Consider the following 72,089-nt stretch of genomic DNA (forward strand, 5'->3'; position numbering starts at 1 on the left):
GCACGAGGGATCATAGTTTTAAGCTGGTTGGTGGAAAGTATCGAGGGGATGTCAGAGGCAGGTTCTTTACGCAGAGAGTTGTGAGAGCATGGAATGCGTTGCCAGCAGCAGTTGTGGAAGCAAGGTCATTGGGGTCATTTAAGAGACTGCTGGACATGTATATGGTCACAGAAATTTGAGGGTGCATACATGAGGATCAATGGTCGGCACAACATTGTGGGCTGAAGGGCCTGTTCTGTGCTGTACTGTTCTATGTTCTATGTTCTATGTTCTATCCCTTTAAACCCTTCCTATTATACAACAATCCAGATGTCTTTTAAATGTTGTAATTACACCAACCACCACTACTGCACTGTCAGGTCCTTCCATAACACACACCACCGTCTGCGTGAAAAAGTTGCCCCTTAGGTTGTTTTTAAATCTTTCCCCTCACACCCTAAACCTATGCCCTTCAGTTTTGGACTCCCCTACCCTGGGGAAAAGGCCTTGTCTATTCACCCTATCCATACCCCTCATGATTTTATAAACTTCTGTACGGTCACCCCTCAGCCTCCAATGTTCTGAGAAAAATAGCCCCAGCCTATTCAGCCTGTTCCTCTGTCAATCCCTCCAATCCTGGCAATGTGCCTGCTCCTGAACCTATCTGGGGAAAAGACACCTGCCATTAGCCAAGTTTATATCCCTCATGATTTTATAAGCATCTATCAAGTCACTTCCCAACTCCGTTTATTCCAGTGAAAAAGTCCCATCCTGTCCAGCCTGACTGTATTACTCAAACCTTCCATACCTTGCAACATCCTGGTAAATCTCTTCTGAATCCTGCTTATAATGGGTGCTACAATAGGATGAGGCATTTTCAGAAGGCAAGATTTGTAGTTTAAAAGCTCATTAAGAAACTATAATCTTCATGGCCTGGCGAGAACCACACCTCAACACCTGGAACCAGGATACAGAATGCAATGAGTTCTTCCTGTGTGCGTTAGGCCTCAGCGAACTTATGCTCTGAGTTTTTCCCATATTTCCCACAACGGTCCACAATAATCAGATCTTAATAAAATTCCACCCAATATTGGAACTAGGCAGGGAACAATTAGTAAAGCAAAATGTTATTGGATTATAAAATTATTTTATTAGTGGCTATTAGACCTATCTAATCTTGACGTTTGAAAGGATATAGTTGAGAAAAGAAATAAAGAGGTCGATGAACGGTGCGATTAAAATGTATCATTCTGATGTATCGTTCCAAGCTGAGCTGTTGTAATTCATAGAAACATAGAAGAATGGAGCAGGAGGAGACCATTTGGCCCTTCGAGGCTGGTTTGCCATTCATCGCGATCATGGCTAATTGTCTGACTCAATAGTCTAATCCTGCTTGCTGCCCATAATCTTTGATCCCATTCACCCCAAGTGCTATATCTAGTTGCCTCTTGATTATATTCAATATTTTGATATTGACTACTTCCTATGCTAATGAATTCCACAGACTCACCACTCTTTGCGTGAAGAAATGTCTCATTGTCTCTACCCTAAATGGTCCACCCCGAATCCTCAGACTATGATCCCTGGTTATGGATGCATCTACCATCGGGAAAATCCTCCCTGAATCTACCTTGTCTCGCCCTGTTTGAATTTTATAAGTTTCTATGAGATCTCCCTCATTTGTCTGAACTCCAGCAGAAACAATCCTAACCTAGTCAATGTCTTGTCATATATCATTCCTGACATCCCCAGAATCAGCTTGGTAAACCTTCGCTGCACTCCCTCGACAGTAGCTGGACCCTTCCTCTGTGGTTGGTTCGCTCGTCAAGCTGGTTTGTTAGGTCACAGACATATTATTACCCTGCTGGGTAACAGCGTATAGTACAAACTCCAATGAAGCGATGTTGTGTTTTCCTGCCTGGTATTTAAACTCTGGGGTCTGTTGGAATTGGTTACCTCATTTCCAGTTTTTTTTCGCAGTGGTGAATATATCGGGTCTAACTCTGTGTTTTATAGATAGCCTTTTTGGTAGACAACCAAGCCTGTTGAAACAGGATCTTGATGTTGCCCCAGTTGAACTGGTGTTTCATCTTATCTGTGCGAATGGAGACGTGAGTACTGGTCATGTCTTTTTGTTGCTGGTTGGTGTTTGTGTGTTCTTGTGGCCCATTTCCTTCCTGTCTGTCCAATGTAATGTTTGTCATGTTCGCATGAGATCTTGTATATCACACTGGTTCTGTCCATGGTGGGTAAAGGGTTTTAGGTTCGAGTTAGCAGTTGGCATAGGGTTGACATAGGTTTGTGTGCCACTCTGATGCCCAAAGGTCGTAGGAGTCTTGTTCCAATTCAGATATGTTCTTGCTGTATTTTAACATGACAAGTATGTCAGGGAGTGCTGTATCTTCCAGTTGTTGTTTGTGTGACAGGTATCATCGGACTCAACTGTTTGGGTATCTGTTGTCCTTAAATACTTGGTGGGGGTATTCTTCTTAATTTTGATGTAGTTCCAGGTTGCTGCAGTGTGTTGTCGCTGGTTTGAAAAAACGCAACTCTGTTTGCTAGTTTTGGGGTGGTTGCTTTTGTAATTCAGGACTTGATTTGTGTGTGGCCTTTCTGGGTACCTTTGTCAGAAATTCCCTGGTGGCCCTGTGTTCTACCATGACGTCCAGGAATGAGAGCTGTTGGTTTTCTTCCTCTTCCCTGGTGAATTTGATGCCAGTGAGAGTGTTGTTTATCAGTTGGTATGTCTCATCTAGTTTAGTCCATTTAATGTTGGCGAAAGAGTAGTCTACACATTAGATCCTTAGTTTTGGTTGGATTAGCAGAAGTGCAATGCTTTCAAGTCTCTGCATTACTGTTTCTGCTATTAGTCCAGAGATAGGTGACCCCATGGGTGTCCCGTTGATGTCTTCGTAGATTTGACCATTAAATGTAAAGTGGGTCGTGAGGCATAGACCCGGTAACTTCAGCATGTTGTCTGTGGAGATGGTGTCACTCGGATCTCATTCTTTTAGTAGTGGTGCTAGTGTTTCTCTTGCCAATGGTGTGCCAATTGATGCGAATCAGGTGGTAACGTCAAAGGGCACCATGGTCTTGTCCTCGTCTATTCTCGTATCTTTGAGGGATTTCAGGAACTCCTGGGCTGAGTGGACTCAGTGGGATGACTTGCTGACAAGATGCTTTAGTCTTCTTTGTAATTCCTGGGATAATCTGTGTGATGGCGTGCCTGGTAGGGAGACTATGGGCCTGAGGAGTGTTTCGAATTTGTGTACTTTTGGAGAGGCTGTAGAATCAGGGGCTGTTTGTCCCTTCAGGTTTCATTTTTAGCTTTGTTGATTTGTCAGGTCTGTTTGAGTCTCTTTAGTGTGTTATTATATTACCCAGTAGTGGTGTTGGGTCTATTTGCACTCGCTGGTATGTATTCGTGTCTGATCGTAGAGCCCGTGCTTTAATGAGGTAGCCCATTTGTTTAATGTTGTGCACTCTTTGTCCACTACTTAAAACACACAACCTGAGCTGTAAACCTACTCAAGACCCTTCCTCAGAAAACAAGATCACAACTGCACACAATATTTTTGGTCTGGCCTCACCAAGGCCATGTACAAACACAACACATCCCTGCGTTTGTTCTTGAAACCTCTCGCAATGAAGGTCAACATACCATTTGCCTTCTTTACCACCTGCTGCACCTGCATGCTTACTTTCAGCAAATGGTGCACAAGGACACCCAGGTCCCACTGCACACTCCCCTCTCCCAATTTACAGCCATTCAGGTAGCAGCCTGCTTTCTTGTTTTTGCTTCCAAAGTGAATAGCCTCTCATTTCTCTGAATTATATTGCATCTGCCATTGATTTGCCCACTCACCCAACCTGAGCAGATCATGCTGAAGGATTTCTGCATCCTCGTCACACTTCACCCTCCCACCCAACTTAGTATCATCTGCAAACTTTGAGATGTTACATTTTGCTCCCTCATCCAAATTATCAAAATATATGGTGAATAGCTGGAGTCTCAGCACCAATCCCCGTGGCACCCAATTAGTTACAGACTGCTAATTTGAAAAGGACCCATTAATTTCTACTGTTTGTTTTCTCTCTGCCAACTAATTTTCTAACCATTTCAATACATTCCCTCGAATCTCATGTGCTTTAATCTTGCACAATAATCTCTTATGCAGGACTTTGTCAAAAGCTTTCTAAAGTACAAATATACCAAATCAACTGGCTCCCCTTTGTTTAGTTACAAATTCCAACAGATTTGTTAAGCGTGGTTTCCCCTTCATAAATCCATGCTGACTCTATCTGATCCTGCTACTGATTTCTAAATGCTCGGCTAAAAAGTCCTTAATAATGGACTTGAGAATTTTTTCCATGACCAATATTAGGCTTAAGGCTCTATAATTCCCTGTTTTCTCTCTAACTCCCTTTCTGAATATTGGAGTTACATTAACTACCCTCTAATCTGCAGGGACTGTTCCAGAGTCAATAGACTCCTGGAAGATGACCACCAATGCTTCCACTATCTCTAAAGACATTTCCTTAAGTACTCTGGGATGTGGATTATCAGGACCTGGGGACTTATTCGCTTTCAATCACATCAATTTCCGCAGTAAATCATGTCAACATCTGATGAGAGAACGGATTTGGATTGCCTTTTAGATGGCCTAATTTCCTCAGTAGAATTTGATAATTAAAAAACTGTCTTTGTATTTGCAGAATTTTCACCTTTGATAACAATTTTCTAGAATTTTATTTGGCTTTAAAAAATCATCCAACACATTTTAGTTTCATTGTTCTTTAATACAATGGCCATACTCAGCTTCATAAGGCTTCTATTGTAGGCAGACATTAAAATTTAGAGGAGAGCCTCCAACATAGTTAAATTAAGGTGGCTAAGAACATTTGATATGTATCTTGAGTTATATCTTTTTAGTGTGTGTATTAGGACTATTGACTGGCACTGGTAGATCTTAAAGCCTAGAAGTCTATATGAAGATAGTTATGATGTTGGATATAGTATCAGAGATAATGGGAACTGCAGATGCTGGAGAATTCCAAGATAATAAAATGTGAGGCTGGATGAACACAGCAGGCCAAGCAGCATCTCAGGAGCACAAAGGCTGACGTTTCGGGCCTAGACCCTTCATCAGAGAGGGGGATGGGGAGAGGGAACTGGAATAAATAGGGAGAGAGGGGGAGGCGGACCGAAGATGGAGAGTAAAGAAGATAGGTGGAGAGAGTGTAGGTGGGGAGGTAGGGAGGGGATAGGTCAGTCCAGGGAAGACGGACAGGTCAAGGAGGTGGGATAAGGTTAGTAGGTAGCTGGGGGTGCGGCTTGGGGTGGCAGGAAGGGATGGGTGAGAGGAAGAACCGGCTAGGGAGGCAGAGACAGGTTGGACTGGTTTTGGGATGCAGTGGGTGGGGGGGAAGAGCTGGGCTGGTTGTGTGGTGCAGTGGGGGGAGTGGACAAACTGGGCTGGTTTAGGGATGCAGTAGGGGAAGGGGAGATTTTGAAACTGGTGAAGTCCACATTGATACCATATGGCTGCAGGGTTCCCAGGCGGAATATGAGTTGCTGTTCCTGCAACCTTCGGGTGGCATCATTGTGGCACTGCAGGAGGCCCATGATGGACATGTCATCTAGAGAATGGGAGGGGGAGTGGAAATGGTTTGCGACTGGGAGGTGCAGTTGTTTGTTGTGAACTGAGCGGAGGTGTTCTGCAAAGCGGTCCCCAAGCCTCCGCTTGGTTTCCCCAATGTAGAGGAAGCCGCACCGGGTACAGTGGATGCAGTATACCACATTGGCAGATGTGCAGGTGAACCTCTGCTTAATGTGGAATGTCCTTCCTACAGACTAAGGGGGTGGCCATGGGCACCTGCATGGGCCCCAGCTATGCCTGCCTCTTTGTAGGTTACGAGGAACAGTCCCTCTTCCGCACCTACACAGGCCCCAAACCCCACCTCTTCCTCCGGTACATTGATGACTGTATCGGCGCCGCCTCTTGCTCCCCAGAGGAGCTCGAACAGTTCATCCACTTCACCAACACCTTCCACTCCAACCTTCAGTTCACCTGGGCCATCTCCAGCACATCCCTCACCTTCCTGGACCTCTCAGTCTCCATCTCAGGCAACCAGCTTGTAACTGATGTCCATTTCAAGCCCACCGACTCCCACAGCTACCTAGAATACACCTCCTCCCACAGACCCTCCTGCAAAAATTCCATCCCCTATTCCCAATTCCTCCGCCTCCGCCGCATCTGCTCCCACGATAAGACATTCCACTCCGCACATCCCAGATGTCCAAGTTCTTTAAGGACCGCAACTTTCCCCCCACAGTGATCGAGAACGCCCTTGACCGCGTCTCCCGTATTTCCCGCAACACATCCCTCACACCCCGCCCCCGCCACAACCGCCCCAAGAGGATCCCCCTCGTTCTCACACACCACCCTACCAACCTCCGGATACAACGCATTATCCTCCGACACTTCCGCCATTTACAATGCTACCCCACCACCCAAGACATTTTTCCATCCCCTCCCCTGTCAGCTTTCCGGAGAGACCACTCTCTCCGTGACTCCCTTGTTCGCTCCACACTGCCCTCCAACCCCACCACACCCGGCACCTTCCCCTGCAGGAAACCGCAGGAAATGCTACACTTGTCCCCACACCTCCTCCCTCACCCCCATCCCAGGCCCCAAGATGACATTCCACATTAAGCAGAGGTTCACCTGCACATCTGCCAATGTGGCATACTGCATCCACTGTACCCGGTGCGGCTTCCTCTACATTGGGGAAACCAAGCGGAGGCTTGGGGATCGCTTTGCAGAATACCTCCGTTCAGTTCGCAACAAACAACTGCACCTCCCAGTCGCAAACCATTTCCTCTCCCCCTCCCATTCTCTAGATGACATGTCCATCATGGGCCTCCTGCACTGCCACAATGATGCCACCCGAAGTTTGCAGGAACAGCAACTCATATTCTGCCTGGGAACCCTGCAGCCATATGGTATCAATGTGGACTTCAACAGTTTCAAAATCTCCCCTTCCCCTACTGCATCCCTAAACCAGCCTAGTTCGTCCCCTCCCCCCACTGCACCACACAGCCAGCCCAGCTCTTCCCCCCACCCCCACTGCATCCCAAAACCAGTCCAACCTCTCTCTGCCTCCCTAACCGGTTCTTCCTCTCACCCATCCCTTCCTCCCACCCCAAGCCGCACCCCCAGCTCCCTGCTAACCTCATCCCACCTCCTTGACCTGTCCGTCTTCCTTGGACTGACCTATCCCCTCCCTACCTCCCCACCTACACTCTCTCCACCTATCTTCTTTACTCTCCATCTTCGGTCCGCCTCCCCCTCTCTCCCTATTTATTGCAGTTCCCTCTCCCCATCCCCCTCTCTGATGAAGGGTCTAGGCCCGAAACGTCAGCCTTTGTGCTCCTGAGATGCTGCTTGGCCTGCTGTGTTCATCCAGCCTCACATTTTATTATCTATGATGTTGGATACATTCTTTATGCATTAAAGTTTTATCATATGGAATGAGATGGCATTTACCAAATATACTGTTTATTGCTTTCTGTAGGACATCAATAATGAAACAATATTTGTCAAACCAACAGATGACCAGTTAAGAAATGTTTGAGTGATAATGGGAACTGCAGATGCTGGAGAATCCAAGATAATAAAATGTGAGGCTGGATGAACACAGCAGGCCCAGCAGCACCTCAGGAGCACTCCTGAGATGCTGCTGGGCCTGCTGTGTTAATCCAGCCTCACATTTTATTATCTAAGAAATGTTTGACTTGTTTAAATGACATAAAGTTGAGATATTTACCAGCAATTGTTTGAATGAGGCTAGACTTGTTAATATCCATCTTGGTAAAGTATGAAATGAGATAGTAGTAACTGCCAATGCTGGAGAATCTGAGATAACAAGGTGTACGGACCTGTGCTTAAGAGCTATGGTAAAACAGAAGCTGGCTTTAGACTTGGTGCTAAGAACAATGGCTGTAATTGTTGTACGACGATTATCTCAGTCCCATGACAGTGGCAGGAGTTTTCTTGGGAAAGCCTCCTTACCTTTACCATCTTCCTTCTATTTGTAGGATGGCGCTACAACAACTCACCTAAGGCTCCTTTGGCAACATGCCCAAATTTGAAACTGACATACAGAACCCATGACCTACCAAAACAATTCATTTCATATTTTAAATAACAAGGTGTGGGGCTGGATGAACACAGCAGGCCAAGCAGCATCAAAGAAGCAGGAAAGCTAATGTTTTTGTTCTGGACCCTTCTTCAGAAACTGGGAAGGGGAAGGGGATTCTGAAATGGATGGAAGAGAGAGGGAGGCAGATAGAAGATGGATAAAGGAGAAAATAGATGGAGATGAGACAGACAGGTCAAAGAGGCGGGGATGGAACCAGTAAAGACCAGTCATGGAGGGGATAGGTTAATCCAGGGAGGATGGACAAGTCAAGGCGGGATGAGGCTAGTAGGTAGGAGACGGGGTTGAGGCTTGATATGGGAGGAGTGGACAGGTGAGAGGACAGGTTAGGGAGGCAGGTATGAGATGGGTTGGTTTTGGGATGAGGTCAGGGGAGGGGAGAATTTAAAGCTTGAGAAGTCCACATTGATACTGTTGGGCTGCAGGTTTCCCAAGCGAACTACGAGATGCTGTTCCTGCAAAGCTTCGAGTAACATCATTGTGGCACTGCAGGATGCCCAGGATGGACATGCTGTTCAAGGAGTGGGAGTGGGAATGGGTCACGACTGGGAGGTGCAGTTGTTAGTTGTGAACCGATCGTAGGTGTTCCACAAAGTGGTCTCCAAGCCTCCGTTTGGTTTCCCCAATGTAGAGGAGGCCACAATGGGAACAGTGGATACAGTATGTGCAGGTGAACATCTGTTTGATGTGGAAGGTCTTCTTGGGGCCTGGGATGGCCTGTACCTGTCCCTACACCTCACCCCTCACCCCCATCCCAGGCCCCAAGAAGACTTGTCTGTCTCCTCACCACCCATCTTCTCCTTTATCCTCCTTCCCCTTTCTTCCTATCTACTCCAGAATCGCCTTCCCCCTCCCGATTTCTGAATAAGGGTCTAGATGCGAAACATCAGCTTTCCTGCTCCTCTGATGCTGCTTGGCCTGCTGTGTTCATCCAGCTCTACACCTTGTTATTTAAAATATGAAATGAATTGTTTTGGTAGGTCATGGGTTCTGTATGTCAGTTTCAAATTCTGGGCGTGTTGCCAAAGAAGCCTTGGGTGAGTTGTTGTAGCGCCATCCTACAAATGGAGGGAAGATAATCAGTGAAGGTAAAAGACATTCCCAAGAAAACTCCTGCCACTGTCATGGGACTGGGATAATCATTGTCCAACAATTACAGCCATTGCTCTTAGCACCAAGTCTAAAACCAGCTTCTGTTTTACCAAAGCTCTTAAGTAAATGTCTGATGTTCAAATCTAGCCATGATAACAAAGTGTGGGGCTGGATGAACACAGCAGGCCAAGCAGCATCTTAGGAGCACAAAAGCTGACGTTTCGGGCCTAGACCCTTCAGGGTCTAGCTTTCGTGCTCCGAAGATGCTGCTTGGCCTGCTGTGTTCATCCAGCTTCACACTTTGTTATCTTGGATTCGCCAGCATCTGCAGTTCCCATTATCTCTGATTCAAATCCAGCCATGTTGGATTTTAGATTTTCCTGGAGTTTGAACTTAGGGTCCTGAAAGTGACTGGGCATTTTGCAATTGGAACTACAGACAGAATCCCCAAGTCTTTGCCTATGTGGAACAGGCAGCTTTGTGCCTGAGCAATATGAAGAGGTGGGGCAGATAAATTGGTTTTAAAACTATATGTTCTTAGTTCCCATGCATGCATAACTCTCACTTATTCTGTCTTTATAGCATGAGAATGGCTATAAATATGAAAACAAAGGCTTTAACTGAACATAAGAATGCCTGATTTTGAATTTTTTTAAAAAATACACCTATAATGTGTTTGATCAAACATTATTTTAACATCAAGGGAAATCATTCTTAAACAATTTTTACAAGTTGTGGTTTAGAAGATAGCATTATGTAAGTTGCTTAAAATTGGGGATTCCATTTTTTGAAGTTTGAGAACCTCTTGGGATCAGGTAATAATATTTGTTATGACCGTATCCACAATGATGGAGTTTGCACTAATGAGGTAGCAGTGCGTAATTGTTAATTTAGCAACAGCTCTGAAGTTTATTATCAGAACATTCTACAAAGACAGTTGTGCATGTTTGTTGAGAAACAAGAAACTTCCTAGGGCTATAAAATCATTCCATACGACATTAATAGATTTTCCAGTTGCTTACCAGTGTCAATATTAAATTGCCTTGAAATGTTACCCTTTTGTTAGTTGCTTGATTAAGCATTGAAATGTTATGGACCTGGCTGATACAATGATACAACTTGGCAGTATTGCGTACCACCTGTTATCTAATATATACATGGGGATGGAGGGATATGAAAGGTTCAAGCAAAAAATGCACAGGCTGTCCACTGTTTTGAAACCACCATACTTCATTCATGGCCAGAAAATTGGCCAACAAAATAGCTCCTCACATGTCCGAGCATAAGCAACTATTCTTGCGACCTACTGTCATACTCTGGCTCTTTTCCACTGACAAATTCTAAAGCTAGTTTCCAGTTTCCTCTGGTGTAAAATGAGATATTTGTAAGGTCTGAGGTATATTTATTGAGATTGGCACCAATTTTGCCTATCTGGGGTAAGTGGGGGGTTTGGGAATGGGGGAAGAAGGCATTAAAATTGAGCACGTAAGCTACTTGCACCTTCTTCGCATTGTTTTCATCTTTAAACTTACTCTTGTGAACTGGAAACAATGAGATTCATATCTGGGTATTTAGAGAGTAGTCCATTTTGAATCATTGTGATCAAATCTCAATTTTAGCTCTGACCCAGGTAGCGAGATTTTCCATTCCCACCAGATGAAGCCCTGTCAGAAGTGGACTGCAAGCATAAAAGTCAGTTAAAGGTAATTATTTTGTTTAACAAAGACTGAAAGTACTGTGGATTCTATAAATCAGAAAACAATAAACAGAAGTGTCTAGAAAAGCTCAGCAGGTCTGGCAGCATCTGTGGAGAGAAATCAGAGTCAATGTTTCAGGTCGACTGACCCTTCCTCAGTTCTGAAATGTTAACTCTGGTTTCTCTCCATAGATGCTGCCAGACCTACTGAGCTTTTCCAGCAATTTCTGTTTGTTATGGAATTTACCTTTGATTGATTAAGAGGAGCAGCAAGGTTCTTGAAGTGCCAGGAAGAAAATCTCCCCTGGCACAGCCTACACTCACGACCACAGAGGGAAAAACCAGTTAATGAAACAGTAATAATTGGAAATGAACATACTGGTGGTGCAGGAGCATTGTTCTGGAGTATACAAGACAAGTTGAACCAGTATGTGTCATTTGTGAGTTTTACTGGCTTTCATTAATTTTATGGGGTCACCTCTGCTGTACCCACATCATCACCTCTTTGAGTTCTAATTTTCACATTTCCCTGCATGTCAAAATTAAACGTGCAGTCTAAGAATTGCTTTCTTTCATTCCCAGCTGATTCCATTGTCACTGAGTCCTAGAAAGTAAAGGCATGGCCCCTAGTAGCACAGGTGAGTAAGAAATTAACTATCACTATTGTTTTTCCTTCTGCGCTGTTGACGTTTAAAATGCACAACCATGCAGCTTCTTTTAAAGGAGTGTTTTCTGGCGTATACCTATCCGACCTAACCTTATCCCCTTAATCCCAGGTTCAGCTCCCCACCTCAGACCACTGTCTGTGTGGAATGTGCACATTCTTCCCGTTTCTGCGTGGGTTTCCTCCAGGTGCTGGGGAGGCCAGCCATGGGGAATGCAGGGATTGAGTAGTAGGGTGGGACTTAGTAGCATGCTGTTCAGAGGGTTGGTATGGACTCAATGGGCTGAATGGCGTGCTTCCACATTGTAGAAATTCTATGATTATAGTTTTCTCCAACTTTCTTTCCATCTTCACTTCCTTAGATCAGACAATGCACTTCTAGTGGACTGGGTCAGGCTTACGAACAAAGAATTGGAGTGTTTGCCATTGCCTTCTGCAGGGCGACTGACCAAGAGACTCTCCCTGCTCTGAGTTCCTGATATCAAGGGCACTGGAAGGATATCACAGGCTGACAATCAACATCACTCAACACATTACCAACATACCTTCCCTAGCCAACAAAAACCTTGTACATAGAATTTCCTGGGTCAGAGGTAGGGATGCTGTCACTATTCTACAAGGTTTTCTCAGGGTATCACACTCGAAAATAATCGCAATTTTGTTTTCGAGATACCAGGGTGTAAATCTGGATGAACACAGCAAGCCAACCAGCAGCAGAGGAGCACAAAAGCTGATGTTTTGGACCTAGATCCTTCTTCAGAAATTCCTACTATCTCTGAAACAATTTCATTTTCATTGTTTTTGGTGAACCATGTACTTTCTATTCTTTTAAACATAATGTTTAAACAACTAGGGAGTCCTGGTGGAGCATTCGAACAAAAGCAAATGGTCAGTGGAAGCTTAGAAACTAAACCACAGGCTAATCACAATCAAATAAAAATATCAATGTGTGGGTAATGAAGTTCACCAGCCTCTGCAGTACCCGCCAGCCTCTGAAGACCTCAAACAGGCATTTTTTATACTGTCTGCCACCTCACTGTGTAACACACAGGCAACAAGTCGAACACTTACCCCTTTCTGTGTGTTGAAATCAAGTCAGGTTTATTTTTTCACTTGAGTCATCCACTACGTGTTGTAAAACCCTCAGTTATCGTGTGCACGTCCACTTCACTGTGAACATCATCTTTGGAGAACTGCTAGTAGTACATAATGTTAACTAAATGGCTTTGTAGTGAATCAGAAGTGAAATTAAAATCATATATCTCTGCATTTATTGCTTGTATTAATAATAATCATGACATGTATTATTTACACCATGTGGGGCCTCGTCCACACTGTTTAATTACTGGCGAAGCAAAAATGCCCATTGCAATACAATGTCCAAGCCTCTAATTTATTTGTAAGAAACTCATTTGTAATCAATTTTAATAATAAATTTAACCCATTCAAAGTAGTCAGCACTCTATTAAGGCACACAAAAGAGAAATTTTGTACTAATATTTTCAAGGTTCACAAACTATCGCTGCAATTATAGCCCAGAAGAGTCTATGAATCTTGGATGCCTGTATTAGAGCGTGTCTTAACTGATTAAGTTATTGTGCTGCAATTAATCATCTTCACTTTTCCTATCACCCTGCTCCCCACTTCTTTCCAAGGTTTTGAACAACAATCGCTTGCATTTATGTAGCAGTTAACAAATGAGAAAGTGTTTCCTGACATAACACTGAAAAAGTTCAGCAGGTTTAGCAGCATCTGTGAAGAGAAGTAGTTAACATTTTGGGCCCGGTAACCTTTTCTCAGAAAAGGTTCTGAGGAAGGGTTAAACATTACCTCTAATTCCCCTTCACAGATGCTGCCAGAACTGCTGATCTTTTCTAGCGACTTCTGTTTTGTTTTGTTTCTGATTTACAGCATGTGCTGTTCTTTCAGTTTTTATAAAGTGTCACAAGAAGTTCAGGGCTCAGAAAGGTTCATCCACTCTGTTTCAGTCACTAAGTTACATAGTGCAGTAGAACTGGGCTCTGAAGCAGGACTATTACATCAAACAAAATCTGACTCAGTTACATGAGGAGATGTTAGAATCTATGGTCATAACCTTGGGGAAAGAGGTTGGTTTTAAAGACCAAAATAAACAAAAAAAGGGACTGACGGTTACACAGTGGGATTCAATAATTTGTAAGCTGAGCAGTTAAAGGTGTGGCTACCAATTGTGGACTAATTAAAATTAGGATAATAAAACAAAGAACTGAGGATCAGTAACAAAGCTGCTGGAAAATCTCAGCAGGACTGCCAACATCTGTGAAGGGAAAAACAGAGTTAATGTTTCAGGCTCGGTGACCCTTCCTTAGAACTGGAGATCTGCAACAAACAAAAGCAGAAATTGCTGGAGAAAGTCAACAGTCTGGCAGCGTATGTGGGGAAAGAAACAGAGTAAATGTTTCAAGTCCAATGGCCCTTCTTCAGAAGAGATTGGGGATGTGCAAGAAACGAGAATTGGAGAAGTACAGAGTTTTAGGAGAATTGCAGGACTGGTGGAGGTTACAGAGATTAGGAGGATAAGAATTTTGAAACACAAACTTCTGCAGAAATAGGCGCCTGACATGAAATGGCAACTTTCCTGCTCCCCAGATGCTGCCTGGCCTGATGTGTTCCTCCAGCTCCACACTGTGTTACCTCTGACTCCAGCACCTGTAATTTTTATTATCTATAACCGATCTTGAGATTTAAAAACAATTTTCTTAACATTATTATTTTGTAAACTTTCTTTCTATGACCATCGTATCTATTCAATGATCACAATTTATTTTCAAAGAAATACTGTTGGCTACTGTCAAAATGAGTTGATATTTTACTTAAAAGGTAAAATCACTGGACTCCTGCTCTTTCATTTGAGACAGATGAGTGAAGGTGAGTTTAACTTAGGGTCACCACACCTCAGATGAGGAGACAGGTGGAGAAACAGAGTTCTTCACTGATAACCTCAGCTGGTACAAGAATTAAATCCTCATTGTTATCATGACTCTGTGCTGTAGATCAGACATCCAACCAACTGAGCTCACTGACCCCCAGGATATGCTGTTCATACACTTAAGGTCTCTACAATAATATACAGAAAGATTCAGGAACAGGGGTTTCTTCCTTAAGGAAAAGCAAAATATCGTGATTGCTAGAAAGTTCTGAGAAGAGTCATAATTGACTCAAAACATCTCTGTTTTCAAACATTTCCAGAATTTTCCATTTTTATTTGCTGTTTAAACATTTTAAAATATTTTGGTGCTTTATGGAGGAGGCAGTAATGATATCCTCGCTAGATTGTTAATCCAGAGACCCAGGTGATGTTCTGTTGACCTGGGTTTGGATTCCAACATGGCAGATGATGGGATCTGAATTCAATTAAAAAATGTGGATTTGAAGTCTACTGATGACCATGAATGCATTGCCAAACTCACCTTTAGGGAAGAAAATTGTCATCGTCACCTGGTCAGGACTGTGTGTGACTCCAGACCCATAGCAATGTGATAGACTCTTAACTGCCCTCTGGGCTATTAAGGATGAACAATAAATGCTGCCAAGCCAGTGATGCCCTCATCCCATGAATGAATAAAGAGAAAAAGAATGTGACTCCAGGCCCATAGCAATGTGATTGACGCTTAACTGCCTTCTGGCCAATTAGGGATGGGCGATCAATGCTGGCTTAGCCAGTGACACCCACAGCCGGTGGATGAATAAAAAAAAATTGGATTGCTCCAGTTTTGGGCATGGGGACCATAACTCACGATCAGCCCTCAACTGGCCCCATTGAAACAGGCAGCAAAAACATACCACTCTGCCTGCTCAGTTGAAGTGATTGCTGGCTCCATTGCCTATGATCTATACTAATGGTTGGCTGACCATTCAAGATGGAACCTAGCAGCCTGCATGACCGGCATTTATTCCAGCTAACCTGAACCTCTTTCAGGCCCCTGATGGGGAGGCTGCGCACATTACAAAGTACCCATGTTTCTGATGTAGTGCTGAAAACTGTGGTTCAGGAATACAGGATGGGCAAATAGACCATGGTCCCACAGCGTTCTCTCAAAGAATGCCGTCAGATGGGAATGGCTGCATGCAGACTGAGGAGGTGAATTCCAAGAGCAGAGCCGAAGAGGTCTAATGATATATTATGAAACCTCACACCCCTTTGACCATGTCTTTCAAGATGGAGTCCATCAGAACTCAGGGACTGGTCATTTCACAGCTCCAGCATTTTGCTCAGTACCCTATTCCCTGGTGATTGTAATTTCACTAAACCCTTCTCTCCCGTCTGCCTCCAGATTTTCAGCTATTACTGGATTTTGTTTATCTTGGCTACAGTGAAAGCAGAAGTCAAATGTTTGTGCATCTCATCAGTCATTTCCTTAATTATATCACTGTTTTCCCGTTGTTACTCTGCAGTGGACCAAGACTCACTTTACTCATTTTTTTTCCTTCTTGAATAACTGTAGGAACTCTTGCTATCTGTTTTTAATAGGAATATGCTTATTCTGAGCATTCCAAAATGTTCTCTTAAATATCTACCACTGCTTCTCCATTGATCTATGCTCTTACCTAGCTTCCCAATTCACTTTCATTCCCACACAGTTGCCCTTATCAAAGGTACTAGTCTTGGACTCACTATTCTCTGTTTCCAAACTGGATGTAAAATTCAAAGGAATCGTGTAATGTAGGAGTACCTTTGCTCTGTCTTTCATTAGTGATGTCACATCACATAATAATAAGTTTAATCTGGCTTGCTCTCTCGCTGGTTCCAGAATATGCTGCTGGCAGAAACTATCTCGAGACTTTTCCACAAACTCCCCTTCCAGACTACCACAGCCAATTTGATTTTTTCCAGTTTACATTTGGATTAAAATCACCTATGATTACTGCTGTCCTTTTATCACAGACACTCAGTATTGTTCTTGTACACTTCATTCTACATTGTAGTTACTCTAAGGGCCTGGAAACCACCGGTGAATTTTTACACCTGCCATTCCTCATCTTGATCTCATCAGATAGTGATCGTCAGCTATTGCATTGAGGTATCATTGATTAGCAGTGCTCCCCGTCCACCTTTATCTATTTTTCTTGAATAGCATATAGGGGAGGCAATGGCCTAGTGGTATTATCACTGGACTGTTAGTCTAGAGACACTGATAACATTTCAGGGACCTGCGTTTGAATCCTGCCATAGCAGATGGTAGAATTTGAATTCAATAAGATGTCTGGAATTAAGAACAAAGAACAAAGAGAACAAAGAAAATTACAGCACAGGAACAGGCCCTTCGGCCCTCCAAGCTTGCGTCGATCGAGAATCTAATAATGATCATGAACCAATCATCAGGAAAAGTCTTTCCTACTCTCTAATGTCCTTCAGGGAAGAAACTGCCATCCTTATGGTATCAGAGATAATGGGAACTGCAGATGCTGGAGAATTCCAAGATAATAAAATGTGAGGCTGGATGAACACAGCAGGCCAAGCAGCATCTCAGGAGCACAAAAGCTGACGTTTCGGGCCTAGACCCTTCATCAGAGAGGGGGATGGGGAGAGGGAACTGGAATAAATAGGGAGAGAGGGGGAGGCGGACCGAAGATGGAGAGTAAAGAAAATAGGTGGAGAGAGTGAAGGTGGGGAGTTAGGGAGGGGATAGGTCAGTCCAGGGAAGACAGACAGGTCAAGGAGGTGGGATGAGGTTAGTAGGTAGCTGGGGGTGCGGCTTGGGGTGGGAGGAAGGGATGGGTGAGAGGAAGAACCGGTTAGGGAGGCAGAGACAGGTTGGACTGGTTTTGGGATGCAGTAGGTGGGGGGGAAGAGCTGGGCTGGTTGTGTGGTGCAGTGGGGGGAGGGGATGAACTGGGCTGGTTTAGGGATGCAGTAGGGGAAGGGGAGATTTTGAAACTGGTGAAGTCCACATTGATATCATATGGCTGCAGGGTTCCCAGGCGGAATATGAGTTGCTGTTCCTGCAACCTTCGGGTGGCATCATTGTGGCAGTGCAGGAGGCCCATGATGGACATGTCATCTAGAGAATGGGAGGGGGAGTGGAAATGGTTTGCGACTGGGAGGTGCAGTTGTTTGTTGCGAACTGAGCGGAGGTGTTCTGCAAAGCGGTCCCCAAGCCTCCGCTTGGTTTCCCCAATGTAGAGGAAGCCGCACCGGGTACAGTGGATGCAGTATACCACATTGGCAGATGTGCAGGTGAACCTCTGCTTAATGTGGAATGTCATCTTGGGGCCTGGGATGGGGGTGAGGGAGGAGGTGTGGCCGGTACCCAAACCCCACCTCTTCCTCCGGTACCCAAACCCCACCTCTTCCTCCGGTACATTGATGACTGTATCGGCGCCGCCTCTTGCTCCCCAGAGGAGCTCGAACAGTTCAGCCACTTCACCAACACCTTCCACCCCAACCTTCAGTTCACCTGGGCCATCTCCAGCACATCCCTCACCTTCCTGGACCTCTCAGTCTCCATCTCAGGCAACCAGCTTGTAACTGATGTCGATTTCAAGCCCACCGACTCCCACAGCTACCTAGAATACACCTCCTCCCACCCACCCTCCTGCAAAAATTCCATCCCCTATTCCCAATTCCTCCGCCTCCGCCGCATCTGCTCCCACGATAAGACATTCCACTCCCACATATCCCAGATGTCCAAGTTCTTTAAGGACCGCAACTTTCCCCCCACAGTGATCGAGAACGCCCTTGACCGCGTCTCCCGCATTTCCCGCAACACATCCCTCACACCCCGCCCCCGCCACAACCGCCCCAAGAGGATCTCCCTCGTTCTCACACACCACCCTACCAACCTCCGGATACAACGCATTATCCTCTGACACTTCCGCCATTTACAATCCGACCCCACCACCCAAGACATTTTTCCATCCACTCCCCTGTCTGCTTTCCGGAGAGACCACTCTCTCCGTGACTCCCTTGTTCGCTCCACACTGCCCTCCAACCCCACCACACCCGGCACCTTCCCCTGCAACCGCAGGAAGTGCTACACCTGTCCCCACACCTCCTCCCTCACCCCCATCCCAGGCCCCAAGATGACATTCCACATTAAGCAGAGGTTCACCTGCACATCTGCCAATGTGGTATACTGCATCCACTGTACTCGGTGCGGCTTCCTCTACATTGGGGAAACCAAGCGGAGGCTTGGGGACCGCTTTGCAGAACACCTCCGCTCAGTTCGCAACAAACAACTGCACCTCCCAGTCGCAAACCATTTCCACTCCCCCTCCCATTCTCTAGATGACATGTCCATCATGGGCCTCCTGCAGTGCCACAATGATGCCACCCGAAGGTTGCAGGAACAGCAACTCATATTCCGCCTGGGAACCCTGCAGCCCAATGGTATCAATGTGGACTTCACCAGTTTCAAAATCTCCCCTTCCCCTACTGCATCCCTAAACCAGCCCAGTTCGTCCCCTCCCCCCACTGCACCACACAACCAGCCCAATTCTTCCCCCCCACCCACTGCATCCCAAAACCAGTCCAACCTGTCTCTGCCTCCCTAACCTGTTCTTCCTCTCGCCCATCCATTCCTCCCACCCCAAGCCGCACCCCCAGCTACCTACTAACCTCATCCCACCTCCTTGACCTGTCCGTCTTCCCTGGACTGACCTATCCCCTCCCTACCTCCCCACCTATACATTCCTCTCCACCTATCTTCTTTACTCTCCATCTTCGGTCCGCCTCCCCCTCTCTCCCTATTTATTCCAGTTCCCTCTCCCCATCCCCCTCTCCGATGAAGGGTCTAGGCCCGAAACGTCAGCTTTTGTGCTCCTGAGATGCTGCTTGGCCTGCTGTGTTCATCCAGCTTCACACTTTATTATCCTGCCATCCTTATGGTCTGGACTACATGTGACTCCAGACCCATAGCAATGTGGTTGACTCTTAATTGCTCTCTGGACAATTAGGGATGGGTAATAAATACTGCCTGGTCAGTGGAGGAATGAAGGAAACAAAATCCTCAGTATTAAAGGCTTAATCTTTGCCATCAATTCCAGAATTGATATCAGATCATGTTTATTTCCATTTTGTACACCACCAGTTAAAAGGAGGCAATGGCCTAATGGTATGATCAATGGAATGTTAATCCAGAGACCCAGGTAATGTCTCAGGGAGCTAGGTTTAAATCCTGCCATGGCAGATGGTGGAATTTGAATTCAATAAAGTACCTAGAATTAAGAATCTAATGACAACCATGAACCTACTGCCATTTGGCAGGAAGAGCCCATCTGGTTCACTAGCATCCTTTAGGGAAGGAAACTGCCATCTTCACTCGGTCTGGTCTACATGTGACTCCAGACCCACAGCAATGTGCTTGATTCTTACCTGCTCTTGGGGCAATTAGGGATGGGCAATGAATGCTGGGCTGGCTAGAGACGCTCTCATTCCATGAATGAATAAAAATGTTTCAGAGCTTTGTCATCCATCAATATCCGCAGAACGATATTTGTCAAACTGACCTTCTAACAAAATTAATTTGCACAGCCCTCCTGTTAACAATGGAAATGCCGACTGTTAGTTACTTTTCGAATATCTGCACAATATCAATGTTGGCAGCAGCCTGCCTGTCCAGTATGGTTCCACTGTGATGCTTCCATGAATGTAGCCATCAACTCTAACAGACCTCTTCAGGGGGTCTCCGACCTCCTTCCAATCTTCAATGCTGCTGCCTAAAAATTGCCTCTGACTGGCTGGGCATAACCTTTCTATGAATTTCACATTCGTCCCTCATCACTTATGAGATTTTAAAGTTAACCATAAAGGAAAACATGAGGCCATTGATCTTCATTTAGCACTGTAACAATGTGCATGGAATCATGGGTGGGAGTCTCTGAGGGTCGGTGTGGACTTGCTGGGCCTAAGAGCCTGTTTCCACACTGTAAGGATTCTATGATTCTATACCCTACCAACAAGAAGCAAAATAAATCAGTGCAAGCTAGAAAACAAAAAACAAGCAAAAACAGAAATTGCTAGCAAAACTCAGTGAGTCTGGCAACTCCTATGGTGAGAAAGCAGAGTTACTTTTCAAGTCCACTCACTCTTCAGCAAAAGAGTTCTGGTGAGGAGTCACCAGATTTGAAAGGTTAACTCTGCTTTCTTCCTAGAGATGCTGCTAGACCTGCTGAGTTTTGCCAGCAATTTCTGTTTTTTTTTAATTTAGTATCTTAGCTGTTGGTCTCCTCCGTGATCTCCATCCCAGGTTTGCTCAGTCTGACAGGCCAGTGTCTTGTTCTGAGGGGTGCAGGATACCCCTCTTTGCTGAGCATCCTGGAAGAGAATGGGCAGGGAGACATCAGTAAAGTATGGTTTGACCTTCTGGCTTTGACAGTACATGCCTCATCTTCCAGGACTTTGTGTCTTCACCATTGAACTTCCTGCTGCCTTTCCTTAACATGGGGTCCAGCCAAGCTTGTGGTGTGAATTAACCTACCCATGCTATCTTAATGGATATTTGCCTACCTGGCGACAATCAATCAGTTAGCTCAGACAAAATGCTAAACATTGGCCCATCCTCAGCAACCCACCTCATACCACCCAGGACATAGTGCACCACTTGATTTGCACAAAATTCAAAAACATTCACTCTCTCCATCGCCAACACACAGTAGTAACACTGTGTGCCATCTCGAAAATACTCTGAAGAATTTCACCAAGATTCCTTTGGACAGCACTTTCCAAATGCAATGCTGCTGCCATCAGAATGACAGGGACAGCAGATACATGGGAACACCAACATCTGAAAGTTCCCTTCCAAGCCACTCAACATCCTGACTTGGAAATATATTGCCAGTCCCTCAGTGTTGCTGGGACAAAATCCTGGATTTCTCTCTGTAGTAGCATGATGAGTCAGCCTATACCAAACAGATCACAGTGGTTCAAGAGGATAGCTTACTATCATATTTTCAAGGGCAATTAGGGATGGACAATAAATGCTGCCCCAGCCAGCGATGCCCACATCCTGAAAATGTAGTAAGAAAAAGCATCCGCTTCTAGACCCAACCATATGGCCATGAGACTTCCTAGAAAATTTCACTCTGCCACCCTTTTTCTCATCACAGATTCCATTTGACTCATTGAGTGTTTTCAACGTTTTCCGCTTTTAATGCTTGTTATCACTGTCAGTCATGACTCAGCGGTCCAACCTGAGCTGACTGTGAAGAGCTGCAGCTTTTTACAAAGTACTTAACATGTTGGACAGCTTGCTGAAGTGTAATAAGCATCCCCTTCCCTGAATATCTGACGCTTAGTATACATTGTGTTCCAGTAAAAGGGGCCTGAGCACCATGTGTCAGATGCACACTCAAGGTTCATGTCATTCTTGTGTTTGCTAGTAATATTGCCTAGCAACTCAAATTCCGAATTTGTGGGCCACATTTCACTTTATGATAATGGACAGGAGGACCAACAGTGTGTAAAGATAAAGCAGAAGATCTGGTCATCAAGATTGCTGATAGAATACTTGGAAGAGAAAAGAAGAAATGACTTTGCAATCACTGGTTATGTCTAACAGACATTGATACAAGCCATTCTGTCCATTGTGTCTGTACCAGTCAGCAAAGATCTTGCTACACAAATTCTATTTTCCAGCTTTTGGCCAATAACCCTGGAGCTTATCGCAATGCAAGTAAATACAACTTCAACATTACATTTCTGACTCGATACACTTTCAGACAAGCGAAACATCCCCCAATTACATTGCTTTTTTGATTGAACTCTATTTGTCATTGCTGTGTCCACCTGAACAGTCCATCAATACCCTTCTGCATTTATGCTGACCTCTACCAAATTTTTAATGCCATCTGTGAACTTCATGATCATATGCACAATTAAAACTGAATCATAAATATATAACTCACTAAGTGAAAGCCCCAACACCAAGTTGTGTGAACCCCATTAGAAACTGAATCCCAGTCACAGAAACACCCCTTTGCTACTATCATTTTCTTCCTGCCTCACTTTGCCTTGGACCCAATAGGTTCTGACCGCCTTGACCAATCTGCCATGGGGCACTTTATCAAATGCCTTGCTGAAGACCATCAAGGCCACAATCAATTACATTACCTTCCTCAATACTCCTGGTTTCCTCCTCAAAAAATTCATTCGAAAGTATCAAACATGACTTTCCCTTAACAAATCCATCCATGGCTATCCCTGATTAATCCAGGTCTTACTAAGTGTCCAGATATTCCGTCTCTCAAAATTCTTTCTAACAATTTCCATACCACTGACAGCGTTGTAATTCCCAGGTCAATCCCGTCCTTATTTTTTAAAATAATGGGACAATGTTAGCAGGCCTGCAGTCCTGTTAGACCTCCCTACTGGAAAGAGGGGATTGAAAATTACTGCAAAAATGGACCTGTCAACTGAACCCTCATCATCTGACCTTAGATTTATTTTTCTTTTCTTAATTCTATTGATTATGTCCTTTGACATCCATGGTTCTTTGGCCTTGACCTCCTCCTTTTATCTTTATGGGAAAACAGTTGTCCTGTATGCTCACTATTTCTTGCCTGAATGCTTCCCACTATTTCATCTGCAAGTAATCGCTTCCAGTCCATTTGAGTCAAATCCTACCTCATCTGAATAAAAATTATATTTCCTCCACTTTGGAACTTTATTCTCAGTCCATCCTTATCCTTTTCCATAACTGTACTAAACCCAACTGAGTTATGATCGCTGTTTCCAAAATGCTGTCCCACTGACATGCCTTCTATCTACTTATATTCATTTCCAAATATCAGGCCTCGACGTCTTTCCTCCATTGTTGAGTTTCCTATGTACTGGCTAAAAGAGTTCTCATGGATATCATTTAAGAAGTTTGTTCCCTCCCTACTTTGAACACTAAAACTCTCCCATCTAATACTTGGTTCGTTAAAATCCCTGAATCCTACTGCTTTTATTTTTACTTATTCATGGGATAAGGTCACCATGGCTGGACCAGCATTTATTGTCCATCCCAGGAAACTGTTAAGAGTGAACACACTGCCGTCAGCACTTTCTTTCCTTGAAGGATGTTAGTGAATCAAATAGGTTTTTCTGATAATTAGCAATGGATTTGTGGGTTTTTTTTAAAGATTCCCTACAGTGTGGAAACAGGCCCTTTGGCCCAACAAGTCCACACCGCACCTTGAAGCAGCCCACTCAGACCCAGCCCCCGTAACAAAATCTCCCCTCCCCCCACTCCACCCCAAAACCAGCCCAGCCTGTCCCCACCTCCCCAACCTGCCACCCCCCCATGCCCCCCCACCTCAAGCTGCACCCCCACCTCCCACCCACCAACCTCATCCCGCTCCCCTGACCCGCCCGTCCTCCCCAGCCCGACCCACCCCCTCCCCACCTCCCCAACCACACTCTCCCCTCCACCCATCCTCCCCTCCATCCACCCCCAGTCTGCCTCCCCCTCTCCCTCCACCCACCCCAGAATCCTCTCCCCATCCCCCCACCCCCTATGAAGGGTCCAGGCCCAAAATGCCAGCCCCCGCGCTCCCATGATGCTGCCCGGCCTGCGGTGCCCATCCAGCTCCACACTTGGCTAAGCTGATTTGATTCGACTGTTTGTCTTCATGTCGTAACACTTAGTCTATCAAAATACCTTTCTGGCCCCTCATGGCTACTTGTTTTGCTATCTTTGTGTCATCAGTAAATTTAGTCATCACAAAACCCTAAGATATAGTAGCAGAATGAAGCTACTTGGCCCATCTCGTCCACTGTGCTATACAATGCTGGCTGATACATTTCTCAACCACATTCTCCTGTCTTCTGTCCATATCTGGCCATCATTAGACTCTTAATTCCAGATTTTTATTGAACTCAAATTCTACCGAATGCCCTGACGAGATTCAAACATGGGTCTCCAAAACATTACCTATGTTTTTGGATTAACTGTCCAGCAATAATGCCACTAGCTATCATCTCCTCCAGCAGCACCTACCAAACCCACAACTACTTCCATCTCGTATATTGTTCTTACACTTCTCAAAAATTTAGTGGCATATTTGATCATCTATCACTCTCTGACCATTTAGGGGCCTTAAGTGCACATTTGTATTTTGTATTTTTTACTTTCACCCATATGGCCTCATTTAATGATCCCTCCATTATTCCTCCTCACTGCAACAATTGACTCTTTGATCAATATCATGACTCCAATCCTCCTCTTCTACTGACCTCTCTATCTCACCTGAATACTCTAGAACCAGAGACGTTGAGCTCACAATTCTACCATCTTTCAACCAAGTCTTGCTCATAGCTATGATATCACAGCCCCACCTACCTATCTCACCTACATCTCACCTACCTTATTCCTCTGGCTCCTACCATCAAAACATCTTCAGCGGCTTCAGCAATGGCCTTCCCTCCATCACAAGGCCAGAAGTGGTGACGTTTGCCAATGATTACACAATGTTCAGCACCATTCACAACTCCTCAGGCACCAGAGCAGTACATGTTTAGATGCAACAAGATCTGGGCAAATCCAGGCTTGGGATGACAAGTGGCAAGCGACATTTTTACCACACAGGTGGCAGGTAATTACCATTTTCCACAAGAACATTTAGAGCTTAGTAATCCTGCAGTGAGTGAGTCAACACCTGACTCTCCACATGTGCCACACAAATGCCAGGCTATGACCATCACCAGCAAAAGACAATCTAATCACTGCCCCTTGAAATTCAATGTTGTTACCATCACTGGATCCCCTGCTATCAACATCCTGGGGATTACCATCGATCAGAAACTCAACTGGACTCGCCACATAAACAATACAGCAGCTACAAGAGTAGGCCACTGGGCAACCCATGTCCTGACTCCCCAAAGCCTGTCCATCATCTACGAGGCACAAGCCAGGAGTGTGATGGAACACTCCCCACTTGCCTGGATAGGTGTATCTCCAACAACACTCAAGAAGATTGACACCATCCAGGACAAAGCAGCCCACTTGATTGGCATCACATCCACAAGCATCCACTCCCTCCACCATTGACGTCCAGTAGTAGCAGTGTATATTACCACCAAGATGCACTGCAGAAATTCACCAAAGGTCCTTAGACAACACTTCCCAAACTGACAACCACTTCCATCTGGAAGGACAAGGGCAGCAAGTACATGGTTCCCCTCCAAACCATTCACCATCTTGACATGGAAATAAATCACCATTCCTTCACTGTTGCTGGGTCAAAATCCTGGAATTCTCTCCCTAAGGACAAATGGATCAACCCACAGCAGATGGGCTACAGTGATTTAAGGAGGCAGCTCACAATGGTAACGTGTTCTCAAAGGTGTCTGGGGATGTGCAACCATTGCTGGTCAGCAAGTAAAGCTCACTTCCTACAAGAAAGTGAATAAGAACCTATAGTCTTGCTAAACTCACTTCTTCCTTACCTTAGCCCATGTTTTTCTTGCCTTCCACACTCACTTACTGCCCTTTAATTCAAATTTCTCATTCCATCTCAGTTTCTTTCCTCCTATCCAAAACCCAGAGCTTCAGATGCTTCAGCAGGAGACATGGTCATCCAGGCCCCCATGAGCAGCTGGGATTTTCCACATAGCGTACAATGTGCAAATTGTGGGCCTGAGCCCCCAGACATATGGCCCGTTGCATTTATTTTATCCTTACTCCTATTTAAGTATAGTTTAGGAAGTATTATCCTTGTTTATGTCTTGAGGTCCTTTTAGTTAGCTGTTAACTTGTCCCCTTCTTTACAGTGTCCTCAGTCAACCCTCTCCCCTTGGTTACACTGTCTTATCCAGTGTCCTCACCTCTCGCCCACTCCTCACAGTGACGTTGACTGTCCCAGTGTCCTCACCTCTCGCCCACTCCTCATGGTGACGTTGACTGTCCCAGTGTCCTCACCTCTCTCCCACTCCTCACAGTGACGCTGACTCTCCCAGTGTCCTCACCTCTCTCCCACTCCTCATGGTGACGTTGACTGCCCCAGTGTCCTCACCTCTCACCCACTCCTCTCAGGTAACACTGTCTGTCACCATGCTCATATCTCACTCACTCTTCTTGGTGATACTGACGGCCTGTCACAGGGTCATACCCCTCACGTGCTTTTCTACTTATGTTCGGCTATTGTAGGTTATCTTACACTGATGCTTTAGCATTTATCACAAAAAGGAAATGTCTGGCACATGTCAAGCTGAATAGTAAAGCGAGCATTAAGTTTCTATAAAGAAACAGCTTCTTCATGGAATGCAAAATAAGCCCCACTCTGAAATTCTACACCACTGGTTCATTGGCAGAATCAACTCTAACAGAATAGTGAAAACTTCAGACCTGACTGGGGCCCTTTTCTAGAAAACTCAGTAGTTCTTTATACTCTGGCTTGTGAGCTTGAGGATCTAATCCCCAAATATCAGACCCATTTGTATATCTCAACCAGATTCTCTCTCAACGTTTTCTACGTGAAGGAAAATGACCCCGGCTTCTTTCCCTAGTCTCTCTCCATAGCTGAATCACTCCAACCCAGACAACATCCAGGTATAAGATAATAAAGTGTGGAGCTGGATGAACACAGCAGGCCCAGCAGCATCTCAGGAGCACAAAAGCTGACGTTTCGGGCCTAGACCCTTCATCAGAGAGGGGGATGGGGAGAGGGAACTGGAATAAATAGGGAGAGAGGGGGAGGCGGACTGAAGATGGAGAGTAAAGAAGATAGGTGGAGAGGGTGTAGGTGGGGAGTTAGGGAGGGGATAGGTCAGTCCAGGGAAGACGGACAGGTCAAGGAGGCGGGATGAGGTTAGTAGGTAGGAAATGGAGGTGCGGCTTGAGGTGGGAGGGTGGGTGGGTGGGAGGAAGAACAGGTTAGGGAAGCAGAGACAGGCTGGGCTGGTTTTGGGATGCAGTTAGGGGAAGGGATGAGCTGGGCTGGTCTAAATCCTCTCTACTGCATGCCCTCCCTCATGCACAGTGACCAGAACTGTGGACAGCACTGAAGTCCAGCTGTGGTATTACTCCTCAAAGCTAGGGACCTGGGTTTGATTCCAGCCTTAGGTGGTGATCTGTTTGGAGTTGTATTATATTGAGTTCTCTATGAGTGGGCTATATATGGATATTAGGTCCACTCCTTGGTTGCCAGCAATTCAAAATGAACTTTACCAATTGACATTGCCCAGTAAAAATGCACAGTTCATTGTTTGGGGAAAAAAAATTACAAAATATTGTCCAGCCACAGCTGGAGTATTGTCTGCAGTTCTGATCAGCACACAAGAGGGATGGATATGCCCTGGATTGGTTGCAGACAATATACCAGAATATAGCCTGGCCGGAGTGATTCAACTATGGAGAGATGCTTTGAAAAGGCAATGGAATTGTTTACTTTCATGCTAAATTAGCTGAGAGAGGACTTGATTGAGGCATACAGAGTTCTGAGGGGCTGAGACAGAGTAGATAGGGAAAAAATCTTCCCCCTAGTATAGGGGTCAATAACCAGGGGGCACAGTTTTAGGATAAGGGCAGGAAGTGCAGAGGGGAAATGAGAAAAGATGTTTTTATGCAGAGGTGCATATCTGGAACTCACTGGTTGAAAGGGCTGTAGAGGCAAGAAACCTCAAGATATTTAAGAACTATTCAGATGTGCATTTCAAATGTCACAATGTTCAAGGCTATGTACCAAATATAGATAAATATTCGTTGACCTAAATGGTCATGATGGGCCAAAGGGCATCTTTCCATGCTCTACGTCTCTATGACTGTAATTGAAGATTAGATTGTGTGGCACAATGACTCAGTAGTTAACACTGCTGCCTTACAGAGCCATGGACCCAGGTTTGATTCCGCCTTGGGTGACTGAGTGGAATTTGCACATTCTTCCTGTTTCTGCATATGTTTCCTCCATGTGCTCCAGCTTCCTCCCACAGCCCAAAGATGTGCAAATTAGGTAGATTGGCTATGCTGAATTGCCCAAAGTGTCCAGGAAGGTGCAGGCTATGGGATTAGCCATGGGGAAGTGCAGGGTTACAGGGATAGGGTTGTGTGAGGGTCTGGGTAGGATGCTGTTTGGACCGTTGTGCAGACTCAAAAGGCCAAATAACGTTTATCTACACTTTAGCGATTCTATGATTCTAGTTCCTGTGAATAAGGGAAAGGTAGACTTGCAGGGAACCGAGTCCCTGAGGTAATGTTGGTATGTTAAACTATGTAGCCTTAACCTCATTTCAATTATTCAGCTACAGTCTGGTACTGATAAATTCATTCTGTTCCTTAAGCACTTTCTCAGGAATCAGGGTGAGATCATGGGAGAAAATGTTCAAATGTTGTAAGTTGCTTTTTAATTTCTCCTTGAACAGCAGTTCTTCTTCATGTTCAGGAAAGTTTATAATGAAAGAACTCAATATCAGCTGGGGAAATGTTAAAATTATTAATGCCAATTTGTAACTTTGTACCTTGTAAAATTTGGGCGCATTTCTGACCGGAAGAAATCTAGGACTCATTGACAAGTGACGGTCACAAAAAGAAACTGGGGATTTAAAAAAAATCTAAAGGAGAATACCGTGAACCTTAAGGTTAAGAATTATTCTTCAAAGTACATAGCCTGAAGTTAACTTCTGCCTCAATAGGGAAACCATATCAAACACTTTGTGAATCTTTCCAGCTTCAAAGTCCAATTGAAGAGCTCAGGGCTAGGTCAGAGCCAGGCAGGACAAGAAAATAATTTGCCTCCTTTCCTTGCCAGTATAAAACTATACAGAAAGAATATTGAACAGCATTAGAATTTGACGTGTGTAAGATTGTTACGTTTTGGAACAAATGAAGGTGAAATGAAAGGACACGTCATCTGTTTTTTAAGTCCTACTTCCTGATAGCTTGGAGACGAAGATGTAGGGAGTGTAGGTGGGGTAGCAATGTTAATTACCAGAGATTAAGGGAGAGCCAACATACTTTTCTTGGGAAAAAGGGGCAAGGCATTTATGCATAGAATTAATGGACACAGGCTGTGTGCTAGCTGTGGACAAACTGTGCATGTCCATAGTCCCACAACAGTGTTGTCAAGTATTGTAATAAACATTCATTCTACAGACCATCCATTCCCTTTCAAGACAAAAGAAAGGTCTCAAAACTAATAGCCAGCATCCCTACCCGGGTGGATGGCCCATGTAAATCACAGTATCATTGTCTTGAGGCTTGAGGTGCAACAGGTTGTGCAATGTCTAAGGAATTCAGATTTAAGGCATCAAGCAAGAATTGCAATGAGGGATATAGAGAAGAACTTGTGTGGTAAGTAGCAATGACATTGACTTCACTTTGTGGGAATGGCTAAAGCCATAAATAATTGCAAAACTAAATGAGATGGTAATTTGAAATAAATAAACTTGTCGGGCTACAGGGATAGAATGAGCTGTGGGGCTGATTGGATTGTTGCTAAGGGACCTGGCACTGATTTGGTGACCTAAATGGACACCCCCTGTGCCATAATGATTCTAGGATTCCGTGACAATTTCATAAGGGTGTTACAGTAAATCCAGGGCAATATCAGTATTAACACCTGAGCGATATTCAATTTTGCCATAGTGTAAAATAGCCTTTAATGCATCAGCAGTCTGTTTTACATCTCTCCTGATTTTTATTTGTATTGAAGTTGAAAGTGAGAGAGATGTAAAATAGGGTGTTGATGTGGCCCCATTATCAGATAAATCAAAATCTACTTCAGCAAGTTTATTGCAGGACCATCCATTCAGCAACAACAACTACATTGTCCTCTTAAAATAGTGAAATGTCCCAATTACACAGCCAAACAATTAAGCAAAACAATGTTCTGAAGAAGGCTCATGTGACCCGAATTATTAACTCTAATTTTTATCCACAGATGCAGCCATATCTGCCGAGCTTTTCCAGCAATTTTTTTTCTGATTTCCAGCATCCGTAGTTATTTCAATTTTTATGAAACAAAATAATTGCTATGCTTCACAGCAATGATGGAATTAATGTAATCATAATGTGCCTCTTGAAAAGGAAAATGCTCTCTCCTATTTGTTATACTGTGTAGGAACCCAAGCTTAAATGATAATACTTTAAAGTGTTGGAGACAGTTGAGACTTTTTGATCTCAGCATAAAAGATTAGGATTGTGTGAGCCAAGTAGGAAATTACTGCATGGTCAGGTATGACCTCTGTGGTTATGTAATGTGAGGTACTGCACCATCAAAATATAGTACTGTATTTATTTAATGTTACCACAGAGTTCATGCCAGATTAGACACTGCATTCTCCCCAGTAGGTGAGCCAGATGGCATTGCTTAAACTTGGTTCTTGCAATCATGAAAAAGGGCAGTACCTTGGTAATTAATGGTGCCCAACCAATATCTGCCTGTCGAGTTTGATTAGTCACGTCGGAAGGGCATTGACACTGCAGAAACATCAGACAGAAGTAAAATTAATGTTCTCAGGGTTGCCTGTGGTGATGTCATTCAGTTCCAATCTCAGTTCATCATCCGTTTTTCTTGACACCTCCTTCTCATCTTTTCCTATGCCAAGGATTTAGTATGTTTCCAAAAGAAAACGGCACTGTGGAAGCATTAACAAAACAGAAGTTGGTGAAGAGGCTCAGCAGATCAGGCACATTTGTGAAGAAAAGCCAGACTTAAAGTTTAGGTCTGGTGACCCTTTCTCAAATCCTGATTAAGTACCCACAGTTCCTTTGGCTTGCATTGTTTGTAATGTTTATTTCTTAATCACCTGATAACTAGATCATTTTTCTTAACACAACAGCCTTTTGGGGGTTTTAATTTTTGAATTAAACTGCATTTTTCACAGGATTATTGTCTTTCCTGGAAGGGAGGCAACAAGTTTAGAATTAAAAAATGTTATCATGATTAACAAAACAGGTGGGAATTTTTTTCTTAAAGAAAAGTCATTTATAAGATGTGGGTGTCACTGGCAAGGTCAGCATTTATTACCAATCTTGAATAGTCCTTGAGAAGGTGATAATGAACCATTTTCTTGAATCGCTCCAGACCATCTGGTGAAGATACTCCCACAGTGTCGGCCGGGATGCATTTCCAAGATTTTGTCCAACGATGATGATGAAATGCTGAGACACTTCCAAGTCTGGATGGTGTGCGAGTTGAAACATGAAACAAAGAACTGCGGATGCTAGAAATCCAAAATGAAAACAGAAGCAGCTGGAGAAAGTTATGAAGAACTTTCAGTTCTCAAGAAGGGTCACTGAAAGCAAAACCATTGACCGTTTTCTTTCCACAGATGCCGCCAGACCTGCTGAGTTTCTCCAGCAATTTCTGTTTTGGTGTGGGGCTTGTATGGGATGTTGGATGTATTGACGTTCCCAGACCCTTGTTGCTCCCTTTCATGTGATTTTGATATTGGAAAGACCATAAGACCATAAGACATAGGAGTGGAAGTAAGGCCATTTGGCCCATCAAGTCCACTCCACCATTTAAATCATGGCTGATGGGCATTTCAACTCCACTTCCCTGCACTCTCCCCGTAGCCCTTGATTTCTTTTGAGATCAAGAATTTGTCGATCTCTGCCTTGAAGGAGTCCAACGTCCCGGCCTCCACTGCACTCTGCGGCAATGAATTCCACAAGCCCACCACTCTCTGGCTGAAGAAATGTCGTCTCATTTCAGTTTTAAATTTACCCTCTCTAATTTTAAGGCTGTGCCCACGGGTCCTAGTCTCCCCACCTAACGGAAACAACTTCTGAGCGTCCACCCCTTCTAAACCATACATTACCTTGTAAGTTTCTATTAGATCTCCCCTCAACCTTCTAAACTCTAATGAGGACAATCCCAGGATCCTTAGCTGTTCATCATACGTTAAACCTACCATTCCAGGGATCATCCATGTGAATCTCCGCTGGACACGCTCCAGGACTAGTAATGTCCTTCCTGTGGTGTGAGGCCCAAAATTGGACACAGTATTCTAAATGGGGCCTAACTAGAGCCTTATAAAGCCTCAGAAGCACATCACTGCTTTTATATTCCAACCGTCTTGAGATAAGCGACAACATTACATTCGCTTTCTTAATTACGGATTCTACCTGCAAGTTAACCTTTAGAGAATCCTGGGCCAACACTCCCAGATCCCTTTGCACTTCTCATTTGCGAATTTTCTCACCATTTAGAAGATAGTCCATGCCTGTATTCTTTTTTCCAAAGTGCAAAACCTCACATTTACTCACATTGAATTTCATCAGTCATTTCCTGGACCACTCTCCGAAACTGTCTAAATCTTTCTGCAGCTTCCCCACCTCCTCAGTACTACCTGCGTGTCTACCTATCTTCGTATCATCGGCAAACTTCACCAGAATGCCCCCAGTCCCTTCATCCAGATCATTAATATATAAAGTGAACAGCTGTGGCCCCAACACTGAACCCTGCGGGACACCACTCGTCACCGGTTGCCATTCTGAATAAGAGCCTTTTATGTGAGTTGTTACAGTGCTCCTCGTACAACCACATTGCATAGCTGATGAGAAAGGTGAATGCTTGTGGAAATTGACAGTGTCAGTCAAACAGATTGCTTTTAATCTTTCTCACTCATTCCCAACGGCCAGTTTTATTCCATTTGCCCTGGAATTAAGGCGATCATAGAATCCCTACAGTGTGTAAACAGGCCATTCGGCCCATCAAGTCCACACCACCCATCCAAAGAGTATCCCAGCCAGACCCACCCCATCCCTGTGACACAGCATTTCCTGTGGCTAATCCACATGGCCTGCACATCTTTAGACTGTGGGAGGATTGCTGAGCACCTGGATGAAACCCACACAGGCATGGGGAGACTGTGCAAACTCCACACAGAGAACCACCACCAGGTAGAATTGAATGCAGGTCCTTGGTACTGTGAGGCAGTAGTACCACCATGCTGCCCAACAGATGCATGGTTGACAGTTTTCTTTGTTAGGGTTTCAGGGCTATAACCAATTGAGGTAACTGCTCTCACTCCACTGGAACTCAACCACTTTAATACAAACAGACTGTTTGGTGCAGTGATAATACCCCTTGTCTAAGTCAGGAGGCCTGGGTTCAAGACCCTCCTGCTTTAGAAGTGTGTCATAAATTCTCTGAACAGGTTGATTGGAAAATATCTATCACTCCACTGATTATGAAGCTCATTAAGGCAAACAAACCTTGTGTTGCTGTGATAACAAAGTGTGGAGCTGGATGAACACAGCAGGCCAAGCAGCATCTTAGGAGCACAAAAGCTGACGTTTCGGGCCTAGATGAAGGGCCTGGGCCCGAACCATCAGCTTTTGTGCTCCTGAGATGCTGCTTGGCCTGCTGTGTTCATCCAGCTCCACACTTTGTTATCTCGGATTCTCCAGCGTCTGCAGTTCCTACTCTCTCTTGTGTCGCAATGGTAGTGTCTGCATCTCTGATCGGCAAGTTTTCTGATAATCCTATTTACTCCGGAAGTACATCAGAACAGGTTGATTAAAAATAAGTATCCTAATTATGATGTGGTGTTTTAGGGTCTCTTGTGGCTCAGTGGAATTGTCCCTACCTCTGGGCCAGAAGGCCTAGGTTTAAGTCCCACATGCTCCAGAGGTGCACCTGACCAATCTGATTAAAAATACCTACCAATACGTCAGGAAAGAAAACTCACTGTGACACACATAGCTGGTCATGAATAGCAGGGGACAATTAAACAACTAACGAGGTGGAAGAAACTCCCAAAGCGTCTCCATTCTCAATTTTGATGATGGAGTCTAACATGAGGCCGCAAAATCTAAGGCAGAAGAATTTGCAATAACCTTCAGCTCAGAAATGCTGCGTGGATGATTTCCAGCCTCTTCCTGAACTCTCCAACATCATGGAAGCTAATCATCTGCCAATTTGATTTGCTTCACTTGATTTCAGGAAGAGGTTGAATACATAGGATCCATCAATGACTTATGAGTTAGCCATGCTCCTAGCCAGGCTGTTCAACTGCAACAACCACATCTCTATGTCAAAATGAAATTTGCCAACTGAGCCCTGCTGATTAAACACAGGGCAATCTAATCCAGAAATTATCACCCAACTATCAGCATATTTTGAAAGGGCTGTCAACAATGCTATCAAGTGCACAAACTCAATAATAGTTGTTTACTGATGCTGATTTTGACTTCCACCAGCACAATGTGACTCCAGACTATATTACAACCTTTATCCAAACAGAAACAAGTGATGCTTATTCCATAGATAACGTGAGAATGACCACTCTTAACATAGAAATATAGAAGATAGGAGCAGGAGGAGGCCATTCGGCCCTTCAAGCCTGTTCCACCATTCTTCACCATCATGGCTAATCATCCAATTCAATGGCCTAATTCTGCTTTCTCCCCATAACCTTTGATCCCATTCTCCCCAAGGGCTATATCTAGTCACCTGTTGAATACATTCAATGTTTTGGCATCCACTCTTTCCTGCGGTAATAAATTCCACAGGCTCATCATTCTTTGGATGAAGAAATGTCGCCTCATCTCCATCCTAAATTATCTACCCCAATCCTCAGACTCTAATATCAAAGAAGCAATTGACCCAGTTTAGCAATAAGAATCCTCAGTAAAAGCCAGGTCAGTTAGTACTGTGAGAAATCTGTCAACTGTTTGGATTCAGACTGAGCAGAAAGGAAAATGGTTATGATTATTGGAGACCAGTCATCTTAATTCCAAGCCATGGCTGTAGGAATTCTTCATGGTGTTCCTAAAGTCTGAGCATCTTCATCTACTTTATAAATGACTTTCCATCCGTCATAAGGTCCAAAATGGAAATGCTTGCAGATAATTGCAAAGTTTTAAGTTCCATTTGAATTCTTTCAGATAAGAAAACAGTCTGTGCTTGCACTCAGAAAGACTTGGGCACCATTCAGTCTTAGGTGATAATTAGCAAGTGAGAAATGTGCATGATGTTATGCACCAATCAGCTCCAAACAAAGAGAATCTAAATGTCTTCTCTTGATAGTTGTAGGCCTTGAAATTGTATTTTATTTTCATTCATTCAATGGATATGACATTACTTGCCAGGCCAGCATTAATTGCCCATCAATAATTGCCTCTTGAGAAAGTGGCAATGAGCTGTCTTCTTGAACTGCTGCAGTTCATGTGATGTAAGTGCACCCATATGCCGTTACAAAGGGAGATCCAGGAACGGTGAAGGAATAGTGATAAAGTTCAAAATCAAGATGTGAGGGTATCTCCCATCATCAATGTCCTGAGTCAGACAGTTAATGAGACATGTGAATACTTTGGCTGGGATAGTGGTCAGAAATGAGGAAATCTGGAGTGGAAATTCCTTTGGCTCTTGAACACCTTTCCATCATAAAGAAGACACAAGTCAAGAGTGCGATGGAATGCTTCTGACTTGCCTGAATGGATGTAACAATTAAGAAGCTTGAAACCACTCAGTTAAAAGCAGCTCACGTCTTTGATACCTCGTACACTGCATTAACCTTTCATTTCCTCTTCCACTGGCGCATGTGGCAGTAGTGCGATGCATTTATAAAATGCATTACATCAATTCCAAAGGACAGCATGTCCTAAACCCATTACGCCTACTAGTTAGAAGAAACTGACATGTGGGAACATCACCAACAGCAAATTGCCTCCTGATTTGGAACTACATTGTGGTTTTCTCATTGGGATGCAGATTTAAGACTGAGATTGGGAGGAATTTCTTCTCTCAGAGAGTTGTGAGTCTTTAGATAATCTTGCAATTGAACGCTTTAAAGGCAGCATCCTGGAGTATATTTAAGACTGAGTTAGATACTGTAGAATCAAGGAGAAAGAGCAGGAAAGTGAATGCGAGAAATTCAGATTGGCCATGATCCAATTGAATAGCAGAGCAGGCTTGAGGGGCTGAACAGCCTACTTTTATTCCTATTTCTTACGGTCTTTTGGTCTTGCCACTGGGTCAAATACCAAACGCTTCCTTCCTAACTGATGCTGCACAAATTTCAGATCAACATGATCACATTCAGAAAGGCAATTAGGACTAGGCAATAAATATTACCTTCTCAACATTGCCCACATCTGAAGAATGATTAAAAGAAAACTTCAAAATTAAAACTAAGAACAAGACAGGCCTTTGCTGTTTCTTTCTGATTATCCCCAATACTGAATAAGCAAAACATATTTAGGCAAAATTTGAATGTAATTACTGAATTTCTGCCTGTGGATCTTGTCCTTGATGATATCCTCCGCTAATGATTCTTTTTCTAAAATTGGAATTTTATGTGTAAGTTTGCTATCCTACTTTATTTTTAAATAGATTTGATTCCTCACAATAGGGATCTGCAGTGACTTAGACTGAAGATTAAGGGCCTTTTTCACTAATTCTCAGCAATTGTCAGCAAATCAATTTGGCATTGCACTCAATGTGCTAAAAGTCATTAAGTGGCTAAACACAGAACTTCTGTTCAGAAAGTCATCCTTTTACACATAGCTTGCAGCATGGAAACCTATCATTTCACCCAACTGGTCTATGTCTCCTCCCACCCTATTACAGCCACCCTCTTAGCACAGACTTTCATCTCTCTGTCGTCTAACGTGCCAATCTAGCTTCCCTTAAATGCATTTATATTATTCTTCGCAGTTCATCCATTCAGTTAATGAGCCACACTTTTAACACTGTCTGATTAACAAAGTTTCTTCTACATTTTTTATTGGTTTTATCCATGACTGGTCCAATATTGAGTTGCTTTATTTCACCGTGAGCTGAGAACTTAAAGAATATGTTAACTCTGTAATGGTGGCTCCGGGAGCATTTCTTAGTGCATGCTCTATTTGATCTGCTGAAATGCAGATGCAATTTGTTGAAATTTGAAATGTTGAGCGTCGAAGTTCTGCTCCTGTTATCGAAGCTAATAATCTCAGCAGACACTGCCAGGATCAACACTGAAAGATTCCTTCACTAATACATGAAGGTTTAGACCAAAATCCTATGGCATTGTTCAAGAAAAGCAGAGGAGTTCTTCCCCACATCTTGGCCAACACTTGCCTTTCAACCAGCGCCACTGAAGTTGACAAGCTTGTTAGTGTGGAACTGGAATAGTACTAAAAAGAAAGGTGTATTGAAGCTTTTTGTCATGCCCCCATCAAGGCAAATGCAAAGATGCCCCATTTTAAACAATCTCCATTCCTTAGGATTGGGAGCCTATGACCCAGTGGTCTCAATGTAGACTTTACAAGCTTCAAAATCTCCCCATTGCCAACCTTATCCCATGACCAACCCACCCTCTCAACCCCACCTCCTCTAACAGTCTGTCTTTTCTCCCACTTATCCACTCCTCCCACCTCACTGACCAACCCCCCCGCCCCGTTCCCTACTTGCACTCACTATCACCACCCCACCTGCCTTCCCCAGCCCCATCCTTCCTGCCTCTCTATTTATTTCAGAGGTCCCTATTTCTGAAGAAGGGTCCCGACCCGAAACGTCAGCTTTTCTGTTCCTCTGATGCTGTCTGGCCTGCTGTGTTATTTCCAATCCTATAAATTGTTGGGATCATTCAAAATCTGGCATTGTAGCATCTGTCCTGTTGGGAATGAGATGAAAAGCTTCAACAACATGCCAATCTTTTCAGCAAGATTGTCTTGTCGTTGTGATGTAGCTGCAAGACATCATCATCTACATAAGCTGGCATAAACACAGAACAGCGCAGCCAAAATAAATAAGCTTTAGCAATGGTTTTTACCTGGTTGAAGACATACCTGAAACACAGGTCTTGGTTTAAAGTACTCACAAGGCTGAAAAGTGGCATCTCACACCAACATATCTAACATCATCCAGGTGGTCTTACAAGCAGAGGGGTAAAGCTGGAGTTGGAGGGCTGTATTATAGATAAATGTTACAGTGATCTCCTACAGGTGTATCCTAGAGGTGCCACTCAGTTTAAAACTGCCAGCAGCTTTCTCTGTACTGAAAGAACAACACAATGGGATTTCATATATCAGAACCAGTTTGTCCACAGCAAGATCTTACAAAAACCAAAGTGATATTTACTAGATAGTCAGCTTTCAACAATGTTCAGTGTGAGATAAATATTGACCAAACACATTTGCTTGGCCTGCTGTGTTCATCCAGCCTCACACTTTGTTATCTTGAATTCTCCAGCATCTGCAGTTCCCATTAACTCTGACAGAAAATAATTCCTCTGTTCTTCTTCGTTTTGTGCGTGGGAAATCGGGTCTCACAAATTTCATTGAGTTTTATGAAGAAGTGACAAAGAAGATTGACGAGAGTGGTAGAAGCTGCCATTTTACAAGGTTCTGCATGGTAGGCTGATTACGAATGTTAGATTGAATGGAATCTGCCAGCAACTAGCCAATTGGATGCAAGATTGGATTGAAGATAGGAGAAAGAGGGAGGTGATAGAGGATTGTTTTTCAGGCGAGAGGCCTATGACCAGTGACGTGTTCTAGGATCGGTGCTGGGTCCACTGTTTTTCACAATTTACATCAATAATTTGGATGTGAATATAGGAAGTATGGTTAATAAGTTTGCAGGTGACACCAAAATTTGTAGTTTAGTGAACAATGAAGAAGGTCACACGAGAGTACGATAGGACCCTGATCAAATGAGCTGATGGGTTGAGGAATGGCAGATGGAGTTTAATTTATATAAATGTGACATGTTTCATTTTGGCAAAGCAAATCAGGGTCGAGCTTATACTGTTAATGGTAGGGCCCTGGAGAGTGTCACTGAACAAAGAGACCGAGGTGTGCAGGCACATAGCTCCTTGAAAAATGCAGTCACAAGTAGACAGGATGGTGAAGAAGATGTTTGATAGGCTTGCCTTTAATTGGTCAGTGCATGAAGTATAGGAGTTGGAAGGTCATGTTGCGGCTGTATAGGACATTGGTAGTCTATTTTTGTAACACTGCATGCAAATCTGGTCTCCCTGCTAGAGGAAAGATGCTAAACTTGAAAGGGTTCAGAAAAGATTTGCATGGATGTTGCTGGGATTGAGGAGTTTGAGTTATAGGTAGAGGCAAATAGGCTGGGATCTTTTCCCTGGAGCTTCAGAGGCTGAGAGGTGACCTTATCAAAGTTCATAAAATCATGAGGGACATGGATAGGGTGAATAGCCAAGGTCTTTTCCCCAGAACTAGAGGGCATAGGTTTAAGGTGAGAAAGGAAAAATTTAAAAAGGACCTAAGGGGCAACTTTTTCACGTAGAGTGTGATGTGTTTATGAGATTAGCTGCCAGGGGAAGTGGTGAAGGCTGGTACAATTACAACATTTAAAAGTCATCTGGATGGGTACATGAATAGGAAAAGTTGAGAGGGATATAGGCTACATGCTCGCATATGGGCCCAGATTGATTTGGGATATCTGGTCAGTCTGGATAAGTTTAACTAAAGGGTGTGTTCCTGTGCTGTATGACTCTATGACTTTGTGTACAAAGAAATCTAGCACGGCAGGGCCCATAAAGAAGATTTATCATTCCTTGCACATTCTGGAGGGACGTTGTGATATTGACTTGAAATTTAAGCCTCGTCTTCCACCAAATCCGCTGAAAGCCTGGGTCAAAATTCAAAAAGCCAGAATCTTGGTGGATCTGTAAAATGAGATAACTTCCCATGCATTGAAAATTGTAGTCAGAGGTCTGCAAATCATACATTACACGTACACTGTGATGATTGCATGCGCAATCACTAGACATGACAGAGTGAGTATGTGGGGTTATTGCAATAAAAGATCATAATATTAGTGGGTTTTGTTTTATTAAGCTCTGTGGCCGCAAGATATTTTGCTGTTTTTTTTTAACCGCACTTCCAAAAGTCTCATAGCAAAATTTATAACCATTCCCATGATGCAGTTAAGTACTTATCCAGAAAGCAGCATATTTATTATGCTGTCATTCTGAGCAAAAGGAAACAATCATTTTAAAATATCCAGAATGATGCTAAAAGCATTAATCAAGTGTTGGTATTTTGGCGACACTTTCAGGCTATCGAGAACTCTATTAATAACAAGGCCAATGGTGTAAGCCTAATGGAAGAACCACCAGTCAACGACCAAGTAGCAGAGTGTTATGGAACTGAAGAACAACTCAGCCCTGGTGCTATATCAGATCAGCAGATTAATGTTGATTATATCGGCTCAATATACTCAAAACCCAATCTGCTTTTCTTCATGGCCATTCACTGTGCAGTGTTGTACTTTGACTCCAATGTGTTCAGAAGGAGAGGATAGCTTTACAAAACTACATGGTTGGCAGTGAGCCCACTCTGAGGCACAAATATGATTCACTTGCGCTCAGTGTTTCAAGTCAAAGTCTGCAATTGGATTGTTGTGTTCATTTTTAGAGGTCTGTAAACATAAAATATAGGAGCATAAGTAGGCCATTAAGCCCTTCGAGTTTGCTCTGCTATTCCATTGTTGATCATGTGCTCTTCTGAAAAAGTCATACCAGACTTGAAACTATATTTTCTTTTCCCTCCCACTGATACTGCCAAATTAGCTGAGTATCTCCAGCATTTATAGAATCCCTACAGTGTGGAAACAGGCCATTCAGTCTATCATGTCCACATTGACCCTCAAAAGAGCATCCCACCCAGAGGCAATCCACCTACTCTATCCCGAAAACCTTACATTTCCCATGGCTAATCCACCTAACCTGCACATCTTTGTGGGAGGAAACCAGAGAATCCAGTGGGGACCCATGCGGGCTCAGAGAGAACAAGCACATTCCAGAGAGAGAGAGGGGGGCTGGAATTGAACCCAGGCCCCAGGCACTGACAAGGAAGTAGTTCTAACCACCGAGCCACCCTGCCAGCAAGAATGTTTTCTGTGTTTAATTTAGATTTCCAGCATCCACAGTATTTTGCGATTATTACATTGTTACTTAGCTCAGTGTCACAGATCTGCAGGTACATAGGGCATTATTTTATCTAAAAAACACAATTAGAGCCAGTAGGATGTATTTTGAAGTAATGGTTGTTGAAAGTATGGAATGTCTTTTGGGAGACCGTAAGGCCAGGGTTAGAAAAAAAACAGAAAATGCTGGATAAACCAACTCGTTTGGCAGCATCTGTAAAAACACGATCAGTTAATATTTCAAATCTAGTGTGACTCTTCTTCACAATTGTTCTGCCTTCATACAGTTGAGAGCTCACTAACTTTTTTCATCCTGCTACTGGGAAGTTATTTCTTGACCTCTTGTGCAATTAATTTCCCTCAACCACTAAAAGTCCCATTTCCAGGAGAAATACTGGATTCCAACCATTGTCTCCTGGGAGATTATTTCTTCTTGACTGTCATGCAGTTGGATGCAGGAGATGATGGCCTAATGGTATTACTGTTACACTATTAATCCAGAAGCTCAGCTAATATTCTGGGGACCTGGACGTGAATCCCGCTACTGCTGATGTGGTATTTGAATTCAACAATGTTTTAAAAATTTGGAATTTAAAAGCCCATCTCGCTCACAATCTGTCATCCTCCTCTGGCCTGGCCTACATATGATTCCAGACCCGCAGCAATGTAATTGACTGTCAAATGCCTTCTGAGATGGGTTAACAAGCCATTCTGTTCAAGGGCAGCTGGAGATGGACAAGAAATGCTAGCCAGGCAGTGATGCCTACATCTTACATAGAACATAGAACATTACAGCACAGTACAGGCTCTTTGGCCCTCGATGTTGTGCCGACCTGTCATACCAATCTCAAGCCCATCTAACCTACGCTATTCCATGTACGTCCATATGCTTATCCAAAGATGACTTAAATGTACCTAAAGTTGGCGAATCTACTACTGTTGCAGCCAAAGCGTTCCATTCCCTTACTACTCTCTGAGTAAAGAAACTACCTCTGACATCTGTCCTATATCTTTCACCCCTCAACTTAAAGCTATGCCCCCTCGTGCTCGCCGTCACCATCCTAGGAAAAAGGCTCTCCCTCTCCACCCTATCTAACCCTCTGATTATTTTATATGTTTCAATTAAGTCACCTCTCAACCTTCTTCTCTCCAATGAAAACAGCCTCAAGTCCCTCAGCCTTTCCTCGTAAGACCTTCCCTCCATACCAGGCAACATCCTAGTAAATCTCCTCTGCACCCTTTCCAAAGCTTCCACATCCTTTTTATAATGCGGTGACCAGAACTGTACACAATACTCCAAGTGCGGCCGCACCAGAGTTTTGTACAGCTTCACCATAACCTCTTGGTTCCAGAACTCGATCCCTCTATGAGTAAAAGCTAAAACACTGTATGCCTTCTTAACAGCCCTGTCAACCTGGGTGGCAACTTTCAAGGATCTGTGTACACAGACACCGAGATCTCTCTGTTCATCTACACTACCAAGAATCTCACCATTAGCCCAGTACTTTGCCTTCCAGTTACTCCTACCAAAGTGCATCACCTGACACTTATCTGCATTAAACTCCATTTGCCACCTCCCAGCCCAGCTCTGCAGCTTATCTATGTCTCTCTGCAACCTACAGCGTCCTTCGTCACTATCCACAACTCCACCGACCTTAGTGTCGTCTGCAAATTTACTAACCCATCCTTCTATGCCCTCATCCAGGTCATTGATAAAAATGACAAACAGCAGTGGACCCAACACCGACCCTTGCAATACACCACTAGTAACTGGTCTCCAGGATGAACATTTCCCATCAACTACCACCCTCTGTCTTCTTTCACCAAGCCAATTTCCGATCCAAACTGCTATATCTCCCACAATTCCATTCCTCCACATTTTGTACAATAGCCTACTGTGGGGAACCTTATCGAATGCCTTGCTGAAATCCACATACACCACATCAACCGGTTTACTCTCATCTACCTGTTTGGTCACCTTCTCAAAGAACTCAATAAGGTTTGTGAGGCACGACCTTCCCTTCACAAAACTGTGCTGACTAGCCCTAATCAATTTATTCTTTTCTCGATGATTATAAATCCTATCTCTTATAACTTTTTCCAACACTTTACCACCAACTGAGATAAGGCTCACTGGTCTATAATTACCAGGGTTGTCTCTACTCCCCTTCTTGAACAGGGGAACCACATTTGCTATCCTCCAGTCATCTGGCACTATTTCTGTAGACAATGATGAGTTAAAGATCAATGCTAAAGGCTCGGCAATCTCCTCCCTGGCTTCCCAGAGGATCCTAGGATAAATCCCATCCGGCCCAGGGGACTTATCTATCTTTATCCTCTGTAGGATTTCTAATACCTCGTCCTTGTGAACCTCAATCCCACCTAGTCTAGTAGCCTGTATCTCAGTATTCTCCTCGACAACATTGTCATTTTTTAGAGTGAATACTGTTGATTCAAATAAAAACTGTACATTCAAATAAAAAAGTGATAGCGCCTCCCCTTTCCCTATAGTATCCTTTAGCTTCATGGTGATATTACACAGAGCATGCTTTTCGTAATTGGCTAGATGCTTTTCATGCAACTATTACTGTTGTAATTCATTTACAAAAGTATTTCTTGTACAACTGCTATTCTCAAAGGCTCCTCAGTAGATGTGTAAGTCATGTTTTTTGCAATCTTGTTTTGTTTTCTACAGAGATTGTTTCTGTTTTATGTGAACCCTGCTGCTGGTATTCTTAGGTACTTCTTAAAATCTCTGGGCTGTGGATGTCTGTTTAACACTAGAGACAGCTGGCTGTTCCTTGGTTAGCAAACTCCTTAGTCTCTATCATCCATTGTTCACTCTTATCCTTGATTTAAACTTCTGTCACTCTCTTAAATATTGTAACACTTTATTTACATCTATACAGCCCTGTTCACTGCATCTGTTTTTTTAGTGTAATACCTAAAACCTCCCCTTTATGTGCCTCCTCATCTCTCTACTCTGATGTCTTTTTTATGATAACTTTGGCTGATCTCAGATTAACATTATCATTTGTCTCTTCATCATGTTCTTCTTCTATTAGGCAACATCTCCCCAGCTTTAAAATTAATCCAAATTATTTTTAATCATTTGCAGCATCATTATTGTCAAGATATTCTCTCCGCCAGTCAAAGCCTAAACCTCACAAGGTCGAGACAATCTGGGACTGATTGATTTCTGTATAACGGTGATTATTCTCTGCCATTCTGCTGTACAATCTCTATGGTATTCACACAAGCACTACACACACACACACACACACACACACACACACACACACACACATCCAGACAAACACATGCACGCAAATAAATGCAAACATATGGACACACAAACACAGCAGGTACGACAGGAGCAGATATGGAGAGAGATTGCAGGTACCTGTAGGAATAAGAGAGAATAATATTGGTTGGAGATTTTAATTTCTCCCGTACTGACTGGGCCATCCAGAGTGTAAAAGGCCAGGATGGAATCGAATTTGTCAAATATGGCATGGAAAGTTTCCTAAGTCAGTATGTAGAGGGCCCTACTCAGGTGGGGGGTGGGGGGGTGTTGCGGTGCAGTGTGGTGGGGTTGCAACACTGGTCCTCGTCTTAGGAGTGACTGAAGTGTCAGTTGGAGAACAGTTTGGGTCCAGTGAGCTTAACTCTCTTAGTTTTAACGTAGTTTTGGAAAAGGGTAGGACAGGTCCCCATGTTAAGGTACTGAACTGGAGCAGGACCAGTTTTGGGGTAATTAGGCAGGACCTAGCCGGTGAGTCTGTTTGAAAGAAAAGGAGTGACTGGCAAATGGGAGGCTTTAAAAAGTGTGATATCAATAAAACAGGGACAGTATGTCCCTGTTAGACTGAATGGAAAAGCTGACATGTTTAGAGATGCCTCGCTGATGAGAGATATTGAGGCTCCGGGGAGGAAAAGAAGAAGGCATACATTAGGTATAAGCTATTTAGCTCAAGTGAATGCCTAGGTGATGAAAAAATTGTAGGAGCACTCTTAAGAGGGAAATCAGAAGAGCAAAAAGAGGGTATGAGATGGACCTGGCAGATAAAGTTAAAGATAGTCCCCCAAGAGGCGCAATAGATAAATTAAGAGTAAAAGGGTGGTGAGGGAGAGAATAGGTCCTCTTAAAGATTAGCATGGTCATGTGTGTGTGGAGTCACATGAGATGGGGGAGATTTTTAATGAATATTTCTCCTCAGTGTTTACTGAGGAGAGATTCATGGATGCGAAGGAAATAAGGGGCACAAGTGGGGGTGTTTTGGACTACATAAACATTACCTGTGAGAGTAGATGCTTGCAGATTTAAAGACTAGTTGGGAGGAGTTATAGGAAGAGTTTGGCCAGGATAGGGCTTTATTCCTTAGAATGTAGGAGAATGAGAGATGACCTTATTGAAGTTCATAAATCCCCTGGGCCTGATCAATTCCGTGCTCGGATGTTGTGGGATACGAGGGAAGAAATTGCAGAGGCTCTTGCAGAGATTTTTGTTTCATCTTTATTCACTGGTGAAGTTCCAGAAAACTGGAGGGTAGCTAATGTTGTTCCATTGTTTAAGAAATGTAGACAAGCCAGGAAACTGCAGACCAATGAGCTTAACATCAGTGATAGGCAAGTTATTGGAGATGTTACTGAGGGACAGGATCGATCAACATTTGGCAAGGTCTGATTAGGGATATTCAGTATGGATTTGTGTGCAGCAAGCCATGTCTATCAAATCTTTTAGAGTTTTTTGAAGAGATAACCAAGAGGATAGGTGAGGATAGGGCAGTGGATGTTGTCTATGTGAACTTTAGTAAGGCCTTTGACAAGGTCAAGCATGACAAGTTAGTCATGAAGGTTAGGTCACAAGGGACCCAGGGAGAACAAACTAATTGGATTCAGAATTGGCTCAATGGTAGGAAGCAGAGGGTGGTGGTTGAAGGGTGTTTCTCAGTCTGGAGGCCTGTGGTGTGTCACAGTGGTCAGCACTGGAACTTTTATCATTTGACACCTACATAAATGATCTGGATGTGAATGAACAAGGTATGATTAGTCAGCTTGCAGACAAATTAAAATTAGGAGGTATTGTTGATAGCGAGGAAGGTTATCAAAAATTACAGGGGACCTTCCTCAGATGGCAAAGTAGGCTGGGGGTTGGCAAATGCAATTCAATACAGATAAGTATGAGATGTTGCATTTTGGAAAGTCAAACCAAGGTAGGACTAATACAATAAATAGGAAGGTCCTGAGGAATATTGTGGAACAGGCGGACCGAGGAGCACAAATACATACAAACACATACATTGCTGAAAACTGCATCACAGAGAGGGTGGTGAAGAAGGCATTTAGCATGCTGGCCTTTATTGGTCGAAGCATTGAATTGAGACATTATGTTTCAGTTGTATATGTCATTGGTGAGGCCATACCGGAAGTACTGGGGACAGTTTTCGTCACTATGTTAAAGGAAAGACATAATTAAAATGGAAAGTGTGCAAAGAAGATTTATGAGGATGTTGTTAAGGCTAGTTGGCCAGAGTTATAGGGAGAGGTTAGCTAGGATAGGACTTTATTGCTTGGAAAGTAGGAGAATGAGGGGTGACCTTTTTGAGGTGCATAAAATCATGAGGAGCATAGATAGGATGAATGCAGAAAGTCTTTTTCCCAGGGATGGGGAATTGAAAACTAGAGGGTGTGCGTTTAAGCTGAGAGGGGATAGATTTAAGAGGGACCTGAGGGGCAACTTCTTTGCACAGAATGTGGTGTGTATATGGAATGGGCTGCCAGAGAAAGTGGTTGAGGCAAATTAGCAACATTCAAAAAAAAATTAGGTAATTGCATGAAAAACAAGGAGTTAGAGAGATATGGACCAAACACAGGCAATTGGAACTGGCTGAGTTGGCACCATGGTCAACATGGATCAAGTTTAGCCAAAGGACCTGTTTCCATGCTGTGTTACTATATGACTCCATGACATGCACACACTCACATACAAACATGCACACACACATGCACACATACACAAACACATGCTCACAATTACACAGGCACACAAACGCAAGCACACACATAAACACACAAAGATGCACACATACAAACACATGCACAAACATAAACACAAGCATGCACAAACACATGCACACACATATACATACACACATAAACACGCATACATGCACAAACACACAAATACGGATATACATGCACATGCAAAAACAGATGCAGATGCAAACACATGCACACAAGCAGGCACTCACACGTCTCTTTCTACTTTTCCTTTTCTTTGCCTATAAAGCCCTCATGCACATTGGGTTAAAATAGATTAGTGATTAACACAGACACCATGGGCCAAAAGGCCTCTTTCATACTGTCAAAACTCCATGACTGTCTTTGACTTTCTCTCCACTAAGAGAAATGTGAAGAAATTCTTTCCCACAATTGCTCCCTTGCAATTGTAATTTCTGCAGCAGCCCAAGGTACAGAATTATTTTGAAATTCTATCCCATCAGGAGTCAAAAATAGCAACTCAGACAAGGTAAAGGATTAGTGTTAATTATTACAAAATTTTCAATTTCATAAATGTAATGGTTCTTTTGAATTTAAAAATTCAGTTTTCAGTCTTAGATTAATTTAAACTCTTTTCGTAGTTCCTCTAGTCACCTTTATGGTTGAAAACTATATTTGAAAGGTGTCTTTATATATTTGTAAAGTACTTCCATAGTTGTTTGTTTTGTCAATGAATATTATCAATTAGTTGTTTTCAGTCCCTATGTTTAAGTATTTAATGTTAAACAGTAGTAAATAAACAATTGTTAGTTTATGGCTCTGTTGCCTGCCTTCTTGATTTAACTCAGTACCTTGAGTAGATCACAAAGGGAGATGGGTCTTGTAAACTTAATATAATTTCCAAAAAATTCAGCCTGCCTAATTCAGACTCCATTAGCTCTTAAGAATAGATTAGATCAAAAAACCTGCAACATCAGGTTAGTCCAACAGGTTTATTTGAAGACACAAGCTTTCAGAGTCTCACTCCTTCTTCAAGTGCAGGTGCTATCACCTGAAGGAGTGAGACTCCGAAAGCTTCTGTGATTTTTGACCTTGTCCTCCTCAGCCCAACACCGGCACCTTCACATTAAGAATGCACTGAGTGTAAAAGATAAGTTGTTGATGAGTAATTACTGTGAGGAGTGAGAAATGTAACTGACGCCTTAATGCAGTTTTCTTATATGTCACACGGTATTACTTATACCAGTGCACGGGGAAAACACCTTTGGTTAACTCCTTTTCTAGAACTCTTCCTGCATTTACACCATTCACAGCTACACTTGAGCACAAGATAATAAAGTGTGGGCTTGGATGAACATAGCAGGCCAAGCAGCATCTTAGGAGCACAAAAGCTGACATTTTGGGCCTAGACCCTTCATCAGAAGGGTCTAGGCCCAAAACGGCCAGCTTTTGTGCTCCTAAGATGCTACTTGGCCTGCTGTGTTCATCCAGACCCACGCTTTGTTATCTTGGATTCTCCAGCATCTGCAGTTCCCATTATTTCTACAGTCGAGCACATACCTGCACAATTCTCAAACTTCATTGTTTATTTTGCCTTGAGGTTTTATGGTACTTTTTTTGCTCTATTGTAACTATTCTATTCTGCCATTTATGTAGCCTACGTTGGCTATTTTCAAGCATGTTCTTCTTCAATGTATTCCAAGCTACAGTTGTGATAAGCTTGATTATGTGGTATAGCTAAAACCCATGTCATAAAACCCCTACAGTATGGAAGTAGGCCGCTCAGCCCATCAAGTTCACACCAACCCTCTGAAGAGCATCCCATCTGGACCCTAGAGATAGTAGGAGCTGCCGATGCTGAAGAAGCTGAGATAATAAGGTATACAGCTGGAGGAACACAGCAGACCAAGCAGCAGAGAGGAGCAGAAAGATGACGTTTTAGGTCTGGACCCCTCTTCAGCCCATCCAGACCCTAGTCTGCACATCCTGGGGCAATTCAACATGACCAATCCACTTTACCTGCACATCTGAAGACTGTGGGAGGGAACTGAAGCACGTGCAAACTCCACACAGACAGCTGCCTGAGGGTGGGATTGAACCCAGGTCCCTGGTGTTATGAGCCACCGTCCCTCCCACTTTTTCTGAGAAAGGAAGATGAAGAGACAAATAAAAAGTAGAAGAGAGAAAGGTTAGAGCTGAGAAACAGGAAGGGAGCAGCGACCTGGTTAAGTATTCATTGTAGGCTCACAATAGTGGGAAGGAAGCAGATGAGTGCATTTGTGGGCAGAGTGTGGAAACCCGCAGGACAAGCATGGTTTTGCTAGTTAGTGACTTCTACTCCAGGGGTAGACTGGGAAAAGGATACAATGTGGGACACAGAAATGGAGAAATTCCTGTAATGTATGCAGGAGGGCTTCCTGGGGTGAATGGACAAAGCTGACCTGAATCTGCTCCGAGGAAAAACTGATAAGTAACTTTGCATCAGTTTTCACTGATCAGTGGAAGATGCCAGCAACATTCCAGAACTTCAAGAGAGTCAGAGGGCAGAAGTAAGTGTAGAGGCCATCACTAAGGAGAGGATGTTGGTGAAAATGAAAAGTCAGAAGATGGATAAATCGCACAGACCGAATGGGTTAGACCACAGGGCTCTGAAGGAAGCAGCTGAGGAGATTGTGGAGGCATTGATGGTTATCTTTCAGGAATCAATGGAGTCAGGGAGGGTTCCAGAGGGCTGCAAAATGTCTAATGTAACATGTCAGTTTAAGAAGGGAGGGAGGCAGAAGACAGGAGACCGTAGACTAGATCATCTGACCTTGGTTTTGTTAATATTTTAGAGCCCACGATTAAGGATGAGACTGGAAATGCATAGTAAAATAGGACTGAGCCAGCATGACTTCATCAAGGTCAGGCCTTGTCTGACAAATATGCTAGAATTCTTTGAGGAGGTAACAAGTAAGTTACATATAGGAAGCCCAGTGGATGCGATCTATTTGAATTTCTGTATAGCCTTTGACAAGGCAATGCATGGGAGGTTGCGAAATAAGATAAGAGCACTTGGTGTTCGAAGTAGGTACTGGCAAGTTAGAAGATTGGATAACTGGCAGAAGGCTTCGAGGAGGGAAAAAGGGATCTTTTTCAAGATGGCAGCTAGAGACTAATTGAGTTCAAAAGGGCCCAGTGTCAGGATCACAATTATTCACATTAGAAGGTGGATGAATTAACTGTGCGGACAGTTATTAATAAATATGATGCAATTGGTAAAAGGGAGGTGGGGTAGGATTGTTAGTTAAGGAGGAGATTAATACAATAGTAATGGAGGACATTCGCCTGGACGATGTGGAATCTGTATGGGTGGAGTTGCGAAACAGCAAAGAGAAAAAAACGACTTCAGTGGGGGTTGTGTACAGATCACCAAATAATAACTGTGATGCCAGGGACTGTATTAAGCCAGAAATTAGAGATACACGCGGAAAGGGTACAATAGTTATTATGGGTGACTTCAATCTACGTATTGATTGGACTAACAAAACTGGTAGCAATGTGATGGAGGAGGATTTCTTGGAATGTATGAGGGATGGCTTTCTCGACCAATATGTTTGGAAACCAAATAGAGAGCAAGCCATCTGAGACAGGGTACTGTGTAATGTGAGATGAATAATTAGCAACGCTGTGGTGTGAGATCATTTGGGCAAGAGTGACCATAATAAAGCAGAAGTCTCCATTAAGATGGAAAGTGACACAGTTAGATCTGAGACTAAGGCCCTGAACTTAAAGAAAGCCAACTTTGATGGAGTGAAGCATGTCTTGATGAGGATAAATTTGCCACAGATTCTTAAGGGGTTGACAGTGGATAGGTAATGGCAGACATTTAAAGAACACAAGGATGAACTTCAACAATTGTACATCTTTGGCAGCATCTGTGAAGGAAAAAAACAAGAGTTAATGTTTCGGGTCCAGTGGCCCTTCCTCAGAACTGATGGAGGCTGGGAAAACATCAGCTTATTTGCAGATAAAAGGGGAGGGGTATGGGGTAGGGAGTAAATGATAAGATAGAGCCTAAAGAGAGAGAAGAGCAGTTGGACAGACAAACAGTTGATAATGATCGGGCTGGGAGCATGAATAGTTGTTATTGGGGACTATTAGTGACTAATAACAGGTGGTATGTTATGGTAGGCCTTGTGGTAATAAGGCGTGGTGTGTGATGTATGGGTTTGGGACATGGGAGAGTTTAGGCCCTAAAATTATTGAACTGAATATTGAGTCTGGAGGGCTGCAGGTTCTTCAAGCGGAAAATGAGGTATTGTTCTTCTTGCTTGCCTTGGGCTTCGCTGGAACACTGCAGCAAGCCAGAGACAGAGATGTTGGTCAGGGAACAGTGTGGTGCCTTAAAGTGGCAGGCAATGAGTTGTTCAGGGTCTTTTTTGCGAGCAGAATGTAGATGTTCTGCGAAGCGGTTACCTAGTCTATGCTTCATTTTCCCAATGTAGAGGAGGCCACTTTGTGAGCAGTGAATGTAGTAGACTAGATTGTGGGAAATGTAGGTGAAGTGGTGCTTCACCTGGAAGGTATGTCTGGGTCCTTGGATACTGGGGTGGGAGGAGGTAAATGGGCAGGTGTTGCACCTTCGCGGGTTACCGGGGATGGTGCCGTAGGGCTGTGGGGTGGGGAGGGTGGTATTAGGAGTGAAGGAAGTGTGGACCAAAGTGTCCCAGAGGAAATGGTCCCTGCGAAAGGCAGACAAGGTAGGGGAAGAGAACATGTGTCTGGTGGAGGCATCTTGCTGGACGTGGTGGAAATGGCATCCAATGATCTTCTGGATGTGGATGCTGGTTGGATGGTAGGTAAGGACAAGAGGACCCGTATTGCTGCAGTGGGAGGGAAGCAAAAGAGTGAGGGCGGAAGTGTGGGAGATGGGTCACACCTGGTTGAGGTTCCTGTCGACCACGGAACTGCAGAGTCCTCGGTTGAGGATGAATGTGGACATTTCGGAGGCACCCCTTGTCGAAGTTTGCTTCTTCTAAACATATACAATGGAGACAGCGGAACTGAGAGAATGGGATGGAGTCTGTACAGGAAGTGGGGTGTGAGGATGTACAGGCCAAGTAGATGTGGGAGTCAATGGGTTTGTAATGGATATTACTGGTCAGTCCATCCCCAGAAATGGAAACAGAAATGTTGAGGAAGGGAAAGGAGGAGTCAGAGATAGACCAGATGAAAGTGAGGACGGGGTGCAAATTAGAGGTAAAATTGATGAAATTTTCTAATTTTGGATGAGAGGGGAAAGCAGCACCGATGATATCATTGATGTATCGGAGAAAGAGTTGTGTCTGTCCTTTCGAGCAAATACTTTGGATCTGATTTCACTTAGGAGGACACAAATGTTCTTCAGGAAATCCTAGGGAACAGATGGTCAAGCATGAAGGAGGAACAGGGCCTGATGCTCTGCATCCCAGATTATTTAAAAGAGTGACCCTCAAAATAGTAGCTGTATTGGTGATCATTTTCCAACATTCTACAGACTCTAGACAAGTTCCAACAGACTGGGGTGTAGCTAATGTAACTCAACTTTTTAAAAAAGGAGAGAGAGAAAAAAATGGAGAATTGTAGGCTGGTTGGCCTGACATCAATGGTAGGAAAAATGATGGGATCAATTAAGAAGTATGCAATAAGTGAGCATTTGGAAAGTAGTAACCGAATCAATCTAAGTCAGCACAGATGCACCAAGGGAAAATCATGCTTGACAAACCTTTTGGAAGTTCTTGAGGATGTGACCAGTAGAGTGGGCAAGGGTGAATCAGTAGATGTTGTGTATCTGTACTTTGTGCGTCTGGCTTTTGACAAGGTTCCACACAAGAGATTAGTAAGGAAAATTAAACCTTATGATATTGGAGGTAATGTATTGACGTGGATAGAGAATTGTTGGCAGACTGGAAGCAGAGAGTTGGAGTAAATGGGTCCTTTTCAGAGCAGTAGGCAGTGATGAGTGGGGTACTGCAGGGTTCAGGACTGGCACCCCAACTGTTTACAACATACATTAACAACTTGGATGAAGGAATTGAATACAGTGTCCCCAAAATTGCAGATGACAGTAAACTAGGTGTCAGTGTGTGCTGTGAGGAGGAGGCGAAGAGGCTGCAGGGTGACTTGAGTAGAGTGGCTAAGTGGGCAAATACATGGCAAATGCAATATAATGTGGATAAATTTGAGGTTATGCACTTTGCTCACAAAAACAGGAAAGCAGATTATTATCTGAATGGTGGCAGTTTAGGAAAAGGTGAAGCACAATTAGACCTGGGTATTATGGTGGAACGCTCGCTGAAGGTTGGCATGCAGGTGCAGTGGGCAGTGAGGACAGCTAATGGCATGCTGCCCTTCATAGCGAGAGGGTTTGAGTATTGGAGTGAGGATGTCTTGCTGCAGTTATACAGGGCCTTGGTGAGGTCACACTTTGAGTATTGTGTGCAGCTCTGGTCTCCTCGTCTGAGGAAGGATGTTCTCGTTACTGAGGGCATCCAGCGAAGGTTCACCAGACTGATTCCCGGGATGGGAAGACTGGAGTATGAAGAGACCCTGGATTGACTGGACTTGTGCTTGCCGGAATTTAGAAGAATTGGTGGGTGGGGGGGAAGAGAAATCTGATAGAAATATATAAAACTCTGATGAATCTAAACAGGCTAGATGTGGGAAGAATGTTCCCGATGTTGGGTTGGGGGGTGGGGGTCACAGCCTAAGCATAATGGGTAAGCCATTCAGGGCTGAGATGAGGAAAAATTTCTTCACTCAGATAATTGTGAACCCATGGAATTCATCCACAGAAAGATGTTGGGGTCAGTTCATTAGATATATTCAAGAGGGAGATGGACATTGTGCTTGTGGCTAAAGGGGTCAAGGGGTATGGAGAGGAAGTAGGAATGGGATTCTGAAATTGTAAGATCAACCATGATCATATCAAATGGCCTATCCCTGTACCTTGTTTCTCTATTTCTATGTTTCTATTAACAATCTGGACAAAGAGCTGCAGACGTTGTTGCTAAGTTTGCAGGTGACACTAAGATAAGTGGATCAGGTAGCGTTGAGGAAACAGGGAGGCTCCAGAAGGATTTAGATAGGCTAGGAGAATGGGCAAAGAAGTGGTAGATGGGAAAGTGTGAGATCATGAACATTGGTAGTAAAAATAGAGGTGTAGAATATTTTCTGATTGGGGAAAGGCTTCAGAAATCTGAGGCATAAAGGGACTTAGGATCTTAGTTCAGGATTTCCTAAGGTTAACATAGACATTCAGTTGGGCAGTTAGGAAGGCAAATACAATGTTAACATTCAGGTCAAGGTGGTTAGAATATAAGGAAAGAAATACAGAGGCCTGGGATTGAGGGAGATTTGGCAGTTTGGATTGGAAACTGGCTTTCTGTAAGAAGGCAACGAGTGGTGGTTGATGGAAAATATTCAGCCTGGAGTCAGGTCACTAGTAGTGTGCCTCAAGGATCTGTTTTGGGACCACTGCTGTTTGTCATTTTTATAAATGACGTGGACTCAGGCATAGGTGGATGGGTTAGTAAGTTTGCAGATGACACTAAAGTTGGTGGAGTGGTGGACAGTGTGGAAGAATGTTGCAGGTTGCAGGGAGACTTGGATAAACTGCAGAATTGGGCTGAAAGGTGGCAAATGGAGTTCAATGCAGATAAATGTGAGGTGATTCACTTTGGGAAGAATAATAGGAGAACAGAATACTGGGTCAATGGAAAGATTCTTGGTAGTGTGGATGTGCAGAGGGATCTTGGTGTCCATGTACATAGATCCCTGAAAGTTGCCACCCAGGTTGATAGTGCTGTTAAAAAGGCTTACGGTGTGTTAGGTTTTATTGGTAGAAGGATTGAGTTCCGGAGCCGTCATGTCATGATGCAACTGTACAAAAGGCTAGTGCGGCCGCATTTGGAATATTGCGCGCAGTTCTGGTCGCCCCATTAGAGGAGGGATGTCGAAGCATTGGAAATGGTGCAGAGGAGATTTACCAGGATGTTGCCTGGTCTGGAGCGAAGGCCCAATGAAGAAAGGCTGAGGGAATTGGGTCTGTTCTCATTGGAGTGAAGGAGGCTATGAGGGGATTTAATAGAGACATACAAGATGATCAGAGGGTTAGATAGGGTGGACAGTGAGAGTCTTTTTCCAAGGATGATGATGTCAGCTTGTACGAGGAGGCATAGCTACAAATTGAGGGGTGATAGATTTAAGACAGATGTCAGAGGCAGGTTCTTTACTCAGAGAGTGGTAAGGGCATGGAACGCCCTGCCTGGCAATGTAATTAACTCAGCCACATTAGGGGCATTTAAACAGTCCTTGTATAAGCATATGGATGATGATGGGATAGTGTAGGGGGATGGGCTTGGATTAGTTCACAGGCCGGCGCAACATCGATGGCTGAAGTGCCTGTTCTGCGCTGCATTGTTCTATGTTTTATGTTCTATATCTGACGGTCTTATGAGATAGGCCAGGTAGAGAATGTCAGAGTGGGAGAATATTTGGAAAATAATGATTGTCATATAACAAGGCCCACATTAAGAGATAATAAGAACTGCTGATGCTGGAGTCAGAAATAACACAGTGTGGAGCTGGACGAGCACAACAGAAACATCAGAGGAGCTGGAAAGCTAAAGTTTTGGATCTGGACAGGCGCCTGAGACTTTCCTGCTTCTCTGATGCTGCCTGGCCTGATGTGTTCCTCCAGCTCCACTCAAGTTTCGCATTAAGTTGGAAAAGGATGAAAATCAGCCAAGGATTAAAATTGCAGAGCAAAATAAGGCATATTTTCAGGGACTAAAAGTTGATTAGAAACACATTTTGGTTTCTAAGATAATTGATGAAAGATGGAAGACTTCAGAAGAGAGATGAACAAGGTACAAGCTCAGTTCGTACTCATGATTTGATTCGATTGATATTATTGTCACACATACCCAGATACAGTGAAAAGTGTTGTTTTGTGTGCTATCCAAGGTAATCATGCCTTACAAAAGCACATCAGGGTAATTAACAGAATTTTGTGTTACAGTTACAGAGAAGGTGCAGACAAGGATCAACTGTAATATATTATCAGAAACAAAAACAGAAGTTGCTAGAAAAGCTCAGCAGGTCTGGTAGCATCTGTGAAGGGAAGTCAGAGTTAACATTTCAGGCCTGGTGACTCTTTCTGAGAGCAGTTTTGATTTCTCTCGGCAGATGTTACCAGCCCTCAAGTGTATATCTTTCTGCTGTAGCGAAATCCACAGATTCACAATCCTCTGGTTGTAGAAATTCTTCCTCATCTCATCTATAACTTACCCCTTATTTTTAGACCACGACCCCAGTCGAAAATGTGGGTGTTGAACAATGGGGCTGCATAGTGATCGATAAGGAAGAAATGCTGAAAAAGTCGGCAACACTTCAGGTGGGGAAGATGCCAGGCTTGGATGGGATGCATCCGATTCTGCTGAGAGAGGCAAGGGAGCAAATTGTGGAGCCAGTGACAGACATTTCCCAGGTGTCTCTGAACACAGGATTCGTCCCACATGGCTGGAGGACTGCAAAAGTGAAGACATTGTTTAAAAAGTGATAAAGGATAACTCAGGAAACTGTAGACCTGCCAGACTTGACTTCAGTCGTGGGAAAACTGATGGAGACCGTGGTATGGAATGAAGTAAATGTACACTTAGGGAAAAATAAGTTAATTCTAGACAATCAATGTGGTTTTGCAAAATACAGGTCATGTCTGACAAATCTAATTGCATTCTTTGACAAAGTGGCACAGGCAGTGGGCGAGGGTAGTACTGTGAATAGATTTTCAGAAAGCATCTGTATCGATGCTACGTGGCAGGTTGGTCTGCAAGTTAGAAATGTTTTGGGTTGATGGATCCTTGGCAATGTGGGTTAGAAGTTGGCTTAAATGGAGGAAACAGGGGGAAGGTATAGATGGGCATTCCTCAGATGGGAGACAATTTGAAAGTGGTGCTCCCCAGAGATCAGTGTTGGATCTCTGGCTTTTTCTGATTTATGTAAACAATTTGGAGATGGGTGTTGAGAGCAAGATCTCTAAATTTGCAGATGACATTGAGCTAAGGAAAACAGTGAATTGTGAGAATAATGTTGAGTGACCCCCGAGGGACATTGAAATGCTGGCCAAATGGGCAGATGCCAGGCAGATGAATTTCAATGCAGAGAAATGTGAGGCAAAGTATTTTGTTTGAGAAAACTCAATGGTACAAATTTGAGGGGAATACAGGAGCAGGGGAACCTTGGTATTCATGTGCATGATTCTCTGAATGTGACCAGGAAAGTTGAAATAGTTGTCAAGAATGCTTAAAGGATCTTTGTGTTTGAAACAGAGGCAGACGTTAAAAGCCAGGAAGTGATGCTACATTTCTACAAACCATTGGTCAGACCATAATTTGGGGCTAGTAGGAACTGCAGATGCTGAAGAATTTGAGATAGCAAGGCGTTGAGTTGGATGAACACAGCAGGCCAAGCAGCATCGGAGAAATAGGAAGGCTGATGTTTCGGGCCTAGACCCTTCTTCAGAAAAAGGATGTAGGCCTGAAATGTCAGTTTTCCCGCTTCTCTGATGCTGCTCGACCTGCTGTGTTCATCCAGCTCTACACCTTGCTAAGTCATAATTTGAGGCATTGTGTTCAGTTCAGGAAGGTTGTTGAAGATTTGGGGACAGTACAAAGTGGATTTAGTGGAATAATACCTGGAATGAGGGATTTTAGATACAAAGAAGGATGAAAGAAATTGGGTTTATTCATCTTGGTGCAAAGAAGATTAAGAGGTGCCGTTTTTGAGGAATTCAAAATTATGAACAATTTTGATAGGGTAAAGAAGGATATTCTATTTCCACTAGCTGGTCTATAGGTTACTTGGGGTCACAATTTCAAGACAGTCAACAAGAGAGCTTGGAGTGAGATGAGGGGAAACTTCTTTACTCTGGGAGATGTTAGGATTTGGAATGTGATGCCTGGGAGAACAGAGAACAAAGAAAAGAACAAAGAAAATTACAGCACAGGAACAGGCCCTTCAGCCCTCCAAGCCTGCGCCGATCAAGATCCCCTGTCTAACCTGTCATCTATTTTCTAAGGGTCTATGTCCATTTGCTCCCTGCCCATCCATGTACCTGTCCAGATACATCTTAAAAGGTGCTAACGTGTCTGCGTCTACCATCTTTGCTGGCAATGGGTTCCAGGCACCCACCACCCTCTGTGTAAAGAACTTTCCACGCATATCTCCCTTAAACTTTTTCCCTCTCATTTTGAACTCATGACCCCTAGTAACTGAGTCCCCCACTCTGGGAAAAAGCTTCTTGCTATCCATTTTTGCTATGGTGGAAGTGGATTTCTTAGGTCGTTTCAGAAGACAGCTGGATATATTTTTGAAAGGAACGGATTTAGAGGGAAATAGAGATAAGGCTGGAGAACGGGACTAGCTGGGAAGGTCTGGCAGGAGCCAGTACAGACACAATGGGTCGAATGGCCTCCTTCTGTACTGTAAAATTCTATCATTCGAATAGACAGTTAAATGAGCATGTTATGCAGAAATCTTTAATTTATTGTTTCAAACTTTCTTCAGTGCTCCTTCTTAACTTACCCATCTGTCCTTTGAGTTTTGACTTTTTAAAATCAAATATTTTTGTCCTTAACGTCATTGATGTCGAGTGGAAGCTAATTTTAAACTTCATAGAGTCATCAGAACTGATGTTATGAAAGATCACCCACCAGGCACACATTTCATGAAATGCCTGTGATTTTACATTCATTAAATATTAAAACTGTGAACATAATTTCATAATGTGGTGTTGTCCCAGTGAATATTTGCCATGCATTTTCCATGGATGTGATAATATCACTGCTCTGAAGTGTTTGCAATGTGTATGCAATATTTCAAAAATAATCTAAGCAAAGTTTTGTGCAGATTTAACTCTCTTCTTTCTTTTTGTTCTTAATGGCTTCAATATTCAGTCAGAAGTCACACAGCAGCAAGTTATAGTCTAATAGGTTTATTAAAACCACAACCTTTTGGAGCGCTGCTCCCGAAGTGAAAGGAGGCATACATGCACAGAATATACAGGAAGAGAGACAATAGCAAAATATTTCCAGGTAATTAGGATAAGGACAAATAGTGTGAATTCTGAATTTGTCCACCCAAGTCCAACACCAGCATCCTTTGATTCAAAATTCAGCTCCATATTTTAAATTTATTTAATGGAAAAATAAGGTCTGCGCTACTGTTTATTTTTGGTGTAATCTGTGTCAGATGCCACCTGAATGATGGGGCTTGTTTTGGCATTATGTGTGGGCAATGGAAGAGTGGAGGGTAGGCACATTGTGATGTCAGTCAGGATCTGAAGTTGATTTTACCAAAACACCTGCTGTTTCAGATAGTGTGGCTGTGCTTAACACCTCAGCAGTTCAACATGTGTTTTGTTCAGCAGCCAACACAATGTAAAGGGGTCATTTACAGATTAAGTCCTGGTTACCATTTACTGAGTAAAAACAAAGATGCAGACACAATGGGCCGAATGACTTTCTTCTGTGCTATAGCAATTCTGTGATTCTGTGAAATGTGGCAGCTTTATGTTCGGTTATGTCCAGTTGTGGAAGAGAATGTGAAGCAGTATCAAAGTGACTAAGAACACCAAAACAATTCACACACTCAAACAAAGAGATAAGACTCAGAAAATAAAGGCTAAACAAGGCAAAATTCTGATCAGAGATAATGGGAACTGAAGATGCTGAACAATCCAAGATAACAAAGTGTGGAGCTGGATGAACACAGCAGGCCAAGCAGCATCTTAGGAGAAGGAAGGCTGATGTTTTGGGCCTAGACCCTTCAGCCTGACAGAACAAATCATTAACTCAGAGGTCCTGGGGTTTGCAAATTCCTTCAAAGTACATCCGTTGCTAGGCCAACCCGGTCCACATGGGATTGGCCATGTTTATTGAATGGATGGTGATTGCAAATTGAAAAAACGTTGCTGAAGAAAGGCTGCCTGAGGTTTTTGCTTTGCACAATTCAGGACAGATGACACGCTTCAATAGCATATCTACCTTCTTGACAACATTCAATATCTGTATTGCCGAATGGCTGGTTGTACTGTAAGCCAGGCACTGGCTCACAACCATCTCTCACTCAGCTACAAACATATTGCAAGCAAGCTGGAGCGAAGGTGGTCGGCAACACGGAGACATTCTCTGTGTATCATAACCTCTGGAGGCCGACAGTTTGGAAAAGTGTTGGAAGAGGTGAGCAGTAATAAAAGGGTCAGCTGGCCAAGAAGAAGATGCAGAGAAGATAGGGGCTGGTGATGTGTGCCCTTTCTCAGCCAATTCCTCTGCAGCAATTGCAGCAGAAAGTGCTCAGGGGTTTTTGAAACTCACCACGCATGCTTCACACTGATTTACCACAAATTGTTGTGGCACAAGGCATCCTCTCACAAGGTAGAAGGCTGCAACCAAACGGAAAACCACCACTTTGGATTGACCTTCGGCTGAACATATTGGTTTTCATCAAAACACTGAGGACAGAGGAGGCTGATACTCTCATTCCACTTCAGCTGCCCTTTCATCCAATTTGAAAGAAACAAACCATCTAATCTGTTCTGTGTTATATGCCTTCCCTGTCTATCTTACACTGGCATCAAATCTGAATTGTGGATTCTCAGTAAAAACTGCTTTAAATCACTACTGGATTTAGATAGTCAGTGATTCCGGGTACAAAATCGTACAGAGTCCTTGTTGTAGACTGAGTCTTGCTTCAGGAGATATTTAAGGAGCAATTCAGTGATCCTGGCAAGCATAGATTTTTGACGTTTATTCTTTCGCTATCTATCATTCAGTTCGAGAGGGGTGCTGTCCTCCTTGGCTTCAGTAAGCTCAGCTCATTTCAGAAATTTGATTCTGATCACCGTGTACAGTGGGGTGATAAGAACATAGTTACTTGCTTTAACTATATTGAAGAACAAGCATGGCAAGGAGTGATATTTGAAGCAAATTCTTTCATTGAATACAAAGGTTCCGCTAAAAAAATGTACAGAGAGCAAATGGTCCATATACGGGACGGAGACAAATGTGTGCAGCAAACATAACAGTCACTACCTGATAGAATGGATGCAGTTAGGCATGTCCATAAGGAGCGGATGGGAAAGAAATTCTCACACTTGGGGAAAGATGCTGATGTATGACTGCCTACAGTTTTGCACCTGAACTTAAGCGTATTTCTAAAGTATGCCTGCGACAAGCACTGTGCCCCGCGCAGCATCAGTGAGGCACATTGAAAGCATTCACACCTCTCACATCCTTCACACCTGTCCATATGCTTTCAGATTGAACTTTGTGGTTGACACTTAAAAAGGCTTCTCATGTCACACATAACTGCGGCATGTCATGCTACCAAGTCAAACCACCACCTGAAACTACTTGCATGGTGTCTTACAGTTCCATTTGAACAAGGTCAGAATGTAAAACAGACACCGTACTGCTGCCCCATCAAATATAAAAGCTATTTGTATTAAACTTCATTCATGAAGACATCTGCTGGCAGCCACAGAGAGACCACAGACAGTTGGTAATTCAAGATGCTTCTTGACTTAACCAATGACCACTATCAATATTCTGGGGTGGTCAGTGGCCAGCAGTTCAAGTGGATTAGCTATATAAACAATATGGCTACAAGAAAATATTAAGTCATAGAAATATGCAACATGGAAACAGACCCTTTGGTCTAACTCATCCATGCTGACCAAGTTTCCAAAATTAAACTAAGTCCACTTGCTGAGGTTTGGCCCATATCCCTCTAAACCTTTCCTATCCGTTTACCTGCCCAAATGTTTTTTAAATGTTGCAACTGTACCTGCATCCATTACTTCCGCTGGGAGTTCATTCCACATGCAAACAATCTTCTGTGTAAAAACGTTGCCCCTCAGGTCCCTTTTAAATCTTACTCCTCTCAGCTTAGAAATATGCCTTCCAACTTTGAACACCCCTACCTTAAAGAAAAGACGTTTGCTATTCACCTTCCCTCTGACCCTCATGATTTTGGAATTTTTTTTGGAAAAACTCACATTTAAACTCATCAAAGCCCGTCCACCATCTACAAGGCACAGGTCAGAAGCATGACAGAACATTCTTTACTTGGCTGTATGGCTGTATTTCAACCACATTCATGAAGCTTGTCATCAATAAAGACAAAGCAAGCTGATGAATTGGCATTCCATCCGCCATTTTAAGCATTCAGAAGATTCCTTTGACAGCAATGGCAAAAAGCACAACCTCTTCCTCAGAAGCAGGGCAGCAGATCCATGGAAACATCATGAGTTGCAAACTCCCCTCCAAGTCATACACTGTCATAATGTTGAACTATGTTGCTATTCCATTAATGTTGCTGGAATTCCATTCCGTGGGACATACCTATTCCACGTGGACTGCTATAGACTAAGACGCTGGCTCATGATCAACTGCTCAAACGCAATCAGGCATTGTAATGAAATAAAATGTGAGGCTGGATGAACACAGCAGGCCAAGCAGCATCCATGTGCTCCTGAGATGCTGCTTGACCTGCTGTGTTCATCCAGCCTCACATTTTATTATCTTGGAATCTCCAGCATCTGCAGTTCCCATTATCTCTGATTGTAATGAAATGTTGGCCAAATCAACAAAAGACATATCCTGAGAACTAACATAATAAAGAACAATTAGAAAATAATCTTTCAAATCACAGGGATTAATGAACTTGAAGGAGTTGGGCAGCGATGACTTAGTGGTAGGCCAAAAAGGCAATGCTCCTCTTTTCAGTTTGTTTGAAATTTGTAGTGCTGTGATTAAGAGGTCAAAGTATGTTCCTGAATATCCTGGGCAATGCTTCTAAAGTTTGGAATATATGTAACTTGCTCTGTTTGGCTTCCTGCATTCTTGCTTCATTTGGCTTATCTATTCAACAGAAAGCAGAAATAAAAGATTAGAGTGTCTGTGATGTCATTGAATGGGCAGATAGGAAGAAACTTTTCTCTTTGTTATAAGGGCATTTTATCATTGTGCCAAAAATAGTACTGGTCATCAAGATGTACACTTTAGACATTAATAACTTGCATTTATTAAGTGCCCTTAACAAATATCTCCAAATGTCGGACATTGGTTAGGTTAATTGGGGATACTGCACTCTGTTCTAGTCTCTGCGATATAGGAGAGATGTTGTTAAACTTGAAAGCGGTCAGAAAAGAAATGCAAAGGTGTTGCCAGGGTTGGAGTGCTTGAGCTATAGGGTGAGGCTGAATAGGCTGGGGCTATTTTCCTTGGCGTGTCAGAGACTGAGCGGGAATCTTACAGAGATTCATAAAACCATGAGGGGCATGAATAAGGTGAATACCCAAGGGCTTTTTCCAGGGTAGAGGAGTCCAAAACTAGAGAACATAGGTTGAAGATGAGAGGCAAAAGATTTAAAAAGAACCTAAGGAGCAACATTTTCACGCAGAGGGTGGTGCGTGTATGGAATGAGCTACCAGAGGAAATGATGGAGGTGGGTATAATTACAAGATTAAAAAGGCATCTAGATGCGTATATGAACAGGAAAGGATTGGTGGGATCAGAGATAGTGGGAACTGCAGATGCTGGAGAATCCAAGATAACGAAGTGTGGAGCTTGGTGAACACAGCAGGCCAAGCAGCATCTCAGGAGCACAAAAGCTGACGTTTTGGGCCTAGACCCTTCATCAGATGAAGGGTCTAGGCCGGAAACATCAGCTTTTGTGCTCCTGAGATGCTGCTTGGCCTGCTGTGTTCATCCAGCTCCACACTTTGTAATCAAGGATTGGTGGGATATTGGCCAAATAGTGGCAAATGAGACCAAATTATTTTAGGATATCTGGTCAGCATGGATGGGTTGGGCCAAAGGGTTGTTTCTGTGCTGTATGACTCTATGACACCATGTATAACGGTGATATTATGAAGGCATTTTACACTCAGCCAAAAATGGAAAAGTGGAGATTTTCAGGGAGCAAGTGCTAAGGACGATGGGTGATTATGTAAATGACCAGAAATAGAGAAATTGTGAGTTTGGAACTGCACTGGGTGTATTTGATGTTTGAAAGATGTAACTGATAGGGAGGGCTAAGGCTATGAAGAAACTTAAACATAAAACAAATTACAATTTTTAATTTGAGACTTTGGTTGGGTCAGAATCAATATAGATGAGTGATGAGAGTGATGGCAATTAAGTGGGGCTTGATGGTAGTTGAAATATGGGCAGCAGCGTTTTGGTTGAACTGATGCTTACTCATGATAAAAGATGGGAGATGGTTCAGCAGGCCATTGGAATATTCACTTCCAAAGAATTGGACTTCAAATTACAACTGTATCATAGAATCCTTACAGCGTGGAAGCAGGCCATTCAGCTCATCAAGCCCACACCGACTCTCTGAAGAGCTTCCCACCCAGACTCACCCCCCCCCCCCAACCTATTCCTGTATTTCCCATGGCTAATCAAACTAGCCTGCACATCCCTGGTCTCTTTGGGCAATTTAGCATGGCTGAGCCACCTAGCCTGCATGTCTAGACTGTGGGAGGAAACCAGAGCACCCGAAGAAAACCCACACAGACACGGGGAGAGTGTGCAAGCTCCAAACAGACAGTTGCCCAAGGTTGGGATCAAACCTAGGCCCTGGCATTATGAGGCAGCAATGCTAACCACTGAGCTATCATGCTGCCCAAGACACTACCAGGTCTGCTGAGTTTCTTAGTTCCCAGCAGCTTCAGTTTTAATTTCAAATTCCTAGTATCCATAACTTTAGTCATTGTGTTGACCTCAATTGAAATAAAAATTTTACACCAGCGCACAATGTCAATGTGACTACACTGTGGTCATTTGCCCAGGTAGAACTCAATGCCCAACCACGTTGGGAGTCAAGTGCACAAAACCAGCATATCTATTGTTCACTTTATTGGAATTCTCTTTGTTCCCAATTGCTGAAAGAATGCATTTGTGTACAAAATTTGAGAGGCATAGATAGAGTGGATACCTAGAGACATTTTCCCAGGGTGGAAATTACTATTACAAGGGGGCATAATTTTAAGGTGATTGGAGGAAGGTATAGAGGAGATGTCAAAGGTAGGTTCTTTACACAGAGAGTGGTGGGCACATGGAATGCACTGCCGGCAGTGGTAGTGGAGTCAGATAGACTAGAGACATTGAAATGACACTTGGATAGGCACATGGTGATCGTACAATATGGTGTACACAGGGCAGCTTGATCTTTGTAGGATAATAGGTCAGCACAACATCATGGGCCGAAGGGCCTGTACTGCGCTGCAATGTTCTATGTTCTGTGTAATGCAGCCTTACATTTGAAATGCAGTAAGTTCTCAGCATTTTAGAGGAAAATAGCTTTCTTAAAAGGAATGGAGAAAATAAACTCAAAGTGAAAACCAAGCAAAGTGTATCTTGTTCACCTCCTCACAAAGCTTCTATCTAGTATATTAACTTGGACCTCTAATTAGAATAGGAGATTTAAAAATTACATCAAAGTAGTACATTTTTTGTCTTCTAGAAGTGTCAAAATAGCAAAATAGATGTGTGATCTCCAGTATGTTGAGTTGCATGGACTGACTATTAAGTTAGTGAATATGAAACCTTTGCAATCCCACACCAACTTGGATTGTTTACTTTTTATATTATGGATATATCCTTTTTTGGAGAAAAAATAGTTCAGCTGAACTACAGTCTATGAATGAATTGTCACAATCAGCAGATGACATAAGTGAGTAGATTGCATAGGTGGGCAGACAGTAATGTTGTTTGCAATTAAAAACAATAGAGAAATGATGTTACAGGGTGAAAATTACAGGTTTATTCTCAATCCTTTTCTGATATGTGAACATGAAAATTGCAGGGTTATTTTTAATACATACACATAAGGGGAATGTTTTGTGTTCTTGAAATTGTGGATGTGTCTGTTGCTTCCCTCAATGAACCCTATTTACAGGGGGAATGTTTCTCTATCTTTAGTTGATATTTTCTGTGCGTTTGTGCACTCTATACTATCAGAAATGTTAATGGGAGAAAATAAAGTGATTTTTCAAGCTTGAGAATCCAACAATAGCATCAAATACTCCAAGGTCAGTGTTGACTTAGACTGTTTTTGCAGATCAGGGGCTGAAAGACATTTATCATTCCTGCATATAGACTTACTGTACTTTGAGGAGTCGATTGATACTAACCAATATCTAGTGGTACAATAGTATAACCTGGGGAATAGGATAATGATATCCTTTCTTATACACATTCAAAATTGCCTCACATGCACTGGCCTTCTTCTGTACTGCTTTGTATATGTGCAAACTAGATAGAAGCATGAGGAGGTGACATCGTACTGTCGATATCTCTAGACCATTAATCTGGGAAATGTTCGAGGACCTGGATTTAGCCCCTCTGTGGCAGATGGTGTTTTTTGAATTCAATGCAAGTATAGAACCGTCTAATTGTCAGGAGGGAGGAGAGGAGAAAGGAAAACAAAAGCCATCTTTTTGATTTCTGACCTTTAGGGAGGACTAATTGCCATCCTTACCTGATCTGGCCTACATGTGACTCCAGGCCCACTGCAATGTGGTTGTCTCTCAACGGCATTCCATGCAACTGGGAATGGGCAGTAAATACTGATCTAATCAGTGACACCCAGTTCTCATAAAAACAAAGTAACAAATCTTAGCATATGACAACTGTTCACACAGAGGCAAAGATTAACCTTGTCAATCCCTCTTACTTAGTTGGCTCAATGACATTTAATCAGCCAATCACTGAATTACAGCAGTTCTGGCTCTTCCTTTATGGTCTAGACCCGGGCATCCGGCAGCATTGTGAGCTCAGTTGGCTGGGCAGCTGGTCCATAATGGAGAGTAATGCCAAGAGCATGGGTTCAATTCTTGCATTGGTTCAAGTCACCACAAAGGTCTTGTCTTTTCAGATTAAACTCACCGCCACAAATCCAGCAATTGTTGGGGAAGCTCAGCAAGTCTAGCAGCATCTGTGGAGAGAAAGCAGAGCTAATGCTTTGAGTCCAAAAACAAAAGTCTGAACTCACTGCTAGTTGTTTCTCTCTAATAAGACAGTCACTGTCTGGAACAATGGTGATTTCGTCTGCTCTTGCTCCTACAGAGTACGGAATTGAAAGGGGAGCTACTGACATTGACCTTCATCAAACTGAAACGCACCATTCTTTTGACAACTTGCAACTTTTCCAAAATCATTAAAGTGCATTATTTGCCCATTTAGAGGGTGAAGAGTTCACATCCTTTGATCACAATGTTAAGCCAATTTGATTTGTCTGGTGTGAACACTTCTATCATAATCATACACTTGTGGTGTATAGACAAATCCAACATATCCAGAAAAAGAATTTACTGGAATGTTGTCCAACATTTATCTGCTTCTTGCCTAGTTTTTTGACTGAAAATTAGTAGGAACTTGATTTCCAAAATAGCTGTAACTATATTGGAGAAAATTGTTTATTTTGGTTTGATTTTATTTTTATAATGCAGATTTGCAATATTTTCCATGCCTGGAAATGAATGTTATGTTACGTACAATGTAACATGACCAACGTCTTTGCCAAATTTCCAAGGTCCAATCATAGTTTTTACATTTTAATCAATTTTAGCCTGCCACACATCTTTAAGTAATTCACTGATGACTAAGATAAAAATAAGATTCTTTAGAATTTGTGGTCACTTTTATAATCTTAAAATCCTAATCATTCTGTTTTGATAGTGAGTATTCAAATGCCAGTTTGTGTTTATTGGCATACTGTGTGTCTCAAAACTGGATTTATTAAAATTTTAGGATGAGAGTATTTGAAATGCTTCCAATAGGAGCCATATAGTGCTGTGTGAATGCATGATATAATCATATTCATAGAACCCCGACAGTGTGTAAGCAGGCCTTTCAGCCCATCAAGTCCACACTGACCATCTGAATAGCACCCCCACCCAGACCCACACCTCTATGTCTATAACTTTGAATTTTCCATGGTTAACCCACCTGGTCCACACATCTTTGGATTATGAAATGAAACCAGAGGGAACCAGCACAGAGAGAATGTGCAAACTGCACACAGACAGTCACCCAAGGCTGGAGCTGAGCCCAAGTCCCTGGTGCTAAGAGTTAGCAATGCTAACCACTGAGTCACCATGCCATTTCCTTGAAGTATGAAGACCTAGTTGCTGATTTTGCCTCCAAACTTTAATTTTCAGAGAAAAAAAATTAACCTCTTGAAATCATTGCTCACGTGCACTTAATCAGAAGCTCATGTGCATGTGCGCATATCTGTGCCTGTGTGTGTGTGTGTGTGTGTGTGTGTGTGTGTGTGTGTGTGTGTGTGTGTGTGTGTGTGTGTGTGGCGTGTTTATGTGTGTGCAAATGTATGCGTGGGGGCATACCTGATTTTAAGCCTACACAAGAGAGTGAGTTTTGAATGTTGTGTCTGTGTACATGTATAGTTTATAACCTACTTTTGCACTTTGGATTTGGGTCAGTTGGCCAAAATTTCACCTTTGAATTTATAGATTGCAAATCCAAACACCATTCCAAAACTTGAATGCATAATTTTTTTTCAAAATGCTGTTTTTTTTAATTTATTGAGTGAACTCAGCTACAATCCTGGAAAATTTATGACAATTTTCACTTTCCAGGCACATTTTTGTGTCTGCAATATTTCAAATGCCTACAAAAAGCATCTAGACTTCCAAATGGAGTCAAATCATAACTCAAATGGCAAAGGCACTTTATTAAGCATGATTCCTCAATGTAGACTCTATACAGGCCAGCTAAAATATTTACTCATTACTCTCTTATTTGTAAACAGTTGTGCATTAGGATAATGATGCAAAAGCAGAACTTGTAAGCCAAAATAATTTGCATTTCAATCAAATAAACTCAGCCACAGTTATGGTGCCTGGGTGAATTAAATTGTATTTTGATTTCTTATGATTCCAAAAGTATTACTGATAATTTATAAATTGCATTTGTGATTTTGCTGAGTTTTCCATACAGACAGAAACATATCGGCCTTTTCAACAATTTAAGAATGGGCTTCTGTTTCTCCTGCTGAGAACCATTTTTATATTTTTATATGGCAACAGAATGTTAAATCTGTTTTTTTATTTCAAGGGATCTTTCGAATTACCTAGCATTCTGGAGATTGCATCAACTTTTAAACAACAAGCAAGAAAATGACTTCAAGCTAATAATTCTCATTATTTCTATTTTTATGCATCACCCTATCTTGAAGGATTAGGTAAACTTGTAAAATGTAACTTTTTTTTACATGATTAGTGAGCTTTCTTGTATCGGTTGTGAGTGACTTGGCCAAATGAGTTAGCACGACAGAAATAGTGAATCAGATCTGTACAAGTTCCTGTACAAGAAGAATAGGTTACACCTAAATTGAGGGTCACCAATATCCTGGCAGCGAGCTTTGCCAGTGCCAGTTGGGAGGGTCCTGAACAGTGTGGCTGCGATTTGGAAACAAGAATAGCAGTTCAGCAACAAAAATGACAGAGGAGGAGTCTGATACTAAAGGTGGTGAGATGAAGAGGAAGAACAGATAGGTAGAGGTCACTGGACATGATGGGACTGGTGGTCTGAGGTGTATTTGTTTTACAGTGAGGAGTATGACAGGTAACAGCACGGCGACACGGTGGTTAGCACTGCAGCCACACAGCGCCAGGTACCCGGGTTTGATTCCAGCCTCGGGTAACTGCAGAGTTTGCAAATTCTCCCTGTGTCTGCGTGGTGCTCTGGTTTCCTCCCACAGTCCAAAGATGTGCAGGCTAGGTGGATCAGCCATGCTAAATTGCCCATAGTGTTCAGGGGTGTGTGGGTTACAGGGGGATGGGTCTGGGTGGGATGCTCCAAGGGCTGGCGTGGACTTGTTGGGCCAAAGGGCCTGTTTCCACACTGTAGGGAACCAAATCAAATCTAATTTAATCAAACACAGATTCCTTTAAGCTTGGATTAATACATGTAACAATGATATTGTAGCTACTCAAAAGACTTAGCTGAGAGAGTGACAAGACTGGCAGCTTAACGTTCTAGGAATCAGATGTTTCAGGTTAGATAAAAGAGGTGGAGGAATTGTGTTACTGTTAGAGAGATTATCACAGCTGTACCAAGAGAGGACACCTTGGAGGGCTCATCCAGCAAGGCGTCATGGGTAGAGCTCAAGGATAGGAAGGATGCAATCACTTTCATGGTGTAGTACTCCAGGCCTCCCAACAACCAGCAGGGAAGAAAGGAGCAGATATGTGAACAGGTTATGGAAAAAATGTGAAAATAACAGACTTATTATAATGAGTGATTTAACGTCCCCCATACTCACTGGGACTTACTTGGTGCAGGTGGCCGGGATGTGGGGAAGTTTGTTAAATGTGTCCAGGATGTTTTTTTGAAACAGTATGTAAATGGTCCAAATGGGAAAGGGGCCATGCTAGACGTGGTATTACGGAATGAGCCCAAAAAGGTGATCAAAGCTTCAGTGGGGAAACATATTGGGAACAGTGACCATAATTCCGTACATTTTAAATAACTTCTCGATAAGGATGGGAGTCCTTGATAAATCTTTGGAGGGCTAGCTACTACAATATGAGGCAGGAACTGGTGAATGTAGACTAGGGGAGCTGTTGGAGGGTAATTCCACATCTGGCATGTGGGAATCTTTTAAAGGCCAGTTGGTTAGAATCCAGGACCAGCACGTTCCTGTGAAAATGAATGATAAGGATGGCAAGATATCATGATGACAAGGAAATGGTGAGCTTAGTCAAAAAGAAAAAGGAGACATACATAAGATAACAAAGTGTAGAGCTGGAAGAACACAGCAGGTAAAGCAGCATCTTAGGAGCTTCTCTGATGAAGGATCTAGGCCCAAAACGTCAGCTTTTGTGCTCCTGAGATGCTGCTTGGCCTGCTGTATTCATCCAGCTCCAAACTTTGTTTCTCGGATTCTCCAGCATCTGCAGTTCCCATTATCTCAGACATATATAAGGCTTTTTTTTCATTTATTCATTAACAAGATGAAGACATCACTGGCTAGGCAGCATTTATTGCCCATCCCTAATTGCCCAAAGGGCAGTTACTAGTCTACCACATTGCTGTAGGTCTAGAATCACATAAAATCCAGACCAGGTAAGGATGATAATTTCTTTCGCTAAAGGACATTTGTGAACTGGATGGGTTTTTCCTGACAATCAACAATGGATTCATGATCATCATTTCATTCTTAATTCCAGATATTTTTATTGAATTCAAATTCCACCATCTGCCGTGGCAGGATTCAAATCTGTGTCCCCAGATTAACAATCCAGCGATAATAGTGCCAGGCGACTGATGATGGATAGAGCCCTCAAAGAATACATAACTGTCAGGAAAGAACTCAAACAAGGGATCAGGAGGACTAAGAGGATTGTGAAATGTCCTTGGCACTAAGGATTAAGGAAAATGCACGGCCATATATATACAAGATTATTGCTAGGGAAAGGGTAGGCCCATTCAACAAAGGAGGGAATTTACACCTGGAGTTGGAGAAGGTGGGTGAGGTTCTTAATCAAATGCATCAATATTAACAAAGAAGAAGGATAAGGTGGAT

The sequence above is a fragment of the Stegostoma tigrinum genome, chromosome 14 (assembly GCF_030684315.1).
Source record: "Stegostoma tigrinum isolate sSteTig4 chromosome 14, sSteTig4.hap1, whole genome shotgun sequence".
In the NCBI taxonomy this organism is placed as follows: Eukaryota; Metazoa; Chordata; class Chondrichthyes; order Orectolobiformes; family Stegostomatidae; genus Stegostoma; species Stegostoma tigrinum.